Source organism: Catharus ustulatus, chromosome 3 (assembly GCF_009819885.2).
Source record: "Catharus ustulatus isolate bCatUst1 chromosome 3, bCatUst1.pri.v2, whole genome shotgun sequence".
Lineage (NCBI taxonomy): Eukaryota > Metazoa > Chordata > Aves > Passeriformes > Turdidae > Catharus > Catharus ustulatus.
The window spans coordinates 60,243,793-60,315,881 of record NC_046223.1 but is presented as its reverse complement, the minus strand read 5'-3'; positions in this window follow the sequence as shown (position 1 = coordinate 60,315,881).

The window sequence follows — 72,089 nt, the reverse complement described above, 5'->3', positions numbered from 1 at the left end:
ATCCTTCATCATGTTTGAAGTGTTTATAGGTTGTTCACATGTTCCTCCTACTGTACCTCAAACTCAATTATTTTACAAAGACAGATTAGACTGATGAATCTTGGCATGACAAGCAAGTCAAAAAAAAGAAAATAAAAGAAAAATCCTGGACTACTTGAAAGTGTGTCACAGACTTGAAATTTTTTAGGTGAAGGTCTCTCTTAAGATACTCCTCTCTGCAGAAAAAACTCCTCAGATAATATTCTGTTTGCAGAATATGGTTTGTCCTGATTGCTTATCAGCAACATTTCAAAGCGAACTGTGTGCCACTGAATGATGCTAATTCAACAGACAAGAGGACTGAAGGTCCTTCAGAAGAGCCGAGAAACAAACATGCACCCACGAGATGTTCCAGCTCCAGCAAACTGGCAACGTGGCTCAGTCCAAAGGGAACTTTCTCATCTAGATAGAATTAATCTTCTGCCTAGATTATCTATTTTCATGATCCTAATTACTGTGTTATCTAAATTATTTGTAATCTAGAACTTGTGTCATTGTAGACTAATGGGCCATTTTGCAGACACAAACGCAGTTACACTCGACACTCTGGAGCCTCATAGCAACAGCCCGTTCTTCAGCCATGACTGCTCACCAGGGAAGGCATGGTTTTGCTGTGGCAGACATGCAGCAGTTGTTGAGCATGTGTTTGGCAAGTAGTTGTCCATGGTCTCCCTTGTCCTGCCCAGCTGCTGAACTTTACCCAGGCTGTCATTCAAATTGCAGCACACCAGTTATCTGTCTGGCTTGTCTGCTGCGCTTGCCAAGCAATGCACATTAGTTTGGTCTTTGCTGTTTTTTCAATATGTGAGTGTACTTTCTTAAACAAGGGAGAAGCCATGATCTCATTTCATAAAATCCATCAAGTTTTTAAACATTAAACTTAAGGGTATGTTTGCTTACTCACTGATGGAGAGTCCTTATCCTCCAGTCCATTTATTTCTCAAGACATTCTCTACGTCACCAGCAGCCTTCTAAATATTTGTTTCCTTTTCAATTCTGTTGGACAATAAGGCCAGAATTACATACCATGCTGAGAGTAAAAACCCTGCTTCAGGAGAAAAAGTCTGACAATGCCTGAATTTCATTTCAGTGCCCTGCTCTTTCTTCTGGAGCAGCAAGTGTGACAAAGGTCCAAACATCCATTTAAGGCGTGTTTGTGCACCACCCCCAGATCCTCTCAGCCCTCCTAATGGAGCACAGCAGGCAGTTTGGCTGGAGCCAGGCTCTGTCCATGCATCGTGGGGCTGCTGCGAAGGGCAGCTTTTCCCGAGTGCTGCTCATGGGACAGGGCAGGCAGGAATAGCCAGCAAAGCTGCCAAGCACTGAACAAGATAGGGCACGTGCCAAGAAGCAGAAAGGATGACAACGGGCTCATCTAGTCTGAATGGTGTCCTGGCAGAGAACCTGCAGTTCCAAGGTTTCAGGCAGCTGGGCACACCAGGCAACAGGAAGGGATGGAGTTTGCCCAAGGCTGAGGATGTGTCTTTGCAACACAGCTGGGTTACAGCTGTCAGGGCACCACCAAATGAAGCTCTCTTAGCCATGAGCAGCTGTGACATCCTCCTGTCCCTGAGCAACTGCCCACCTGCAGGTCACACCAGGGATGGCAGAGAATGTTGTGCTTTCACCCTGCAGCTGCTACAGTTCTTAGTGCACATGGCCGTGCATTAGCACTTACATGACTGACCATGCACTGCAATCACTTGGGACACAGGCACATTTTGTTATCCCCACTTTACTTCATGTCACCTTTCTGTGTAGACACTGAGGGATAGGGCAAGCAAATAAAAGGTCATTGTACATGAGTTACAATGCTCAATCCAACCCAAGACAGATGCACAGAACAGGGAAACAAAACACACAGGAGATATTTCCTATTGGCCACAGGAGTCACACTGCTCAGGTTTATCCTCAGCCATCTCTTTTCATGGTGATCTGGAAGTCTCCAGCTGCTGTGTTGTGATCATCTCTCAAGAAATACTGCCAGACATCACATTCACAGCTTCATTCACTGCCAGCTCTTATATCACCTGTCATTGGCAGACTCCATCAATGAGGACAGTTTTCTGAGAATGATGTCAGCAAGCCTTCTTCTTTATATGGCTATGTTGTTCTGCATTTGTAATCAGCTGTTGTGGTTTAGGAACTGTTTTCTTGAGAGCTTTCAATTGACATATTTGCCTGTAGCTTCCAATGTTAATTCACCTTGATGGCAGGTGCAATGCTGTCTTTTGGACATGTGCTGCTTTTGGTTTGGCCTTTTTTTTTTTTTTTTTTTTTTTTAAGTGAACTGTCAAACAATTAAAGGAAAAGCTAAAGAGCCTCTTTGGGGAAACAGCAGCCAGAATCCCTGTAAATGCTCAGAAAGATATAGGAGGCAGTTCCTGCAAACCTATCAGTCAGCTTCCAAACTCCCCAGTGAGGGCTTGGAGGCTGGGGATGGTTGGTTGGGGATTAGGTGGAAGCTGTTATCATGAGCTGGCTAGGTTATGCATTTCCTTCAATTCAATCCCCACTGTGCACAGAGCCGCAATGTACCTCAGAGAGGCATGTTCTTTGCTTCCCTTTTGAGCCCTGCTCTGGCCAAAAAAGCATTTATCAGAGAACACATTTGAGTACCATTGTTCATTAATGATAACTGAAATGGAATGCAGCCTCTTTTTCATCTCCATTGCTTCTGCTGTAATTCCTCATGGAATAAAAGCTCCTGGGACTTTGCAGCACTTCAAGTTGATTCCTAAAGGGGATTTAAATAAACATTGCTTAAGTTTGATAGAAGTAATCAGTTGGGGTTTTTCCCTTTGATGTGTACAGCCTGAAGTAGCAGAAAGTCTTAATCTCCTAGCTTAAGAGAGAGCGAATCATTGCTGCAATTCTGTGCTTTTTTCTTGAGCACTTGCCTGCTTGTCTTTCATTTATTCATTATAATGACCAGAGGATTGCAGCCAGTCATCAGTATGGGAGGGAGCCTGGGTGCTGTTCTTGTGGGAATTCCACATTCCCTGCAAGTCTTGCATAATGGAGACTTTCCCTCAGACTCAGTCAAGGATTCTTGCTGCCAGACACTCTTTTCCTTTAGCAATGGGACCATTTGAGGAAAAAAGTATCCTTTACTCCCTATTAGGAAACCTCATTCTTCCTTCTCAAACCAGAAATACGTTAAAACTCTCATTGTCTAAACACAAAGCAGCACTTTAATGAAATTGTCAGTGTCTTTTTATGATGTCCCAATATTCTGGTTTGACAGGTTTATAAAACAAGTGTGGACTTCTCCAGTCTCCTGAAAAGTTTAACACCTTCCCTCTGCCAGTAAATGACATTACCTAAGTAGTCTGTGTTATGACACTGAAGGTCACAGGTTCAAATTCTGCTGATCAGTCAAAGCAAATGTCATCGCAAAAGCAGTGGCTTCTTTTCTTACCCATTTTTTATCCAAGAATTGCTGCTGATGAGCAGTGCACACCCTCCTGGCATGGATGTCTCAGCAGGTGCCATTCTTGTTTCAGTACTGGAAAAACAACCTCTTATGTAAGTCTCATACTGCCAAAAATCCACACCACAGATGAACCATCAAAATACCAGCTGAATTTACTACATGGTCAGATGAGCAGCCAGAAAACAAATGCTTATCTACAAATGCAAAAAAATATAAAAACTAAAACTAAAAGCCCAGACTTCATAGAGGCTAGTTACAGCAAGGTTGGACAGTATTTTATCAAAATTATGTTCTAAGCACAGGTTTAGTAACCAGGAGTATATTGAAAAGATTTAGTTATCTTTTGGACCATAAACTCTGGAGGGTGCACAAGTAATGAGAGAAAATCATATGGAGTGGAACACCAATCCTCTTGTTTTTAACTTGCCTTGTTTCTGCTTGTGAACAACTGTGAATTAGACTGTGTGCTTTGTGCCAGTGTGAATTAATAGTATGTTGCATAGTTTTAGGCCAGCTGAAAGCTAAAGCACTCTTCATATCACTGAGTTTTCCCAGAAAAATTGCAACATTAGCTTGTGAGCATTATTGATGGGTAACTGTCTTAGCCAGGAAAACATATAGCTGAGATTATATAGCGTAATTCACTGAAAGAAGTAGAATTACAGTCCAGGTGGGCTTTGGCCAATGAGGAGTCAATGTCCCAGAGGAGAAGAGGTTGTTGGCATTTCCAGGCTGCGGTGAGTGCCAGACTGTAGTGGCTGGAAGTGCTCAAGGACAATAGATGTTCCAGCAAGAGGTGTTCCCACTTCTCCCTTGTTTTCTTGTTTATCTCTGCTCACTCCCTACCATTCTGTCTTTGCCCTGCCAGACGCCAAAGGGATAATAAAACTCTTCAGTGTTACAACATTAGCCTTTACCACAGGACAATTCAGTTTTTCCAAGGAAAGAGCAGGGTGGTACTCCTACTTATGCTTTTCAAGGTAGAGAAAAAAACCAGGAAACATAGTGGAAGGAAAAACATTAAAAGAGAGAAAGAAGAACAATAATACGCTCGTCATGTGGCACCTCTGCAACAAAGAAAAAAAGCTGCTGTATAAAAGAGGTTGTCTGTTCATATGAGGAAGCTGACACACAAAACCAGAATGGATGGCCACTCCTCTTCTAGAAAACAGCCTAACTCATTCTCACTCTCCGACTCTCCTGCAAAAAAAGAGGATTGCTGGGCTCTGTGAAGTAAGTATTTTTCCTATGAAGAAGTGAGACAAATGAACCCTCTCTCCCCTCTATATGTTTTTTGAACTTAGTTGCTAGTTGTGGCTGATGTCAGCACAGGTGATAGGTGTGAGACACTTAAACAATTCCAACCACCGAACACATTTGTGCCATGACACAGATTTCATCAATACATGGAAAGTCTGCAAGTTCAACAAGGAAAATATTCCTTGGATTAATTAGAAAATTAGAGTGTATCATGCCTTGCACTCAACATCGGAAATGGACTTCCACCTTGTTTTTTCCACAGGCTGTGAATCAAAGTGCAGTGGAGTACACAAGAATTTGACCTGATGTATATATTATTGCTTTAACACAGCAAACCACAGCAGGAAATCTAGACTACAATTTTTGACCAAGAGTCCTCTAACAGAACTGATACTCTCATGACTAGAGCAGGTTCAAGCAGTAACACATTTTTTTAATGTCAATTCACATGTGAAAAATTTGTCAGATTTTAAGCATTTAAGCTGCTTTTCTTTTTTTCTCCTTTTCCTCTTTTTTTTTCTATGCACAGTTAGATGTTATGACCATAAATGCTGAGCAACAGAATAAAAGTAGCATAGTGGGAGGTAGCAAAGAAGAGAAATTGCAGTAACAGAGCAATTGCAGTAGCAAGTTGTCTGATCTGAGGAGTATATACTCAAAAAACCCCAAAATGGCTGTGGCCTTGCCTGTTCCTTTTGATAGATATAATCGTCCCTGCATATCAGTGATAGAAAACATTAAAAACAATGTAGTACAAAACAGTCAGAACAGTGAAAAACATATGGAGGTGAACAAAGTAAAGCTGTTGTGGAGGCAGAACTGGGAACAGGAGCCAGTGTGCCTGACTGGCCATGCCTCTGCCAGCCCCAAGGAGCCTGCAGAGCCAGGCAGAGTCCCTTTAGTGCACTCCTTGGTGGCCCTGCCTGCACCCTCATGGAATGTTTTTAACCACTGCCAGCCAGGGCTGTTGTATGTGTTTTTTATGGCGGGGTGTTTTACAGCGCTGTTGTGCTTTGGCCTGCTGCTGATAACAAAGCTCCGAGTCTGCAGGTCTGTATCACTGTGCACACTGGCCAAAGGTCGGGGCTGGTGACATGTGAGCAGTGCCAGCTGTCTGCAGTATGAACATTACCACTGTCATGTCCTGATGTAAAAAATATCCAGCTGTTTTAAATGCGAAACTTGCCATTCCCCACCTTTAGAGAGGTGATTTTTTTTTCCTATGAGGAGATTTTTTTTTTCCAGAGGAGTCAGACAACCATGAGGGACAGGAAGATATATTAAGCCTCTCTGCTGTGTGACTGTGTTTAAAAGAATGAAGAGCATTTCATTTTGCCTTGAATTAGATGCCTAGGGTGGGATTTATCTTTCCTAGCTTTATGTATCTGTCAAGTCAGTCATCTTTATCTGAGCTAGGCAACTTCAGCTGCCTGCATAGTCAATTGAGGGGAACAGGAGCTTCCAAAGGGCAAATCAGTCAGTCTTATTTTAGACTCACATAGCAGTCAAAAGCAGGACCAAACATCAAAAGTGCAAGTTTTTCACTAGAAACGGTCTCTGGTTTGGTCACAGGGGTGGAACATCCATAGGCAGCCAGGGCACATCTCCAGCAGACCAGGTTTATGCAACCCAAGATGATTTGCAATATGATAGCATGCAGCATGTGGGGATGTCTGTGGGAGACCCATTCCAAACACGCACTCCTGATGTGGGCGAAGATGGAAATAGAGACATGCACAGTCTCATCTTTACAGGAGACAAATCTTTGGATAAGCATCAAGTACAGGTTGTACCAGACAGGATGTTCTCACTTGGTCCTTATGTACCACTGCCAAATGTAGGTGATCTACTTCTTAGCACATGGACTGAGGAAGTATTTCTCTTGTGCTTTAAGGAGTAGAGATTGCCTTTGAGACAAGAGTATTTCTTCCTTTGCCTTCAATAAACTGCTTCTCTGTGGACATAGGGGTGACCTGATTTGGCATCCATGAACATCTTGTTCCATGTTTTAATCAGTGCTATTGTTGCTATAAATATGTATTATTGCTATTTACACTCTGTTTACAGTAGGTGTAGCCAGGACAAGAGAATGAGAACTGGGAAGTGCAGTGCACAGATTCATTCCTGATTTATTTTGATTTAGTTCCTGCCATAATTAAATAATTTTGATGGTTCTTCAGATGTAGTAGACATATAATTGTAAAGATCATTGTCTTTGCTGATCTAACAGATACATAGAGAGTTCAGTACAACAGACAGGGCAGAAAGTAGAGCATGGTGGCAAATAATTGTGTCTCTGAAAGCTATTTCTACATACTCAGTTTTTCCAAGTTGTTTTATATTCTCTCCACACACACACACGCAGACACACACACCCCTAAATGGCTATTGCTCTGAGTGTGTTTAGAGGAGGTTTTTTTGCTGTTACTGTGCATGGTGAATCAGGCTCAAGCTGATGAAATCCTTGGAGGAGAGGTATTTAGAACAGGCCTCAAGTCAATAAAAACTATTCTAGGCATGGCCTCCCTTTCACATAAACTAAGCCAGGCAAATTTTCAGTAGTTCTGCAATCTCTCTTCCTCCACTTAACCCAAACTTCCCCTGTAATAATGCAGAGAGATACCTTGCAGCAGTGGGCACTGTCTGGGTCAGCAAATGAGCCACAATGCCACAAATGCTGGCAAGAACAGAGTGCAAATGGAATGCACCGGGACTTGGAACAGTTCTCTGGATTTGGCATTTTAAAATGTCAATCTCAGTGAAAATTAATTAAGACTTTATGTGCGTTGATTTGAAGTAGTAATTTGGTATCTCGTTCTGAAAACTGCCAGCAGGACATTTGCACGGTGCACGATGTCTCCGAGCAGAGAGTGCAGAATTACTTAGTGTCACATGCTCCATGCCAGAACAGTTGGAATCTCTTGGGAAGTCTTTTGTTCTAACATTATTTAAGATATGGGTTCAATAATGCCTTAATGAGAATACCTAAAATGTACAAAGGGTCAATCACCCTGTAAAGGAAGAGGAAATAGTTGCAAAATGCACAGGGAGGGGCTAATGTTAGAAGTCCAAGGAAATGTGTTCCTTAAGAAACTGCTGATGTCTTCTGTGACTAATGTATTATTGTTCATAGAACAACACAGCTTATAGACTTGCCCATGCTGCTAAAAGAGGCGTTGAACCAAACACTTCCGTACCCTAAAGAAACCTGTTATTTTTCTTCTGAAACTTACATGTAAGAACCAGATTAAGAGAAAACTTCTCATCTCTGAACTTCTGCAATGTCCAAGAGAGCAGGAAGATATGAAATAGTGAATCAAGGGGAAGAAAGTCTTGTGTTTCAGCAGGAAATACATTTTCTCAGTCCACCAAAGTAGAGTTTATAACTGTGCAAATTTGAATTTGCAATAGTGTTCTTGCACTCAAAATTGCCTGAAGGCATTTAGAATCTAATTCAGACAAGTGCAAAGACAAAAGTAGCAGTTTAGCTACAAATAAGTGTTGCATGGCATCCATATATGTGTGTTTGTGTGTGTGTGTGTGTGTGTGTGTGTGTGTGATAAAAATTATTTAAAGTATTTGAACAGTAAAACGAAAGAGGCTTACTTCATGAGAAAGTGAAGGGAAGCACCCACAATGAGAAAATGAATGGTGAAAGAGCCAGGAGAACCAAGATCCCAAGCAAGCAGTCTGCCTGGAGCTATGAGAGTACATGATGAAAAGCACCTAGAAACGTAGTTGGAAAGGAAAATGCATTTTAGGTCTGCTGTGGAGGAAAAAGTAGAATTTTTTTGGTTCTATCATTGGACATCTGTAGTAAATGTTGCTTGACAACAAGAAACGTGAGACTGGGCAGTAGGCAAAAGGTCAGAAGTGAAGAGTCATCATTTGTGAGTCATCATTCAGGTAACACCTATAGGAGCTGGAGCATATGAGGTCATAAAGAATTGTACACATGGAAACCCATAACAGATCCTCCTCTCCTTCAGTCCAGTTCTGGGCCCCTTTCCTCAAGGAAGATATTGAGGTCCTGGAGCATGTCCAGAGAAGGGCAACAAAGCTGATGAAGGATCTAGAGAGGAACTGCTGAGGGAATGTTTATTCTCAAGAAAAGGAGGTTCAGGGGAGACTTATCACTCTTTACAGCTACCTGAAAGGTGGTGTAGCAAGGTGGGGGCTGGCCTCTTCTCCCATAGCCTCAAGCTATGCAAGGGGAGGTTTGGGTTGGAAGTCAGGAAGAATTTCCTCATGGAAAGGAAGGATTGTTAAAGTATTGGAACAGTATTGGATTCACCATCCCTGGAGGTGTTTAAGAAATGGCAGGATGTAGCACTTAGTGCTATGGTCTAGTTGACAAAGTGATAATCACTAAAACGTCACAATCTTCGAGGTCTTTTCCAAGCTGAATGATTCTGTGTGATTCACCTTTCTGTTAGCTGGACTTATTCCATTTCAAAGCCAGGTATTCTTTAAGATCCTGGTTGTCTCGTACCTACCCTAAACACCTTAGATCCCCTTCTTCTTTCACTTTTATGCCATAACCATGCTGAAAGTGAAGCACAGTCAGCTCTTAAATTCCAGAAAGTGCCTCAAGCTACCTTGTTTACACACATATATATCAGGTGTAACATCTGAAACACCTTCTCCTCCCAGAAAGTAAAATATTGAGATCAAAGCTTTGGAATTCCAGTGGTGGTGTGTGTATGTAGCGGATACTGGCACAAACAGGAACATCTCCCAGTCAAGTTTGCTACCTTGAAAGGAGGGCAGGTAAGTGCAGCTGCCTTTCTGTTTCTTGCATGTGGGATATTCAACTGTTTACCTATAATGCAGCAACTAGATACTGATTTTGCAGAAATGCTCAGTATAGCTTATTAAGGCTTGTCACATCACCAAAACTGCCAAATTTCTTTTTAAAAGTAATCGGATTTATGAATTTGTAAAAAAAAACCCTGTTACATACAAAAGATGTCCTTAATTCTTGAATGCCTTAGATGCAAGCTTGTTTTCTGCTTCTCTACATAGACTGCAAAACTGACACCTTTATTTTCTCTGTATTTGTTAGTACTAAGAACATTGCTGCTGTGGTCTAGATCAGGCTACAGGAGCCTGGAAACCTAAGTGAATCCCATTCCACATTAGTTTACAGAGACACTCCTTAGATGATCCTTTACTGAAAAGAAAAGGAAACTCTCTTACCCTCTTTTTTCCTTGGAAAAGGTTTCATATGCATACACAATCTGAAAGAAAACAAATTCTACACGAGCAAGTTTATGGAAGAAGGTCATGACATTTCCATTGAACGGACTTGATCTTGTTCCTGTTGAGATTACTAGTTAAATTCCCATCAGTTTCAGTCACTGTTAAAGTGGAATATGAACAAAATCCAGAATGGCTCCCTAAGCTACCTAATAAATTTTACACAGTTGTTGTCTTTAGGTATTTGGGTTTTAGACAAATGATAGAGATACGGAAAGTGGAGAAACTAGAAGAGAAACAGAGAGAACTGTTTTGTCTGGACTGAAGGAATGCTGTTACAACATGTCCTTTAAATAACAAATTGACATTGTGAGCTGAAATGAAAATGTTTTCCTTTCTCAATTTCACTTTGAAACAACCACTTTTTTTGCTTCTTTCTTCCTATGAAATGGAAAATTTTCATTGGAATTGGAATGTTCTTGTGCAAAAATACTGTGCTGCCATACTCTGTGTTAAGCAAGTAAACTTTTTCACAGAATTGACAAGTTCACCATTTCAAACTTCCAATTGTATGCCAGGTACATCATCAAAAAACAGATACAGCTGTTTCTGCTCTGTTGAGTATAAAGATCAAATATAAAGACAATTTTGCAATACTCAAGCAGGTAATAAGGGTTTTGTGGTGAAGATGAGAATAATCTCCTCAGGCTTTGGGAACCTCTCTGGTAGCCTCTGCAAGACAATGAAGATGACAGGGTATGAGGACCAGGGTTCTGGTCCTTGCATCTGTCTGGGTTTATTTTTTGGAAGAAGACAGAAACAAGATGAAGGCCAGTGAGAAAGACAATTTTGCCCTTTTGGGACAATCTCAACACGAGCAGAGCAATCCAGGTGTCCAGGCCTGAAAGCACCAAGGAGACATCTCTGACTCATGTCCAACAGCAGACCTTTCTGAAGCAAGCAGCGGAAGGTGAAGTGGCATGGTCATAGATGACCTCAGATGCCTCTGCATAGGCATTTGAATTGCTCCTGGGGTGCTTTGGCTTCCCCACTTCCTGCCTGCTGACATAGCTCCAGTGACCACTCAGCCCCTGGGAGCAGCACTGGAGCGTGAAGCCACAAACTGTTTTTCCAGGGAATCATCCTCTGCTGGAGAAAAACAGCTTCCCAGTCACCGTGGGCTGGAGTGGCACTGAACTGCCAACCATGTTCAAGTTCAAGTGCAGGTTGTTACTTGCTCTTGGCAGAAAAGTAATTAGTAAAAGCCAAGCAAGCAACAGGTCTTTTTACTCATGCTTTACTCTTTCAGCTTTTGATAGTGGCTGCTAATTGAGTTGCTAGCAGGGCTGTGGTCATATCAAACTTAAAATCAGATTTGCCACTGACTCTATGGTGCCCTTAACCCTATGGTGCCCAAAGGAAGCCTAAGTGTTAAAAGGAGAAGCCACTTCCAAGAGGGCACAGTCCTAACAAGAGAGAAAACACGACAAAAGCTCATTATTTTTTCGGTCAACTCCACATGTGGACACTATTTTTGCATATTTTTTACTACTCATCTCTTCTACCTGCAACTGAGTGTCTCCATCTGGATGTCCTCAGCTCATGGGCTTCTCACATAACTAGGCTCACCATGGAAATCTGAAAACATTTGGAGCCCACAACATTTAGAGGCTCCACTACAATTACTGCAAGTACAGAAAGATCCACAGGGCTGTGTATCTTAACCATGAAATTGTATTACATGCAGACTACAAAGGGTGAAAGCCATAAGGGGAAATGAGACTATACATCAGCTTCTATACTATTGGACTTTGTAGTAGCAACCCAAACAAATTAGGCAATCACGTGGGAAAATTCATCATCTTCTTAAGAGCTTGTTTTCAGAACAGTTCCTAGAGTGCAGTAGGACCCAGACAAATTGATGCTCTTCAGTTGTTAACCACTCATTGGGTTGCACACTGTGAGGACTTCTCTAGTTATTTTGATTTGCTCTAACTCAGCCCCAGGGAGAAAAAAATGACAGTATAATCAACTTCAGGAAGTTAGCTATGTGGATGAAAACATGAGGCACAAAGGATTATGAAGAACACAATAAATCTATTTTAAACTGATAATTAAAAATACTTATGGCTTGACTCTCTTCATCAGTCTGCTTTTGCTATAATTTTCCAGTGCTGTGTGGCATAAGCAACCTCTGAAACTACCAAATTGTGAGCTGGGTTTGTTTTGGTAGCATGATTACTTCCTGTGTCTGTGACTACCCCCTTTGGATCGATGGTGGGAACTCTTGAGGAAGTGTGGGGTCAAACACATGGAATTACTTCAATTGACTAATTAAGCAAGTTTAGGATGACATTCCAGCCTGAGGTGTTCCTCAGACATGGTACTTAAATTTATACGTATCTTATAGGCACAGAATTACCAGATCAGGAAGCTGTGTCATACCTCCACTTTGCATAATTAGCTCTTAGAGTTTCAGCGGTTTGTGACACCACCACAGATGAACAAATTAGAGTGCAAACTTCCTTTAATTATACAAAACAAAACCAGCATGGTACTGCTTCCAGAAGTATTTAACATCTAGCAATTGTGGGCAATTCAAAAGGTCAAGGGGTTCATGCTAGCTGTGTTTATACTGAGATAGGTATTTGGGCCTACCACATATTTCACCTTTCCATTAATCTCCCCATCCTTCAGCTCCCTCCTTCCTGGATCCTCTGAGCAATCACATGCCACTTGAATGATCCTTAAAGCACTAGAGCGCTTTTCATGAAGCTTCTAGGACAACAAAAATGGATCCCAGATACATGATCTGATATCAAATCCAGTGACTATTGTCAGAAGCTGCCCTTTACTCATCCCCTTTTGATTACATTTACTGCGTTCTGATAGTTTAAGTCAGAACCTGTCTGCTTACTGGTATGCATCTGCTAGGGACATTTGGTTTATCTGGTTTTCCCCTATATCAGATGGTGGGGAAAATCCCACCCACAGCAAATATTTAGAAGATATCATTATCTCCCTATCTTTTTATTTGCATTGAGCATCCTTTGTTTGGGACTTGGAGGAGCTGCATGATTCAGGAACAGGAAGAGTCGAGACAGACAGACTGGGACTGTACAGGGTACTGAGGAAACTAAAGAAGAACAATGTGTCCAGTGCTGTGTCCTGGTTTGGCTTCAGGGTAGTAAGTGCTGAATTATTCTCTAGCCCTTGGACAGGAACTGCATGTATGTCAGCCAAGAGAGTTTGGAATATCTGGGCAATACCTGTGGACTGATTTGCTTTCTAGATATGCTGGTTTCCAGCCATTCATCCAGCTCTGCAAGAACTGCAGACCCTATTACTGTGATTACAGTAACAGAATATTGTGGGACCAATGCTTTGCTTTCAATTAGAACATTTCTGATTCCCTTAAACACTTATTGGTATTTTAAAAGGAATACATGAAAAGATATTTTTGCAAATGTTTAGAGTATGGTTTACTTCTTAACTAAAACAACTTTGTGTTGTACCACTAGAATAAAATAATCTTCAGATGATCCTAAAGTGTATCACACAGTACAGATCTATCATCCCCAGAGCTGTATCGGGACACACACACACAAGCACTCTGAACACTTACTATTAAAACTGGAGGAATTTTATTTTAACAAATAAAAATGCACTGCAGAAAACTTCCTGAACTTCAGAAGAAAGTTTTAAAAATAGTAGTGATGGTTTCTTCACGAGTAGCCAGGTAATTATTTGAGAGCTGCTTTCAAGGGGAGAGAGCACACACCATACAGGGTCAAGCCGGTAATGTCTTGCAATTATTAGTTAATGAAGTAATCCATCAGGACGGGGCACTTGGAGCTTGAGTGATGTTTATTATGGCAATAGTCATTGAAGTCAGTGTGAATAACTGTGACAATGGCCCTGTGGAATTCCAGCCTAATTTCCACATCAAATCATTTTCAGTGACAGGTGAAAGGGTAAGGTTTCTGCTTGCCAGGTACACAAAGTCACAATGGGCAATTGAGGTTATGTTGATGCTTTCTCTTTAATATGTCACCTATGATCAAGATACTGAAAGTCAGATTCTTCCTTCAGATAAAAGCATGCGAATTTGTCATCTTAAAACTTTGTCTTTGTTCCTGGGAACGGAGCAGTCACTATGCTCAGATTGTATCTTCAGTGGCAGCTTGGGCAATATTCACAGCAGCTTGCACAAGAATAAAGAGAATTTAGTTAAGAGCTTTCTCAGTCAATTATGCATAGGATGAAGTGAGGGATATCTACATCTGAAACCAACCTGTCTATGCTAATGTAGCTCTTTTGCATGTCTTTTCATTATTCCTATTAGTAGCAGCACAATCAGCAGTAAATATCTTTTTGGCTATTTTTATAGGAGAAAATAAAGGCATCTTTTTTTTCCCCCCAGTCATTTTGCTGGCTGGATCTACCTCTGAGCAATGCATTCACAATGTAAAGACGCTGAGAAAGTTGGTGACTCAAAGAATGATGATGAAATCACAGACTTAGGAGATAGGTACAGTTTCCATAGACAGTGGAAAATAACATTTTTGAATGGAGAATCTATACAAATTATTAACACAAGGCTGATCTGAGATCTATCATTAAATATCAGCTCCTGCTAGTGCAAGATCTCATCCTCCATCTCAAACAAATGCACCTGTGACTTCTGAAGAGGGGAACTGTCTAATGAACAGTCTGATGGATCACAAGGCTAAACTTGCTGCTTTGGGGATTTGAAATGTTCTTGAGCATAATAAATCCACCATGGGTAAGACCTGTCTACAGCTTTGTCGTTTGAGAATCATTCAAAGGTTTGCTCTGAAGCACCAAGCCACCTAAGAGTTGGGCAACTCTTAGAACATTCAGTTTAGAAGAAGCTCATGTCTAGGGCGAGAGCCATCAGACAAGTCTCAGATTAACAAATCTAAAACACCGCTACTTACAAGACTACATTTACTTTGTAGGTGCCTGTTTTCAATAACCACCTCCCTAACCTGACACCTCCCTCAGAGTGGATCTTCAGGCTCTGTGTGTGCTCCGAGGCCTTATCTAGGCTGTGGCTTGTGAATTGTGTCCAAAGCCTCCCTCTCCCTGACTCCAAAACTACTAATAGTATCTATCTCATCCACATCCTTTCTTCCTAAGAAAATGCAAGGCCTTGGACTCTATAATTGAAATTCCCTTTCCATCATCTCCAGGAGATGGCCTAGATGCAAGATTTCCCATTCATTGGGGGATTATACCTCCCCACCTTCCCTCTGAATCTTTGCCATGCAAGACACAGGAGTGCAGTATCTCAGGGGCTGGGCTGCAGCCCACATCTCTGCCTGATGGTTATATCCACTTGGCACACAAGGTAGAGCTGGATGACAGACCCACCTCCCTCTGCTCCTCATATGTTGAAGCCTTCATGACTGAGAAAAACTACTAATTCCAGGAAGCACAGCACCTCTACTTCTGTGAATCACTGAGAGTAAACTCTGCACGCTGTGTATATGCCTGCGGTCTCCTTTCTTTGCTTCCTTTTGTTGTGAGTTTTGGGCTGATCCCATATCCACTAATGCAGTGGGAATCTTGCCATAATCTTGGATGGACATAAGATCAGGCACCATCTGACTGGAAAAAGTGACATAAAGTTTCTAATAACAAAGATATTATGGATAGCTTGGCTTTATGCAGCGCTTTTTGTCACCCAACATCATGTAGTTTTAACCTCTGTGTGCATGATTTGCTTTTATGAACCACTGAAAAGCAACCACATGTGGGGAGAAATGTGTCTGTGATGAAACAGGTCACAGCAGAGTTTTGTTATCATAGCACATCTCTCCAGTTCATGAAGCTCCAGGCAGCAGATGATGCACTGAAAACACAGAGACCATATGCAGTGCAAAGACAGGTGAAAAGTGTGATCTACATTGTTCTTGAAATCCGAATTAATTGCTCAGGTTGGTGTTTTGAATAGAAAAATCTGTTAACAATTCTTTGGGGTGTTTCTCTTTCTTGTCTCTCTTTCATGAACTTTGATTTCTGAGCAAGTTCAGTTTCAACTGTCCTGTTAATTGGACTCATATTTCTCATTTCATCCCCTTTTGCCTTTGCAAAAGACTAATAAGTTAAAGGAGTCCCTGCATAGGGTCACATTTTTCAGTAGGATACCATTGAAAAATTCTTTATATTTTACAGTTGGAGGCTGAAGAAAGTTTTACAAATTTCAAGTTTTGAAACACATTCTGAATCATTTGCAGATGGGCTCAAAATGCAAAATTATATATTTGCTCTAAAGAGACTATGCCTGTCCCTTAAGATATTCTAATATTGGAACCTAAAGACCAAAACCCCTGCTCTTTCCTCTCTCTTTCAGGCAGCTCTGTTCCAGCACAGAGACACAAAACTTTTAGATTATATGCACCTATCAACCCTTACTTGCTTGCTTGTTTGCTTCATTCCCTTAACAATTAAAAGTATTCTTCCCAGAGATGATGTGTGATGAAGAGATGCTGGTTCGAACTTGCCCTGACACAAACAAGGAGAAAATGAAGAGCTGTTTCCAAAGAGCTGAAGCCGGGCAGATAAAGGGATTGAGTGAGTGTTAAGTGTCCAGGTCATCCACGTGTTTGAACAGCTGAGCTGAAGCGCACGGGGTCTGTGTTACCATAGGGCTGTAGCCGCAGGGTACCTATAAAGGGCACTCGGAGGCTGGAAAGAATGCTAGGAGGGATTTTCACTTCTAGAATGAAAGCACTGGGATTTAATTTCAGAGAAAACGTTACAGAAGCCTACCCTTCTCTAAACACACGTAATCGAAGTGACACGCTGAAGCACTGGATGAAACGACACCGGCAAAGTCAAAGCGCTGAGAGATAGGAGGGGCTTGTCAGCGGATTAGCTCGCTGCAGGCTACTTGCCATATGCCTCCCGATGCTGCCTCTACTGGATTGAAATTTACTTCCACAGGATAATGAATTAATGTTATTAATGATGTTGTTATGGATCTGACATTAAGGATGAGAACCACGCAGCCAGGATGTAAGTCAGCTGCAGAGAAGGGGCCTGAAAAATGTCTGTCCTTAGGCAGTAATGAAACGCAGTAGGAATGGCATTTTCCATCAGATCTGAGCTGAAAGCTTTGTGAAAGGTGAGGCAGGACACTAATTCCATTGCTCTCCATCTTTTTTATAATATGGACTTTTGTCCTCAAACACCCCTCATTAGTCTCATACTCAGACTTCTGCTTTGTCTAAAATCCCACTTTTCAGCTCCCAAATGAACATGACCTAGACTTATTTAATTCTATGGTGCATCTGCTAGATGTAGTCTGTGTCCGAGTTTCCTTCACTGCAGTAACTATCTCATATGTAAGAGCACAGTAAGCTTGTGCTCCTCACAAATATAATGAAAACATGCACATGGAAATATTAGGTTAATGGTTGCACTTGATGATCTTAGAGACCTTTACCAACCTTATTGGTTCTGTGATTCTAATGATTCCAAAACACTTAAAGCAAAATCCTCCTTTCCTTTCTGTGCTACAAACCTGAGGTTACTCTTACATTTTCCTAACAATGTCGATGTTATATTTATTCCCTTTCCAGGACTGTTAGGCTAGACCAATCCAAGTACCTGTCCTAGGTTCCCTTAAAAGACTAGATCACTTGGTTATGCTGGAGAAAACAATGGATTAAGCTGGACTGAAACTGTCACCACTAGTTGCTTTTATTTTAAGATGAGAAATACACACATACAGAATGCCAAAAGAACATCATGTTCCTCAGTTATCACATAAAGTTCATAATGTTATACATTATTGTTAATATTTGAAGGAGATTTGCCAATTTATGCACCATTAGCATATAAATGACTCCTGCTATAAGAGTGAAAAAAAATCAGTATACTTCTGGAATTTTTTCCCCCTTTCTTCATTAAGGCAGTTAAATATAAGTTGCCACAGGAACCTAAAGCTTTTGATCATTAACATGAGTTTTATTTGACTATGTTAAATACTTTCAAGAACTACTCTGAGTTTAGAAAAAAAAAAAGGAAAAAATATCATCCACTAAATTTTCTTTTACATTTATTCTGTCGAAAAAGGTACAAGGGTTCTTACAGGATGTGACAAACCTGGACTGGGCTTTTCAATTGCAGTGTTGCAGATTTGCTGGCATTTACAATAGTTTCTAAACCATTTCCTTTCCTATGGGTGTCCAGGACACATTCCACATTTTTTGTCCCATGCCTTTAAGTCAATATTTTAAAAATAGATGCTTAGGAAAATGGGACCTTTGGGATTAGGCACTGAGCAAGGGTCACCAGCTGTGAACTCTGCAGAAGAAAGCAGCAGATGACATTGCCGTGGTCACCTGTTGGGCCTTTTCTGCTGGTACTGACATAGCTTTAGGTCAGCCAGGATTGAGCTTAAAAACATGCAAATCACACCCTGGGTCACAGAGGTAACATTTTAGTCTATTGAAGAAGATATAAGTTTGCATTTTTAAACCAGTTGAAATTTTCCTGTCCTGTTTTCCTTTATGTTTGCCAACAGTGATTTCTGGTCTAGTTGAAAATGCTACATCCAGACAACCTGTCTAGCAGGAATGTGATGGCTTCAATGATGTTGCCCCAGAAGGTCCCAGGGGTTCTATAAGGTGAGATGAGACAGAATCATTGGGGCGTATTGGCAGTCATGATTTGCACCTAAAAAACAAACTGTAGTTTGAAAAGCAACAATTATTTCTTACAGTCTGTTACACTGTGAACAGTATCCCAAGAAAAGAGTGTGGAAAACAGTAAAGTTATAGTGTTTAAAATCAAGCCAGACTGCATAAAATCTGCATTACATAAATTGCTGGGTAGGGAATACTCTTGCATTGTTACAGGAAGGAAATAAATGGGCAAACTATCTTCAGCTTCTCTGAGTCTGTGTCTTGACCAGTTTTTAGCTTGTAATATTAGAATAATTGTTTTGTTAGCCACTAGAAATTCCTTTTTGCTGAAGAGATTGTTCTTGGCTAACAGCTCCAGGCAAGATCCACTTCTGGTATGACAGGTGTGTCATAGTCCAATGAATAGAGCAAGTGTGCTCACTTGTGCCATATGTAATTGCCCGTGAAATAATTTGTGTTTAGTAAATCAAGCCATTCTGTTAAGTATCTTTACCTTAAAAAATCAGTAAGAAAGGAAAAAAAATCACTAGAAGTTGGGCAAACAAATCTCACAGGCTGTTGTGTTAGCCCGACCTTTGGAGTCCTCATACTGAGGAACTCTTCATAAGACACATTATGGCTCAGTGTGAGTAATAAAACATTCTGACTGATGTCACTGAGAAGACTTCCTACTGGCTGAAAGATAGAAATAAAAAGAAATTTACATAGAAACATGATTTTTAGCTTGTTCAAACGTATTCATTGATGCTTCCAAGTTTGTAACCGATACGCTTTAAATGAAAAAGCTTTAGACAATGAGAAGGAGGAAAATTCTTGGCTTATTTTTTTTTAAGTACAGCTGTTTGTAACAGTGGGTTTAGCCAGTGATCATGCACCATTTAATAACTGCTGATATAGAGAGTATCACTAACATTTTTCTGACTGAAGCAAAGTTGAGTATTCTGAAGTATTCTTGAAGACTAACGTCCCACTGCCTCCCACAAGCTTCCGAAGACAGGCAAGATATTAGCATGAAAGAAATAGAATTTATTCTACATTCTGTGACTGGTTTCTCTAGAGCATGGGGAAAGGTAACCTTTTTAAAGTTAGAACTAGCTTAAAAACATTAGTTGGGATTGAGTTTTGCAGAAGCACAGTCAGGTTTTAATGTCTTGTGCTGGTGACAGTAACTCCAGTTCCACCAAGACCTGCATTGTCTAAAGCCTGAGAAGAATGAAAAGGGTCTGGTGATCTGGCCAGCCTCAAGGGAGCTTGAGCAAAGAGGGGATGCACTCTATACCTTTGACTGTAAATGGATTAGCTACAATAGGCAGTTTAAATTAGGAAAAGGTTTGATGGTACAAGAATGTTAAAAACAGATTACTGTATCTGATTCACCGTATGGAAACAAAACTGATAAAAAAAGGAGAGAACCAAATCTGAATTCTAATTCTGGCTGCTTTCAGCAGCTGAAATAGGGAGTATTTCGGGGAGGAAGAAAAGGTACAAAATCAGTCTTCTGTAGAAAAAAGGTAGCAAACATTTGTCCTAACATTCTTTGGAGCCTCAGAGCTGGGATGAGCCACACAGCAGAGAGGCTGTGCAGTTTTCCTGGAAGACTGCCTTTGGTACAACATGGCAAAGAATGGTGGACAATCTCTCCTCAGTGCAGTTCCAAGACAATGACAACAAATGAAGTCAAAAGCACTAATGACTAGTTAAAACAACAGATGATCTAAGGCCAAGAGCTCAGCCAGCCAGTAACATTGTGGAAATGTCCTTTGCCAAGGTCTATAAAGGAATTCCTTTTTTAGAGGCAGCACAATATTCGTATTTTTTTCCGCAGTTATCAAAGTGTCTAAAAAATGTGTGTTAAGTACGTCAATCAGTCAGAAAACCATAGTTTTAACACTCCTTTTATAATATAAGCTGAGCAATTTGAGCTGTTTTGCTTTTGGATTTTTTAAGGAGAAAAGATTAGAAACTGAGCCTTGACCTCTAATGCCAATTTCAAACATCCTGCTTGTTTTGATGGAGGCAGAATGTCACGTAGGTATCCTAATATTTCTTATTTGCTTATGTCCTGCGTCAGCTAAACCATTGATTGTTTGTTGGTAGCTTTAAAATGAATTCAAATAAGTCTCATTCTGTTAAGTGGGTTGGTCCTTCCTTCTTCCTGTGCTGGGTTTGCCCTTGTCATTACAGACATACAATAAGAAGACTTCTCTGCCACAGATGTTTACAATACAGTCTGTAAATAATGGATTCCATTGTTTACTCAAAAAAATATTTTTTTTTCTATGCAAAGCTACAAGGTTTACATAGCTGGCGTCAGCCTCCCCACACACAGAGTCTCCTATTTTCCGGGAAGAAGCCTGGGGCATCCTCCCCACTTGTAAAACATTTCTTCCAGAAGCAATTTAAAAACGTTTGACAGTGAGAAACGTGCAAAATGAAGCATTTCAAAGGAGAAGGAAACAATAAAAAGGGGGGGGTGAAAAATGGAACCTGCAGAAAAACCCTTCAATATTTGTAGTGATACCAGCTGATAAAGTGTTCAAAGTCTGCTCTGTAAAGAGTGACTGCCATACATAGAATTTGTCTTCAGAAGCAGTAAACATTTATACTAAATTAAAACTCTTCATTTTAAAATTCTGTTCCACAGATTCTGTTCTGCCAGCTTTGTACCAAAGTACCAAAAGAGATAACTCATGTGAGAAAAAAAGTTTACAGCTTAGAAGGTGTGAAAAGATGAAGAACACATTTGTTTCTTTGAATTTTTCTTCGTTCCTAATTCTGGGAGATAAATTTATGGTTGGGAGTAGATAGTGTGGATATGGGGTCTCAGGATTATTTCTTGGGTTGTGGTGAGTTAACAGGTGACTTCTGTTTAGAACTCTGCCCAAATATTTGTAGTATTTTTGTCTCAATTGAAATGATAGTTTGAGATGTACTGGTCAGCAGGGAGAAAGTTTGTTACTGTACCCACACCTGTTTTATTTGTTTCCAGAGGCTATTTTTCTACTTCCATGAACTAAAGATTATGTAGGCGTCATGTTACCACACATTGTCACACTCTAGTGTTGAAGGTCTTGGCTATGAGAGCAGAATTCACAGCCTTGCAAGCACCACTTATTTTCCCAGTGTTGTGAACAGGGGGCTCAGATGTATAGACACACAACACCAGAACCCATAAGACAGCCAAGAGGCAAAGATCAAAGAGTGGAATTTGTCTGAAGCACTATCACAAACAGGGGCTAAGATGTTCTCCTCCAGCTCACTCAAGTATGTCAAGGAGAAAGAGAAAACTGTTCTTTCCAAAACTCAAGGTGCCTGAGCCACCCATTCAAGCACAGACAGCCATATCTTTCATTTTTTCATAGGTCCTACCTGCTGCTGATCCTGGATGAGATATTGCTGCTGTTTGTGCTAAATGCTCGTGATTAAAGCACTTACCTAGAATGCAAACAGCTGTGTGCTCTCAGGTCTCTTCAGGCTGAGGAGAACATGGTGTCACCTGACATATCCTCAGAAGATGGTTTATGGAAGGAAGCTTGACAACTGTGAGATGTCTCCTGGCCAAGATTAGATACTGTGAGGCCAAGGGGGAAGATCAGAAGTCTGGAGAGTGATGGCAAACCAGAAGAACAAAGCTGTATCTCAGTGAGATCTCTTGAAAGAGAGATGCCCTAACTTTATGTGATTTATTCATTGACTTTTAGTGCAAAATACACAAGCACATTCCAAAAGGCTTTAAGTATCAGACAGATACACAGATGCTCGCTTTACTCACTGTGCCTATATCTGTTCTGGGATTTGCTTTTAGCCTTTTATTACTTTCATATCCTACCTTGAATGAAAATGTTAGGTACCTCATTTCATGCTTGGATAAGTTTATCTCTGAGAGGTCTGCCACAACCTTGAACTAGTCTCAGTTTTTCCTTCTTTTAAATATTGTTGACATCAGTGAGATGGTCTGTCCTACTCGACACCATAATAGGAACTCTATGGCAATAAAAGGACCAAACGTCTTTGCTCTCTTTTTAGAACAGTTTGTCAAACACAAAGGTACAGACATGAGCATGAGGCCCACCATGAGACATAATGCATGAAAACTTTAAATCTGGTACTCCACGCAGAAGGAGTGGAAGCTCACATATATGAATTGTTTCCTAACCCCCTTTTTATCACTAATTTACACAAAATGCATCTGTCCAGTGGTCTGAGCACTCTCCTAAGGTTTTGGGCACTCTTGTAAGGTTTAACCATGATCCAGAAAGCAGGCAGTGCTAATGCCCCAGACTAACTTCCCAAAATCAGCTTCTTCAGCTATGCCTCATACATTTCTTCCCCAAAGTCCAATGGAATGGACAAACCTACTGGGATTTCCAGAAAACACTCTCTGGTGTGATGGAGGCCCATGCTGTTAAATACCATGGAGTAAAGAAATCATATTTGAAGCACAAAGCAAAATCTAAATAGGGAAGAGTGCAGGTTAATGCTGAATGCTGCCCTAATAAGTTTTTTCCTGAAGCAAGGGTCTGAAGTCAGACTTATTCTGCATTTAATGTCCAAATATATATCTTGACAGAGCAGCTCCAATTTTTTTTTTTAAATGCCAGCATTGGCAGCAGTGGGAAAAGGAGAAGCAGCAGAACTGCTGCTAGTCAAGGCAGGGGGATGTGGACAAGTCAGTGGGTCAGTGCTCACACAGATCTTGGACATGGACAACTTAGGAGACATTTCTTGGTAGGGATTTGGCAGCATATTGCATCAGGGAGTTGTAGAAGTCTGTCACAGGGCTCAACTGAGGAGCCCAGCAGAAGACTGTCAGTCACCATCATGCACCCAGAAACAGTCCCAGAAGCTACAAGATAAGAAAGAATGCACAGCTGAAGGGAAGCTAGAGCTCTTGCACTAAGGAGCAGGGTAAGACACTATACAGCTAAACCAGGACACCATCTGTTATTAGAACCAGCCATAGATTTTGGACAGAAGGCAGAAAAATTACACTTGTCAGAAATATGATGCCACAAAAATATGTTAAATGCCACTACATTTTCAAAATGAGATTCAAATCTGCTGTCCCTATTTTCCCAAATATGCTTGATGAACTCAAAATATTTTTAATTCCTCATTTAGATATATTTTTGTGTTTCACTGTGAAGTCTATATATCTAAATACATCACTATACTAAGATTAACATATTAATATTTCATAATTTTTTCCAGCATTATATTTCAACTTTTCAGCATTTCTGAAGGCAAATACCACTACCTTATCAAATGCTGCAGTGTTATGGATAAAAAAAGATTTTCCTTGAGGCAGCACTAAGAATTTCAATGACAGGGAAAGTCTGAGTGCGTTAAGTTTTCATTCCAGTTCAAAATGTCAAATTGCTGTGAATTCTTATGGAATAGAAATGTTCTTCCTGATTTGACTGCCAGACTACAATCACAGATGGCCCATAGCTGAGAATATTTTGAAGGTCAGCACAGAAATGACAGAGCATAACTGCTACTGATGCCTTTGATTTCAAAACCAGCAATGTAATTGAGTTGCCAACCAACAAGCAATAAACAGTTGCTTCCTGAAAGGGGAGAAAGTATTAGAGGAAAGGGACATGAGATCACTGCCTTGAAGCATCCTGAGTCAGCAAGTTAGGTGGGAAAGTTTTCTCTGATCCCAAGACCATCTGCTTCCAGAAATGCTGCTGAGGCTTGTTCACTGACCAAACACCCACTGGGGGAAGGACAGGGGGGTACTGCAGTTGTACCCCTGCACCCAGGCAGCATTTGGGCTTCGCAGTCACAACTGAACCTAGACTAGCCCTGCTGATGTCGGGCACTTTCAGATAAGAGTTGTAACAAACTGGTGTCTGGAAGGCAGTGACTACAGCTTGCAACAGCGTGTCCCCAGCTGAACTGCTCATTTCTCAGTCACCTGCCAGCAAATGGCACTGGTGTCTAGCAGGTGCCACTGCTGGCACCTGCACACCCAGCAGAGACAGTCTCTGCCCTCGTGCAGATCTGTCTGACATGAAGAGAAGAGTTTGGAAGCCAAGCCTTGGTGCAACAGCTACTGTAAAAATACTTGGGTCACTAAAATAGTAAGGCAGTTTTTTCCTAGGATCTAAATCAGAGTTTTTAATTGTGATGGGAGTTACAGGGATTAACTGTGTGTGCAATGTGGTCAGACCAAACCAAGATGTATTTCCTGCTGGCTGCCTGGTGAAGAAGTTGGGGTGTTGCTACCATCAATGGAAAATAAAACACTGCACTGTCACTGGCCACAGCCTGACAGTGAGGGCAGGAGTTGTGTGCTCTCTGGTCCCTTGTGAAAACTCACAGGTGTGAGGAAAGGCTTCTTTTCATCTCTGATGTTCTCAGAAATTATCTGCATGCGAGCACACACACTTTGACTCATAATTCTCAGCAAAACATTGCTTTTCATATTATTTTCCATCAAAAGAATGGCTCTTCTAGGTACACATTATTTTTCCCCTCTATTTTCCTAAACATTAACAAGTTTTGATTTTGAAGGAGCAGGAAAAGAGTTTTTTATCTCAGACATACTGTCTTGTTTGCTTCACAGGCAAGCTAAAATACTTTCCAAACAGAAGGAGAAGACATAGTTACCCCATGTCTATCAAAATATCCTATCCATTTCTCCTTCTCCTTTAGTTTGTGTATGTATTGCAGGTTTCTCAAACCCCCTTAGTTCTGCCACTCACAAGCTGTGGTTACATGGAGTCTACAGAGCCTTGTATCTGACACAGGACTACAGAGCATGAGGAAAAGCTTTTATTAATTTTTGAGGCTGTGATTCTTTTCATACCATTTGGGCTACTGGTGACTCATTTCTTCTTGTTTACTTAGTGATGAATCCCAAGATGTTAAGAACTTCTGTCCTGGATTATTATCCTGACCTCAATGACAAATTTTAGTACCCTTCCTTCCTGTGACAAAGAAACAACCTCCTTCTCAAGAAGTCCTGGCTGCTGTGGTAGCAGAGGTTTCTTAGCAAAGCCCAAAAAGTTGCGTTCTCCTCTCGCTGTGATCAAGGAAGCCACTCTTGAGTCACTGAGGAGGCTTTTTCATTCCGTAATATATCTTCAAGGAAGGAATCCTTTCCAACCTCACATCATTTCTCATCTTCTATGTGTGGTGAAATCGGTAAATAAAATCACAAAAAGAAATCCTGCTTTAAATTTGGGAGACTGAAGTTACAGAAAAGACCATACTGTGTCCCCAAGGCTCATGAGAAGGGGACAAAGATGCAGCAATCTGGGATTCTCATAAGTAGAAAGTTCCAGAGGGAGGAGGGGGGATGAGAGATGACAAAAGACAGATGTGCTTTCTGGCCCTTTTTTCTTTTCTGAGTTGCAGCAGTGGCCTGTGCAGACACCTCCCTGCTGGCCTCTGTTGCTCTGAGATTTGTCACAGTAAGGTGATACTCAGATTATCTCAAGGACATCTTTGCTCAGTGACTCCCCAAGGAATTTTCCAAAGAATGAATACATCCCTCAAAATCCATGGTAGGGAGGTACTAAGAGGCACAGAGGTGTCAGTACCATCAGGTATGTGCCACTGCATGTGACCTGCTGGACTCTGCCATATGTTTTTCAGGTGCCAGAGCACCTGATGCTGTGCTGCAGACAACTTTGAAACAGGTTCAGAAGGTCACATTTAAACAAGAAGTGAAGCTCTCCCAGAATGCTCTCTTATCCCTATTCCAAGGATCTTGCCACCCAGATGGGGTGACACAGACTTGGGTGACACCATTTCTTCAGCATTCAGTTTGTCTGGTGCATGTCTGGCTGGCTGGTGCGTGTCTGGCTGGCCGGGGTGCAGGCATAGGGTGCAGCAGGCAGATGTATCCCGCGCTGCCAAGAGCCTTGGAGCAAGGCTCAAAGCGGCTGCCATCCCCAGTAATGCTCCCTGACGACACTGGCCGTCTGCATGGGCTCAGAAAAACCACCAATTAGAATGCACCCCTGTGCTTCAAACACTGCCAAGGTGGTAGGCCAGGGCGTGGGGAAAGATCACTGGGCGGCAGCCAGCATTTGGGAATTTTCACTTGACTTGTAGGAATGCAAAGTAACACTTGCAAAAACCAGCCAGGGTGTCAGGTGAGGCCTTTTCTATCCTTTAATATTTATAACTGTAATATGAGCTGTCATGGAGCTCATTTATATATGGCTTTTAGAAGGCTGCTTACAGTTTAGCTCTGCCATAGAAGTCTATGTTTTTGTAAGACCTTACTCTGAAATCTATATTCTTTCCCTCAATGTAAGGCAAACAGCACCATAAACCAGGCAATTTCTGTGCAGAGCAGTGTACATCGAACCACTGCACTAAAGCAATTTGGTCTGTTTTGTCGGCTGTTACCTTAATAGGAATCATTTGGTTTCTTGTTTTGAGGGGCAGGAAGAGAAAAGAAGGAAGGGATAAAAGGAATTGCCTCTGTAATTCACCTTCCCTGACAAAGCTAGAAGTGCTTGGCTACTCCTTAGAAAATGAAAAAAAAAAATCTACAGGGAAGAGGTAAAGACTTATCCTTTAGGCTGGCTGATATGCTCAATTGCAACTTTCAGTAAGCAGAAAAGGAAAAATAAGTTCAGCTGCAGGCTGGACAGTAATCCCAGAGGGGTCTGGTTTATGTAGCTTGATTGAAGTGTGTATTTGAAGACCTAGGAAAGAGTCTGAAGCTGGCAGCCCCTCTGCAAGTGATTAGTACCCAACCCTGCCTTCACCATAGAGCAGCAACGCTGCAGGGAGGGGCCAAGGGGCAGATATCCCACCTCGGATGCTATAACTGCCCGGGTTATAGAGTTATATAAGTACAGGGTAATGCACAAAGGAAACAGAGAGAGATTAAGTTGTTATTATTGGATGGAGGGAAAAATCAGTGAGGTATGAAGCAGCCAGCAGAATCCAAATGGACTTCATCAGCCCTTCAGTTGCATTCCTACTGGTGCTCAAGTTGCTTTTTCCAGGAGCACTGGCACGGCATTAGCTGACTCTGCATGTCCTGTTCAATCCATGTTTTCAGCTCTGACAACTGGCAGCGCAGAATCCTTGGGGCTTCTAAAAACCACTTATAGCTCTACTTACTCTTTAATGACTGTTCACCTTCCATGTTGCTCACACACAGCTATATTTCACTGCTTTTATTCCTGCCCTATCTGAATTGTTCTGGAGAGGTTTCTCAGTTAACAAGCAATAGTGTGTCAGCTGTGAGTCAGTATTATATTGCATTGTATTGCATTGTATTATATTGTATTATATTTTATTATGTAATTTTGTGTAATATTGTGTTGGGCAGTAATGATTTTCATGTAAAAGTACACACAAATTCATAATTATATCCAATTTTTAAGCCTTTGACAGCAATAAAATCAAAAATCAACCAAAATATTACATATATATGCATATATAGATATAATATACAATATATAGCACATTTTGCATTAAACATACAACTAGGATTATAAAAAGTAAGAACAAAAAGCATCAGATATTTTATTTGTTTGCTGCACCCTTTGCAAAGAAGCTATCCATGCCATCTACTCATAAATATTGGAAATTTTACTTCCCACTGTGTCTGGTTTTCCTAAGGAGGTTAAAGAGGAGTATGAACCCACGACCTCACTACTGCTACTGCTGAGCCAGTTACCAGAAGTGAAGGATAGCAAGCAAAAAACTATTAGTTGAATTTGGTTTGGCTGTGCCAGCTGTGAAGCAGACACTTATAGTATGGAAGATACAGAAACATCCAAGTTCAAATCCCCTCTGCCTAGTCAACAGCCATAAGTGCCAGGTCTTCTACTATGCAGAAAACAAGCTTAAAATCCATGCCAACCAAGTGCTGGCACAGAGTATCCTCCAGCTAATGAATCCTGGGCTGTGCAGTGTGTGGAACTTACTGGTTTGGGTCTCTTCACTACACTAAATTTCCTGGGATGAGCACACCCTGAGCAGATGGCTGCAACAACTATTGTCTCAAGGATACACTTAAGATTATAATATTTGTCTAGACCACATCATTGCCCAATATCTTAATCTGTTTTTAATTGGAAAATAGTCTGTGCTTTTACAAAATAGTATTATTTATTCCAGTTTCTCTAGGTTTGGTTTTTATTCTAATTAGCAATACAGGAAAAAGACTGGACATACATATCTTCTCATTTCAGTATATGTATGTTTTCATTTTTTGTGGAGAAAATCTTTATGTCTGCTACTCCACAGTCATACCACTACAGCTGAGAGCAGAACTTTGCTCTAATTTAGGCTGGATCTCCAGGGCATTCATGTGTCGTAATCAGTTCTGCTGACTTCAGAGTCAGCCTTACCATTCATTATTCCTAAAGGCTTCTTCAGAAGTTCAATGAGTACTGAGAAATCTCAACTTTCATTTAAGTCAAAGCTAAGAGATTTTAGACACACACTGTAAAGTCCAAAGTATAGGAACCCTCAATTAATTAAAAAAGAAAAAGTAAGAAAAACTCAGCATGGCTATTCTTTAAAATGATGTGGTTTTAAATCACATAACTTTGTGCCTGATAGTGGTCTGGTTTCAGTTCTTGATTTGAGGGCACCAATGCACTCTGCATTCATATTTGTCTAGCATTAATCAAGTATTCAGACATGGCAATAAGCCAGAAAAGAGTCATGGCACAATTTACAAACAGAGGATAGAGTCCCTTCTCCTCAATGGTGTTCATCTGTCCCAGTTCACGCAAAAGGCTGATGTATTAAGAGGAAACTTAAAAAATGACCTCTGAAGGGGGAAGAAGATGAAAGGCAGGCTCCATGTATGTAGAGCATAGGTTTGAAACAAATAGTTTCCCAAAACAGCTGAATGAACGGGTAGCCTCAGGTCAGGGTTTATCTCAGAAGACTGTCATCTCCTTTCTCAGTCTCAGACAAGATATGCCAGACTAAATAAGAGCAGCAGAAGATTCAGTTGTCTGCTGATCTTCAAAGGGGTCCTGTCTGCTGAAGTTTGTGATATATTGATTCACAGCTGTGGTGAGATCTTGCCATGCTCTCACGCTTCTCCAGGGTCCCAAAAGAGCAGCAGTTTTGAGCATGCTCCACCAACAGCACGTTTGATGACTCAATTATCCACCTGAAAACATGAATGCGCAGTGACCTGAGCAATCTGCCTTGGATTTTTGTTTTCTTCCTTGCAGTGTCATTTTCGGACAAGGTTAGGTTTGCATATTTACGGTGTTCATTTGCATTTCATTTTTGTGGCTACATTTTGCCTACAATGTGCCAAAATCAAGCTCTGGAAAAAATGCAGATATAAGTCTGCTCATTCAACTTTTTCCTCTTCTCTAGCTCAGTTTTTCTACTACCTGGAGAATTGTTTTAGAAAGCAAACACCATATGTAAACTTGCTATTCCCAGATATCTCTTTAAAATTCAAAATGGCACAAGTTCATACAATGGGAAGTGCTCCACTAGGAGCATTTAGGAGTTGTGTGTAATTAGGAGGTGGGAATCTGTCTTTCACTGGTGCAGTACTGTGGTAGGATAAGTCTACTCATGCCAGTTGATTTCATGCAGAGGAAACTGGAGCTGTGTAATGATTGGTCAGGTGCAGAGGTTTGGTTCATAATACTTCTGCACCAAACAAAAGGCTATTTCTTTCATAGACACAGCCTCTGAAATACCAAATATCTAGAAAAGCAGAAAGGACTGGATAATCTAATGCCAAGTCCTCATTTGAATATTTTTCATAGTCATGCACATCCTCTTCACATACAAAATAAATGTCAATATTTTACTAGAAAGGAAAGATGAGGAACACTTCAATTTTATCTGGGTCATTCCTATAAATAGGAAAACACAGGAAATTGCTGCAGTTGCAGAATCTTCTATCAGATTTCTCAGGTCTGTTCACTCAAGGATTTTCAGCATGTTCCCCTTTCTTTCCTAACTGCCATTTACCATTCTGATTATACACAATACAGCTCTCAGCATTCATTTTTTCTCTCATTTATCTAATTTCTCCTTCCTTCTCCTTTCCCCTTTGAGATCATGCTTCTGTGGCTGACTGTGTTTTACCTTTTCCAATTCAATCTCCCTCCCTCTCCTGCATCAAGCTAAATGCAAATTCCATACCTCTGTCACCAGCTTTTGCCTGGCCTGTCCCTTCCTCACCTTGCTCTCAGCCCTGGCTTCTCTCCAGCCTCACACTCCTCATTCATCTGGTGATACATACATTCTTAACACCTTCATCATCTCATACCTGTTACTCTCCTGTATTGTTTCTTGAGACCCAGCTTCTATTCTACAGTGATCTGGCACTGTTGAACTCAACATGACCTGACACTTTCAGCTTCTGGCTATGCTACACTCCTAGGCCTACCTGACAGGCTTTCTGCTGCTCTTTTCTTCTCCCATACTCTTCAGGCCATAATAATCAGCCTCTTCTCTTCCATTTCATCTCTCTCCAGTTCTCCCCACTATCTGACTCCTTGTCTTCCCTTCTCGATGTCAGTCATCACTGCCTAACCAGGTCCTTCCTCTGTGGTTTGCCTTGGAGTAGAAATGAGAACTTTCTTTTTTTATTTCATGCTACCCTTTGCATTAGGTATTTAACACTAGGAAATTCTCTATAACCAATCACAAAAATCTGTTCTTCAGATTCCCATGTACAATTACTTTTTCAGAAAACTTGGCAAAAGCTAAGCTGCCAATGTTCTGAGGCAATTGTCCAAGGTATGCTGGGTTATTGAACCTATTATTTTGGATGTAGCCATTTTTTGCCTCTCAGCTTTCATTTGCTTTGTCAACCCACACAGACACTGGTTTTCCCCTCAGTTATATTGTTTGACACTAAACAGATTTGACTTTTTTTCTTGGGTTTTCAAATTTCATGGCAAAAAACAACTTTTGAAGGATGATACTGAATTATGTTTTGACAACTTAACAGCAATTTAACTGTTTCTGCACTAGTTGTGTGACTGCCCCTAAAACCAGAATTGAGGTGAAAATTATCAGGTCTTTTGTTCATTTCTCTAGGGCACAGCCAGCAACCCAGTGGAATCCCTACAGCACAAGAATTCTGGTATTTTTTAATGTTATGGCCTTCTACAGGCAGAGAGCACAGAGAAGATAAGCCAGGTGGTTTTAAGTGGAAGAGTCTGGGTACTGGGAGTTATTTTGTTGTCATAGTAAGCAGCAGTTTTTGGTTCAATTTAACGTGAGATGGGCAACCTGCTGTGCTGATATAGCCACAGCAGCCCTGTGAGAATGAAAAAGTACTTGTCCCTGATGTGATATAGCCTCAGAATCTTTCATTTCCTATTGCCAGAATAGCTCTAATGAATGTATGAATGCAACTTCAGCTGCCCCAGATTTAGATAGATAATAGTTTTAGTGTTAGTGAGCCTCAGGCAGACTTCCATAACATTTGGCACCCAGCAGGAGACAAAGAGGAACAGAAACTTGATTTCTTCTGAGGCATTTACATCTTTTCTCTATGCTCTGGACTGGAAAAGCATCTAATATTAAGAAACACCCTTTATACTTACTTCTGGTAGCCCAAACTGTCACAATTTCTCTTCATTTTGTTTCACTGTTTATGTTTTTAACTAAGAACAGATGTAGAACTGGAATTGGAAGTACTTTAGTGTCTCCCACACATTTTAAGAGAGGCAGGAACGATATGAGTTACTCCACCATCTGACAGTGTAAAGTCCTGCCTATGTTCTGTCCTTTGCCTTGGGGTTGGAACTACCTCTGTTTCACAAATTTTGCAAAAAATGTAGCTTTTACTGAGCTGAAAACCAAATATTTAACTCTTGCCTTGAAGATCGAATGCCACAGGAATATTTATAAATTAAAATTCCTGAGAGGCAGGCAATGCAGAAAGATCAAGATCCAGCACATACCAGAGAATCACAGAACAGTTTGGGTTGGGAGGTACCTTAAGACCATCCAGTTCCAATCCTCCTGCCATGGGCAGGACACCTGTCTGTACAGGTTGCTCAAAGTCCCATCCAACCTGGCCTTGAACACTTTCAGAGACAGAGCATCCATAGCTTCTCCAGCCAAGCTGTTCCACCTGCTTACTGCCCTCTGGGTACAGAATTTCTTCCTAATATGAAATCTAAATGTACTCTTGTTCCATTTGTAGCCATTCCTTCAGTCCTGACACACATGCCCTTGTAAAAAGTCCCTCTCCAGCTCTCTTGTAGCAACTGCACACCCCCAATAGGAACCCATCAAAAATGAGGCAGCTAGCTCTAGTTAAGCTATGATGGACTTCTGTTGAGAGATTCTTCCACCTAGAGGATGTGGTAAGAGGAATTTTGTCACAACTTGGGCTGTGGTAAGAGGCTACTTTATTTTCTGTGCCTAAACACTACAAACTAGTTGTAACACTGAGTCTGAAGAAACAGCAACATGAACTGTTAGAATAGGAAACAATGCCCCTGTAGTGCTCCTCTGGACCATTTTGCAGTAGCATTAAGCACCATCAAATATTTTGGAGATATGTAGGAGGATGCTAGTAAGTAGCAATTAATTTTGACAGCTGAGCCTCAGCAAAAGAGCAGCTCCCAGCCTACAACATTTCAAATTTTCTGAACAGCTTTGTAAGGATCCTGTTCAAGAAGGTTTGGAGCTCAGGCAAATTGAAGATTCTGATCTTCCCCAGTTTTTTTGTTGTTGTTGTTGTTGGGGGTTTTTTTTGGTTTTTTGAGGTTTTTTTCTAGGAGAGGTCTACTCCCAGTCAGCTAGCAGTTTGTTTGTTTGTTTGTTTGTTTGTTTGTTTGTGAAGGGAATGCCTCAGCATAATGCACAAGGAATCTCTGTGTAGGCCTCTCCTGTACCTTTTCTGTGAGCAAACAAAGGACTAATCTTCTGGACCACCAAACAGTGATTTCTGGAAACTGCATTTTCTTCATGTCAGGCAAATTGAAGCTTCACAGCTCAGCTGCATTTGGATTCAGGACTGAATCAGCACACAACACAGCCTCTCTCAGTGCAACTGTTGGCCTGTTATAAAGATTCAGATTCATTATTGAATATTGACCTGGCTGAACTCCCATGCAATTGAAATTTCAATTCACTGCTCTCTTGTGACCAGTCTCTGGTACAAAGCACGCATGCACACATGCCCCTACACTGGCTCTTGCCTTACTCAGGGCTTGAAATACATGATATTTGGACTTGCATTTTTTCCTCCTCATCTAGTAGTTCTCGTTCCACACAAGCCAAATCCCCTTCCAAGTGCAGTATTATTTATTAGCTCATGATCTATTAAATAAGCTCAGGAAGTCACCATCAGTAGATGTCAGAGTCTCTACAGTTAACAGTGTGATTTTGTTCTCCTATTGGGAGGGGAAGAGCAGGGAAGCTGGAAGGAAACCACCTGAACTTTCATGTTTCAGTGCCCGGTAGCAGATGTCTAGAACACATATTCAGAACGCATCCCATAGAGAAATACTGAGACCAATGACAATCTGTAGTAAAAGCAATTTTCCCAGAATCACTGAGCCCACTTGACAAAAAAAAAGCCCCTGTTATTTCATGTGATAAAAGTACTTTGCAGTTTCCTCTAATCAGAAAGTTTATCACTCCAGTTTAGAAGTCTAACGGGGGTTAAGAGTCTTTTGATTAACCATTTTGCTAACATTTTTGGAAAGACATGTTGGACAAAATGGGGCAAGAAAACAAGGCAGGAGCTTTAAAAAAACAAAGTAACAAGCAACTGACTTTAATTACATCTGGTGCCCTTGTTTTTCATGTATGTGCATACCAAGCCCCCAACACTCCACATGCTGACTTCCCCCCTGTACTACATCTCCAGTTCTCAGTAATTTCATCTGGAGGTTCAGTGCCTCTGAAAAGTCCTGCTGCTCCTCTCCTACTGCCACTTCTGCTGGTGCTGGGGGCCAGACATGTGATGTGCTGCCCCCTCAGCTATGAATACTCAACAGGGTTATAGTTCCAGCCTCCAACCAGAACTGCCACCTGTGAGCACTGGATGACTTGAGACAGAAAGTCCTTGGCAGGAGCTAAGCCTTAATGAGCTTAAAATGCATTGAGGAGCTTGGCAAATACAAAGCCAGGCCACAGAATAAGTAGTTGCAGAAAGTTTCCAGTGCAAAATGCTTACAAGACAATTGTTTACATTATCTAGATGGTTTTAATTACTGGGGAGTTCAGACCAGTTGCTTAAGTTTTCCCAAGGGTAATTAGTCACCCTGTGAATTTGCATATTTTCCACTGCTGTATTGAGGTAAATCAGTCATACTTATCGGAAGATTGACCTGGCAACCTCTGTTCTTGGCAGATTATAGTCTGACTTTCATCATGACAGTATCAAATGTATTAGCAAATGTTCCACTGCAGGGCTGCAGCAGCCAAACTTTGGGGAGATGGCAGGGTTCCTTGTTTTAAATGTATGAAATTTCAAGCACAGACAGAATGAAGAGGACTTTTTTTTATAGCCTCTACGCATGACAGATGCAGTACTTGTCAACATCTTACAAATATATTAACATTCTACCCTCTGCCACATGTTACATGGACTATGCTTTTAGTTATCCTGAGATTTACTGAAGTGGATGGAAGTACATTCATTCCCCAAAAGAGTATTCATTTTAGATAGCTCATTTTATGGTATTTTATCAGCTGTGTTGTTTTGCTTGGTCATACGAGGCATGGACATATCGACAGCTGTGCTTAGCAGCCATTTTTATCTAAAAATCAAAACCATAATAAACATACAAAACCACCAAATACTATCAATATGTAAGAAATCACATATTCAACTATTTTTACAGATTTCACAGTATAAATAAGTGGGGTTTTTTCAAATCAGTTTGTAAATGTTAGCATTTTTTAAGATTCTCATATTGTTACACTTTACTCACATCTCTCATTGATTTTATTTCTATTATCAGAGGAAGGGTAGCTTCCACTACAGAAAAAGGGATAATGGCCATAAATCACACTAAATGGAAACTGAAATAGATATTTAAATAAATAAATGACATTTTTTCAGAAGTATCTAAAATTATACTCACCAAAGTGGAAAATTATAACATGACAACTGACATTATTCCAGTGCCACCTATCTTGGTAGGATAGGTATAAACACAGAATGTCTCCAATAAAAACCATATGGCAAGCTTAGGCCGATTGTTTTGTATTCTTTTCTATGTGAAAACAAAATGATAAATCTTTCTTTTCTTGACATTTGTGCCTTTGCTTTACCATGAAGCTAACCATTTAGATCAGTTACTCTTTTCCCTGGCCCATTTTCAAGCCCCTGTTATCTAGAAAGTCAGGGGTCACCACCAGAATAGTTTCTTTACTCTGAAATTTAGGGAAAAGTATTGATTCTTTGAGAAAAGAACATGTGATCAGATTCTCTTCTGCTGATATCCTGCAGCAGGCAGAGGGGTATCCTTATATGCTGATGTCTGCTGACACCTTGGAGCACACACCAGCAGCCCATTTGTCTTGTGCAAGGGACAGAACTGAGGAGGGGCTCATATTGCACACACTATGTTTGTGATTAAGATATCCTCTCTGTAGAGTGCAGTAGTTGTTAACTACTGCCCTACAAATGCTTCACATGTTCACACCATCTCCTACAATAGAGTTTGCTCCAAGGAATAGGACAGAGAGCTGGCCTGCAGCAAGAGCCACTTCTCCATACTCTTCTGCAGGGCTCAGCTGATATTGCAGGAAGGAATCCCTGGCTGAGACAGCCTTGTTCTCCTTCAGACCATCTGAGCACTTCCAAGACCTTGGCTCTTCTCCTGCTTACCACATTTCTTATCAGAGTGCTTATGAAGTACAAGGCAGAATGTATCACTTGTTGTCTTTTGCTGTTCCTCATATTTCACAGTGATTGATGTAAACTAGAGGAGCTGCAATGATAAAGAACAGCAAGAAAGTCAAGATGGACTCACTTCTTTTCTCAGTTGGGATAGAAGCAGCTGGATATGCACAGCCAACTGTTAAGGGAAATGAGCAAAATTCAGTAAGTTGTGAATATAAATGTGTGTAAATCCATTTTTATATGCAGTTATTCCTTGCTTTCTGAAATAATATCTACACTTATTTTAGATTCAAATAATATATAAAAAGAAGAAAGATCCTGTAGTTTTCTGGGGTAACATGGAAATGAATGACATTGAAAGGATGGTTTCTGGAGTGACAAGATTAGGGAGGAGGCCCTTCAGAAGTAGAACTTCATAACATTAATGTGATGCTGTAGAGGCGGAACCTTCATTGTTACAACAAGCTGTTTCTAATGGCTAGATGCTTAAATAGATTATCAAATATTGAAATTCAATTGCTTTAAACTTTTTATTATGTACCAATTTCACAAAAAGAAAACCGCTGTTTACTATAGGGACCCTTTTGTGAATCATCAAAAGCCAGTGGAAATGTACTCACACTGAAACCCCTAAAAAATATTAAATTAGTAATAGAGACCTACACAGTAAAGTGCTTAGCATGCCATGCCTTCTGTTCTTGTTATTTAAGAGACATTTCACAGCTTGTTACAAAAAATAATTTCTCCTCTTTAAAATAAATCAAGGACGCCTGATTTATTTTTTTATGTGCTTTGTGAAATAAGAGGTTTTAATGAAGGCTTCAAGAGTTACCCAGAGTGCTTTGGAGTTTCAGTCTTCTAGTACAGCTGGCAAAATGATCATGATTTTATTGCCTGCTTTGCCAGAGAACTAGGCTGGCTTCTGCTACCGTTCATGAAGAATTTTTTAGAGCTGGGTACAAGCTACCTGCTGTGGCTGTAGGAACTGCCTAGAGGGGTACCTACCCTAGAGGGCTGCCCTGCTCTACACACAACAGGGTCAGCTTGGCCCAGTGGCTGCCATGGCCCATCTCAGAGCAGTCACTGGTGGTAGCATGGTCAGGAAGCCCAAGTCACCAGGCCTTTCTTCCTCCACCTTTCTCTGTACACAGGTGTAGTTGTTTCTATCCCATATTCTCACTGCTCTTCAATGGCTGCGATTACATCTGCCCAATAACCTTTTTTTTTACTTGTTTTTCTTAGATCTGTTATCCCAGAAGTGTTCTCACAATTTCTGATGGGCCCAGCCTTGGCCAGCAGCTTGTCTATCTTGGAGCCATCTGGCACTAGCTCTGCTGGACATGGAGGAAGCTTCTGGAAGCTTCTCACAGAAGCCACCCTGTAGCCCCCCTGCTACCAAAGCTTGGCCACGCAAACCCAACACAACAGGCTGTAAATTCATTGTCCTTCTGTTCTGCTTGTACAGCAGCAAACACAGCGAACATCCACCTTTGTAGATGCAATAACTACAACCTAAATAATGGCAATTCCATCCAAATAAAAGTTTAGATGTTCTGCAGGTATGTTGATAGTAGAAAAAAAATAGTGATAGATCACATTAAGCTGAGAAATTACTTAATTTTCATAGCGCATGTGGAGAATGCTTTTTCCACAAGGCATCCAGCTCTAGTCATAAACAAGATTTGTTCTAGTGGCAGTCAAACTGTACACGGTTGCAGTTCACTGTCTTCTGGTGAATGAATGTGATGGGGATGTCTCCATCTGCACAATACAGAAATTCACTGGTATTTAACTCAACCCAAACCCAGCCCTTCACAGAATTCTCAATACCTGTTTAGGAACATGGAGATAAGAATAATTTTAAACAAACACAGGAGAGCCACAAAGCTTTAGCAGAGATTCCTTCCACTTGACAAAGCTAAATCTACCTGCCACTAGGAGAGAAAAGGGCTTTTGGGTGCAGCTCTGTTGGTTAATCCATGCCAACAAACAATTTGAAACATGGTAACAGCCCAAGACTAAAGAGCAGTTTATTTGTCAACATATTTCCACTGAACATGATATAAATAATTAGTCTTCCTGCCTAATGTCACTCAAATTAAAGGAAGGGTACTTTCCCCCTTTGTTTAAATCATGAATAAATACAGAATAATAATAAAATCATGCATAACCCGAGAGCTGCAAAAGGGACTTTAAAAACTCTGGTGGCTCCTCCCTCTCCTCCCTCTTGAATCACTGTCACCTGCCTCAAAACTGCATGTGGAAAAAGTATAGAAGTGCAGCCTCCTGAAAGATCTTGTTTTGCTGAAGTTGGCATGGGAGTACTGGGCAAGAGTTCAACCCCAGGTATCAGTTTAGGATTACATAAAGTCAATTCTCTTCATTGTTTCTGCTGATCTTTAAGCTGTTAGAAAAGAGTCAGTGTGACTTAACTCCTTTGAATGGAAAATAGCACAATGGTTCCATGATGGAAATGGTTGTGCTGATTAGGAAAGCAGTTTTCCCTCACGAAAGCAAACGTGTGGCCACACCTCCATGCAAGTATGGAATGTCATGTGGTTACCTTTTCTTTTTATGCAGCCTAAACAATACTCTCAACTCTTGCTTGACATGGAGGATTTTATGTGTGTATGATGTGAACTCCAGAGCTGTTTGAAGACCAGGGTTTTGGGAAAGTCATCAAAAGCTGTCTGTTTTCCTCTGGATTTTGCCTTGAAGATGGCTGGCATTTTAAAAGAATTCTATTAATTTCTGTCTTTTCACCAACTCATACAAGCAAATAACCCTTTCCTCCTACTAGCTGAACCAGATTATCTTGAGATAATAAAATCTAACCAAGAAAACATAGTAAATTGATTTTGAGAACATTGGTACAGGGGAATCAAGGATCTATCTCAACTCCTGTTCCTAATGGCATGCTTTCCATCATCTGTAAACCTCAGTACTCCATGGAGTGATACTCACAGGCTGTGCTGGAGGAAGAAAAGCCCATCCTTTGTTATCTTGTACCACAAGCAGGTGAGGAGCATGCAAAGGGTATGGATGGTATTAATGCATGGACGCCACATTGCAGCAGGAGCCAAGGCAGCTCATGAAGGGTGGGTCTTACAGCTCTTCTCATCTTTGCTGTCTTTTAAATCTGTGCAGCTGTCCAAAATGAGGGTTCATTTGAGGTCATCATGATGCTTATTCCTCCTGTCTGACCCATCTTACGTTGTAATGAGCCTAAGTCTCTTTCTCATCTCCCATTATTTATGGAATTTGCAGAAAGTTAAGTATCTTTGCAGCGTACCTGCAGTCCAGACAAGACAGATTCAAGTCAGACAGTGATCACAAAAAAAGTCGATGGTGCTTAGTCTAGAGGCATACAGTTATACAGAGCACTCATGTAAGCTTGTATTTCTCCAGGAAGCCAAGTTAAGGCTGAAAAATCCCAAGTGGTTCAGACTGTTTACACTGGACTTTTTTTTTTTTTTTTTTTTTTTTTTTTTTAATGACATAGCTGCCTAACATCATTTTCTGCTAGGTTAAAACACTGAGCAATTGAAAATTAAATATTCAGGGGGGGTTGTTTTGGGAGATACTTTAACCAGTAGAATCAGATCTGTTTCAAAACTAGAAGCTGAAATTCTTGGAAAAAATACCCATAAACATGTTTTTTTTGTTTTGTTTTTTGGTTGTTTTTTTTTTTTTTTTTTTGTGTAACACAACTCTTTGACTTCAGCTGATTGATTCAAATGCAAACTGCTTGCATTAGATCCAACTTCACAAATAGTTTCCATTCTCCCTGAACACATTTTCTGGCAAAACAATTCCTTGCAGCTCTGTCAGCTCCAAATATTTCAATGTCATCACTCTCAAAAGCAAAGTGTATGAGGACATAATATAAATGATAACTAAACACAAAGAACGAACAAAGCTGCATAAAGTTGTGGAGAGGATAAGGGATTTGCATTAGTTTTATTCTAAATTCATTAAGATTGGAGAACTTAGAAAGGGTGGTTCTTATGTGTGGTTCTTATGTGCCTTCATGAGTGGGACAATGAATTATTTATTTGAGGACTGAGAGAGACTTTTCCTCCCTGCTTTTGCTACAGTCATATTCTGCCCAGAAGTAACTGGCATTGAAAACTTGCCATGTGTCTAATTTTTGGCAGCAGCCATAGAGACTGACTTCTGTCTGCTGGTGTCCTGCTACAGCTGATGAAGTTTGGTGGAGCCAGCAGGGCACCAGGAGCTTCTCACTGGTCCCTTGCAGCCAGTGCAGCAGGGAAAAGCAGGCCACAGGGAAAGCTCAGGCACTGTGGAAGGTGAGGTTGCTGCCCTCCAGACCCACCCTTACTTCCCAGCTCCGTGTGGTGCTGTGCCAGGGGACAATGGGCCACTTCAGGGCTGAAAGTCAGAAACTTGTAAGGAGGAAAGTCCTCACAGGGCATGCAGGAGCCACACTGTATGCCTGTTTTGGGGGAAGGGATTACAGCAATTCAAGTTTTGTCTCTCTCAGTCACGCTTGCACAGACAGTTCAACATCTCTGAGAACTTGCTAGACCCAAAGATCAGCTGAAGCATGCAAATCTTCTCCATGTGACTGCTGTTTGGCAAACCTTCCTTCAATTCAATTATAAATTACAGTGCAGGAGCAGGAAACGAAAAAACAAGCTCCAAACGGTTTATCAACGAGGCAAGTCTGGTCTTTACATAATAACCATGACTTGTTTTTGGAAAATACTTGAAAGCAAAGGTTGGATAAATCAAAGAAGAAGCACGGAACAGCAGGAGTACACTTTCTTTTGCCCTGTTCACTCTAATACGCAACTTTCTGACCAAATGCTGCCAGAACTGGCCCTTACTGGCATCAGCAGGTAATTAACTGACGAGTATACACACTTATGAGATGAATTTCTAATCCTTAAAAAAAATAACACTCTTGCCTTGCTTCCAAACAAAGGATGAGAGAGATTTAGAGAAAGAAAGTGCAGTGCACTAACTAAGAGGATTAGAAAACCTAAGGTACAGGCAAGCTTGAATAACATTTTTTTTGCAATATTTTATTTGATTTGATAAGTCATGTCAACTAGAAAAACACCCTAAATCATAACCAAGCACTAGACAAAGAAAAATAATGCAATTTCCAAAGAAGTATAGGAGTAAAAAGTTAAACAGACATTGATAAAGAATGTTTGGGAACCAAGAGTAAAAGTTGTTGAAAACTTTCTGTTAGAAAACTACTGTGTTAGGAAGTAGTGATTTAAGGAAATCAAAACATTTTGCAGGAATGTAAATAACTCTTGGACCCTTTCTCTAAGATTTCATAAACATACTTGTGCAGCATCTGATGGACTTGTGTATGAACAAGGAGTCAAAATGAAACATTTTGACAAAGTAATTTTGCAAGGCACTTTTGATATTCTGTGGGCCATATTTTGCCATATTGGGGGTAAAAAATAAAATTTGAAATGTTTGTATTTTTCACAGAATGAACGTATCCTTTGCAAAGCAATAGATGAGTAAGTTTGTTAGCAGTCTCTGTCATCCCAAATGCTCATTAGAGACTTCTGAAAAATTCTTCAGAGAGTCAGAGAGACAGTGAAGAGAGTTTCAAATTTTCAGAGTTTACCGTGGCAAATGGGGAGATTTCTTCAATATGAGGGTGGTGAGGCACTGGGAAGTGTTCAAGGACAGGGCTTTGAGCAACGTGGTCTAGTGGCAGGGGGTTTGGAACTAGATGGTCTATAAGATCCCTTCCAAGCCAAAGCATTGCATGATTTTATGATATCCTAGTCAACTGCAAAAAGAATACCTATAATTACTTTGTCAAACAACCAACAAGAAACAGCTCGAAGCAAAAATACCATTATTTTTACAACATCAGATCACCAAATTACGCAGACAGACAATCTCTAAGGTAGGCCATATAATATTGTTACTGTGGTTCCAGAACAATTAAGTGGAGGTATTGAAACTACGTTGTGCTGAGACTACAACTAATTTTACATGTCCTCCTTTGTTTGTACTTTTCCAAGTCATAAGAATGGCTGAATCAAATGGCAGTGTGACAGTTGTGTCCAAATTTCTGTGTAGTATATACAGATGAGAAATTTGATCTTGAAGGTATGGAGAGCTATGCCTCACTGATGCATGACAGCGTCTTGGGAAGCTGCATGCAAAATTCAAATATGTACTACTGGATGGGCAGCATGCATGAAAGGCAACTTAAAAAAAATTATTATTATTTTCCCATGGCAAGTTTTCTACTATTTAATTGTACACATTTAATGTAATCTTCATGTGCTGCTATGACATGATATCTGCATTCATCTCTTAGCCATAGCTTCAGAGGATCAGTTCTCCTCCATTTAGAACCAAAATCTGGGTTGTACGTGGGGTTGTGCTGACAGCACAGAGAGTGACACAATCAAAATATTTTGGAGTGAGCTTTGCAATGAAGTTCTTTAACCTACAAAACAACTGAAAAGCACTCATGGTGGCACAGAGTTCGGACAGGCTGGTTTATCAGGCTCCTAAGGTGACTAAGCCACGTATCTGTAGCCTTTCTGTGTCTCCCTCTCCAGCAGTGTAAACTTACCTTACTATGTCAGAGGGAATTCAGAAGTACAAGAATAGCAAAGTAGCACAAAAAAATACTGACTTAAAGTCATACTTGACAAGTATCAGTTCTGTTGAGACAGTGTTTATCTCCATTACACCCTTTGCAAATAAGCTATTTTTCTTGAGCAATACTTAATCCTTTCCCAGTATATCTGGGGTGGGCACCTGCTTACATAAGTTAACATAGCACCAGGGCCTTTCCAGGGTGTTACAGATTGTGTCTCATTAGCCTGTAATTCTGTGCACTAGGAGGGGATCAGTGAATTAAAGCTTCCTCTGTTGTTGCTAGCTCACTGCAATGCAAACCCAACAAAAGCACAGTCTGGGAATGACCAGGATAAGTCAGAATGTCAGCAAAACCCCACTTGCTTCTTCAGAGCACCTCAGAAACTTAGTTGTTTAGGGCTTTTACTATGAGGGAGTTGATACACAAAGGTCAGGCTTGCCTGTTGACACCCTCCTGTTTTTTTACACAGCAGGTTTTGTTTCCCTGCCAGAGCACATGGCTTGTCAGAAGCAGGGATGCTTGTTTTTTCAAAAATCACGCCATACATACAGTTCTGAGTGCATTTAGAGGCATCCTCATAGCCACCTGACAAAATCACCCCTAAGTTTCTGTTTCAAATTATTCTCTACTCCAGAGCTCAATGAAAGCAACACAAAACCAAGAAGTAACACAGGTCATTGTGTTACAGCAGTTATAATCAAACTATTGTTCATGCTGTAATTGAGTTCCTGGAAAAGGAGATTTGAAAAAGAGGGTTAAAAGTAGGTTTATAAAACTTAAGCATATACCTAATCTGTCTGGGAAAATTCTTAATGTACTTTGCAAATTTTTGAAGCTGTCTGTGACCTTAATGTGAGAGCAACAGGCAGAGTCTGGAGGTATGTAATTTATGTTTCCACTTATAAAAAAACTCAGAAAAGTTTATATTTAAAGCTGTCTGTTTCTATGCTAAATATATGTACAAAGGTATAATGTATACTGTGTGTCTGTGTAATAACACAACAGCTAATAAAACAATATTGGTTAATAATGAGGTTGCCACTTGCCGGAATATCACTATAAAAATTTCAAGACCAGGCTTCAAGAGCTCTGCCTGCCATTTTTACCAAGAATATGAAAAGAAATGGGCATTGACCACTTCTATATCACCAAGAGCCTTCTTTTCAGCTGACTTTAAGCCATAGAAACAGTGGGACTATGATAATCAGCTGAGATGTTGCTTTCTGGCACTCTCCTGTAGTGACTGCAGCTTTATGTTGTTTGACCTAGCTGTCTTTTTTTTGTATCACTCTCGAGCTCTGTCAAATGTCTGCTTCCAAATGGCCTTCAGGGCAGTCAGGGAGGAGAGGAGTTTCCTACAGTCTCCTAGGAGTTAGTTTCACTGACCTTTGATCGATGAACTGCCACTTAAAAGCTACTAATACGACAGTCTGGAAAACAGACCGCTTCCTAAAATGCATCCCAATTGTCCATCACTTCCTGGGCAAAGGTGGTAATTCTGAGGTAGTGTGGTTGATTAAAAGTAGGTATCAGTCCCCATCTAGCCATACTTCTTGATAAACATCACAGCTGTCCTGGGAAGGAGTTTGTTAATCTGTTGGTGTGCAAGGTACACTCTGAAAATATTTGGAGACGGGGTCATCACCAGAGGATGTGGTGGAGGAATATGCAGGGTGGGATTTAGCTGACCAGGGACTATAGTGTAGAGCTGGGATTCCCATACGAACTGGTGATAACTACCAAATCATTGCAGATGTTTTGAATATCTAAGCCTCTTGCCTCTGGCTTTCTATTAGGATTGAGTGTTACATTGTCTTCAACGTTTCCCAAAACCCATAGGAACAGAGCTATCTTTGAGGCTCCAGTCATCTTCCAAGCATGATGTGAATTCTCCCAAGGGTTCAAAAGCTCTGGTGACGTAAAATTATAGTCAAAGTTCAATCTCACAGACTTTTTCCGTAGAAAACCAGACTAGCAAGCCTGTCCAGGAGCTTAGGTACTTTCAGGATTTGACAGGAGGTAAGCAGTAGTTCTGAACTTTACTTAAATATTTATTCAAGTACTTCCTTTTCTAATGTGTACTTGACTACTACGTAAGTCCCTTTTTCAATCATATTCGTGAATATCTTGGCTTTTATTTATCCATTGCAGCAACATGCGAATTCATGACACAAAGCCTGGCCCACTAAGGAACAGCAGACAAGCTTCTGCTTACTGCAAGGTGAACCTTTCATCTCACCCCACTGCTGAGCCAAGAGGGCTGGAGCTGAACAGTGGTGGAGTGTGGAGGGGGAAATGGCTGATGGAAAGTGCAGGGGATGCAAAAAACCCCTTCTTTTGTGCTCATTCCACAACAAGAAAGACGGCTGAGAGTGTGCTTTTCTTCTTCCTCACAAGCTACAGAGTGAAGGGCAATTTGGTATCTTACAGTTTTGTATCTGCTGAAGCAGAATGCTGCACATTAGAAACACTCTCTTTCCCTAGTTCTTTCCCCCTTCCTCCCCCTCCCCTGCCCCCCCAGGCTTTTGGCTGTTCCAGACCTCCTGAGGTTTGCCCTGGGAGTTCAGAGGGAGTTTCAGGACAGTTCAGCAACAGATTTCTGCATCATAGCAGATCTAGAGTAGCATAAAAATTCCTTCAAAGTGTGAAGTCAAATGTTAAACCAAGATGTTAAAGAAGGCACTGATGTGCTCGCTGCTCTTTAGTTGTTTTCAACTATTATTTCAGCACAATTCATTGTGTAAGAGGAGGGACTATGGCAACAATTTATGTTTTATACAGCTCACCATTGCAGAAATAGTCCCCAAGCAATTTTATATTCTCAGTACATCTGGATGAGTTGTGAGTGAAATCAGTCATTTTGAAAAATTACTACAATTTTCATTAATTTTGCTGTAATTTTTGAGTCATCCGGTTAGCATAATGAGTAAAAATAACAGACTTTCAGTGAACTGAACATTCTTCTTGCTTGGTTTTTATCCATTTGTTGTAGGAAACTCCTAAAAATTTCAAACAGCTCCTTCAACACCTGGGTTACTATTCCCATATCACCATGAAACCTGACATTATGCTTTCATGGAGAAAAGTGACTGTCCTAGAAAGAGCCCCAGACCAGGCATGACTTAGGTGTCAGCCCTAGGACTGAGCCTGTTCTCCGTGCAAGGCTTCTCAGGCATTTTCCCAGTGGAGAACAGCGTTGTGTAAAATGTCACTATACACTTGGCACACAGAAGGAGAAAACAAACAGATGCAAACGTTCAAAAGGAAGTCAAAGTGTAACAGACGAAGTCGCAGTAGTCTAAGTGGGGAAGATAAGCACTGGCTCCCCTTCAATTGCCTGTCAACAGGACTGCTCATATCTCCAGCACTTGGCCTAGGGAGTGGTTTTTCCCTTTGCAGTATCTGCCCCCCATGCATGTGCTGCTTCCTACACATGCTGGGCACACTGTTCCTTATCCTTGGCTTGGGGACATTCTGCCTGTGCTTGCCTCTTTCTGAAATCTTCCTGCTGACCCTTTTCTTTCCTCCAACATCTCTACCTTTATAGTTATTTCTTTCAACTTGTTTGTGAGTTAAAAACAAAAATTTATAATTTCTGTCAATCCTGTGTCTTCTAAGTTACTTTTCACACTATGTGGTACTTTTGTGGGTTAAGACATCTCCACTCACTTCTGCCACAGTCCTCCACCTTTCCCCATGTTTCCTTACTTCATTCAAGTTGTGGTGACAAGAGGGTCAGATTATAATTCTTACTTTCTCTTTCAACTGGATTTAAACTGTTTACACATGTTTCTTGGAGCAATAACTTCTGTATATGAAACTTACACATGTATATATATATTCATATATTAATTAAAGCTCAATAATGACTTTAATTAGGCTGTGGTGTACTCTCTAGCTTCTTCCACACCCCCAGGTTTCCATTCTCTGAGTTTGGAAGGGGCCGATTCTCTGGATGGGAAGACTCTCTGGAGTCTAGGGGGCTGGTGATGTGTGCCCCTGTTGTGTGTTTTTATCACCTCAGGGAAGTCTCGATGTGCTCAGCCTGTCACTTGCCCACTCTGACACTGCAGCCCTCACACAGTGCTGGTATCTCAGCATGACTGCTGGGGGCTCACGCAGCTCCAGCAACAGGCACAGCTCCCATAAATGAGAGACATGAGGAAACTGCCTCTTCCCAGTGAGATGATGCCTCCATGCTGGGCCCTCTAGATCAGGGAGGGCATCCTGGCTCTCATCCTGGGGCCAGGGGAGGACAGAGGCTTTCCCCGCTGTTGCACTGTTGCAATTTCCCAGTGGGTCTGAAGCCACTTGGAAAAGAAGGTGCAGTGCTGCCCTGGAGTGGGGGAAGGAGATGCAAGGGCTTCTGGTACTCAGCTGAGTTGTAGCACAGATAATGGACAAAGTTTTAAAGCTTTCCTCAAATCATCTCCTTGGGGAAATCTAAATGTGAGTGTAGTTCATCTGTGCCTACACATTCAGACTTCATAGCAGCATGCATCTGAGAGCTAATTGTATATAGCTATCTCTGTTGATTAGCGAGGCTGCTCTCTGAATTTGAAAGGTAACCATTCAAGCAAGTGGCTGGGTCTGTTACAGATGCTCCTGCTCCACATGCCAGCAGTTTCCTTGAGGGCTTCATGTAGCTCTGGCAGTGTGCAAAAGAGACATGCAGCAGATCAGCAGGGTCTTTGTTTGCCTTTTTTCCCCTTTTCACCTTGCCTATTTCCTTTTTAACATTTTATGATAGAGTAATTAGTGTTGACTTAGTTGCAGTGGATTCTTTGGCTGCAGTTTGTTTGCTTAATTGAAAGAGCACTATTTAATCTCAAGGCCAATCCAGAGCAATGCGCTAACAATCTCTCCAGAGATGAGGATGCCTGTTGTTTTATTTATCCTCTAATACTACTTCACTTTTCATATATTTCGTGCATCAGGTATGGTAACTAAAATGTGTACCTGGAGAAAAAAAATGTATTTTCTTTTATGTGGCAGCTAGTTCTGAAAGCAATAAAAATCACATATTGATAAAAAGTAGGGGGAGCAGAAAACATTTTTAATGGTATTTCAGAAGTCTCCCAGGCACCCTTCCCTTCAGAGGCAGTAACTTGCATCAGGGGCCCATTCTGGTCTCCATTATAGGATCTATTCAGAGCAGCACTCCCACAGAGCTGTGTACCAGTCAGTTCTGGAAGGTTCAGTAGTTATTTCAGCTTTAATAGCCAACAGATTAAAAAAGTGGAGAGAGGCAGACTTTTGGAATGAAGACCCATGTCACTATATGTAAGCAGTAAAAACCTCAGTGGCTTTTGATCCCTTTTTTCACTTCTTCTATTGTCTTTTTCTATTTCTGAATATTGCCTGTCTTGAGATTATGAAAATATTTGTTATTCCAGACATACAGTTTCCTCCTCCAAAATGGAGTTCATGCAGTCCTATGTTTTTCAGTTTATATGATCTCAGAAACATATTTCTCAAGAGAGTAGAGAAGATCTTATGATATTACAATGTGGCTTAAGAAAGATAGCAGCCATTTCCAAACAAGCAGCAAATTATAATGGCTGTGCTAGATTGAAACATTTCTTTCATATTTCATTAAACACTACAGGACTGAATCAGCTGAGTCACCTCAAGTGGCTCTTCTCAGAAAAGATAAGTGGCCACTTGTTTGCCATTACCACATACAGTGTTTCTCAAATGTACCTGAAAGTTATAAATAAAGACAAAGGACAATGAAGAGTTTTCTTTTTTTTTTTTTTTCTTCAGATGGGACAAGGTTGCAATTGTTAGTGCTGTAAAACAAACTGAAAGCAAGATTCTAAAATAAAAATGCCTTTCAAGGAAAATTAAAGCTTTTGTGCAAACTCCTAAAATATTTTCCAGATGCAAAATCAAGCCAGCTTTGATCTTTCTGTTTCTAGAGAATATTCCCCCTCTTGGAGACCTTCCAACTGTTTCTCTAGTTTTTACTGTTTCTCGATTTCTTTTATCCCCTTTGCCAAAGGCACCTTTCCAATCCCATTACCTCAAGAGACAGATTCCAAAACCTCTTCTCTCACACATCAAGACAATAATCTCTTGTCCCTTCAAAAGGTGTCTTCTGTGCAACTGGTACTAGTAATCTCGCTGGAGGTCATTTCTCATCCCAGAGATTTAGGGTAGATTTTAGGCAGGGTAGTATTTTGCCTTGCCAGTGATCTTGCTGTGTTGCATAGGTAAGCAGTACTCAGAATAAGTGAGCAAACATGTGTCTTGTAGAAGGTGAAGCCAGCTGTTACCATTTCTACTTATTCTGTAGATATGAACACTAGCACCCAGCATAATGATCAGGTCTTTGCTAATCTGAGGATTACTGTAAGGAAGAACAAGGTGCTATTGTTGTACCTAATGATGTTGAAATGTTGTTGCCCTTGCTCCCACTAGGGCATTTCAAAATGGAAAACAACTCCTTTGCAGACACTGGGTAGGGTCTAGAATGTCATGTTATACCTTCAAAGCTAATTTGGCAAGGGACTAAAGCAGAAAGCTCAGTAGAGAAGACTAAGGCAAGATGTTTGATAAAAGTGTCTGTAGATTAGATCACAGCTCTACTTCCACTTGTGATGTGAATGGCAATGAATTGATCCACCTACAAGGGCATCTGCCTGTTACTAACACAGTCACTTGTATTACAGAATTACAGAATCATAGAATATCCTGAGTTGGAAAGGACTGACAAGGATCAACCCTCAGCCCTGCATAGGAGCATCCCCAGGAGTCACACCATGTGCCCGAGAGCATTGCCCAAATGCTTGTTGAACTCTTCACACTGGTGCTGTGACCACTTCCCTGGGGAGTCTGTTCCAGTGCCCAACCACCCTCTGGGTGAAGAACCTTTTCCTGATATCCAGCGTACGCCTCTCCTGACACAACTTCAGGCCATTCCCTTGGGTCCTGCCGCTGGGCTCCATAGAGGAGAGATCAGTGCCTGCCTCTCCTCATCCCCTCACGAGGAAGCTGTAACTGCAGTGGGGTGTGTCTTATGTCTCGTCCAGGCTGAACAGACCAAGTGACCTCAGCTGCTCCTCGTACAGCTTCCTCTCAAGGCCCCTTACTGTCTTTGTTGCCCTGCTTTGGATGCTCTTTAATAGCTTTGTATAGCTTTATAGCTGTCTTACATTGCTCTTTCGGAAGCAAAAGAAGAGAGGTCAGAAGAGGTCATAGTAGCTCTTAATGATTTCATTTTCCCCATGTTTCCTTCTCCTGAGGAGGATAACAAGTAGTTTTAACGAGCCCTGAAGCTTTACAGTCACTTAGATTTCCCAGCATCTTAACTGCTTTCTGTGGTATGTATCCATGAGAGCATGATAAGGCTAAAATTCAATCTGAAATCCCATAAGTGTTTACAGATGTAGGAATCTGATCGCAATGCAGGACACAGCTGTACCCTTTCCGTTGGGTTCTGCCAGCACCATAAGCCAAACACCCTGAGTTTTGGAGAGATCATAATCAGTCGAGATTTGCATCAAAAATGTGCAGCTCAGATCCACTTTTGGTCTAAAATAAGACAGGCCACGTGCCAGAGGACACATACCTAATTACCAGGCTGTGTTGATTATTCCTTCTTCTGTACTTTTCTCAGTAATTTTAGAATAAATTATATCTTTGGCAAATTTCACAAGGAGATGATTATACACTTAATTAGATGTTTACCTCTCATTTTCTTCATGCAATAATATCTAGTACAGATTCCAAGAACTCAGAATAATTTTTCTGTACAGTCACATTTTCCCAGGGTTAGATTTCAATGAAAAAAAACCCAAACCAAAACAGCAAAACCAACAGTAAGGCTTTTGGTTAGGGGAATATTTACACCATATTCAGCCTTTTTTTCCTTCCTTTTAATATGAAAATGAATAGTATCAAGAGATGGTGTCTTGGTTACTTGCAATCCATTGGAAAATTTGAAGGGAAAATACATAATTTATTAAATGTATTGCTTAAAGTGAGAAACTTGAAATTGAGTTTAGTAAGTCTGGGGATTTGAGGTTATACTTGGCATAGACTACTCAGTCTGCTGAATTATTCAATGCTAAGCCTGCCAGTGGGAATAACAAGAAAACAGACATAGATTTCAAAATATGTTTTCATTTGATTGGGAAGAAAAGGTTTAAAAATTAAATAGCTACACTCAGAGATTTATACCATCCTCACTGACCAACTGTTGATGGAAGACTGAAGTTCTGGCTATGGAAGGAGTACCCATGTGTATTCACTTAGTGGCACTTAAATAAGAGTAAGACACTTACTGTCCATTAAACTGACACAAATTTTAAATATAATTAGAAATTGTTTCCCTTTGAAGCCATTTTTTTCAAGCTAATTAAAAAGTACATATGTATATTAGAAGGTAAGGACAAAAGGCAGTCACAATGCTGATGTCTTTTACACCTGTTTGAAGAAATCAACTTAAAACTAAACTCCGCTTTAAGGACTGCCCTTTTGCCACAAATCAATTCCTTATGTTAGGAAAGCACTCTGATTTCCTTCAGAAATTGAAAGTTGTGCAAACAGTGGTCAATATTCTTTAGTTTTAAATGTTATCAGTGGAAAGTCTGCTTTAATCAAAACTACATCTGGCTTTTTGTTATGTGAGTATCAGATGACCTAGAGTCTGAAAGATTCTTCTATATATATAAAGAAAAACAATTTCTTGACAACGCATTTCTTCAACCACCACAAAGAAAGAATTATTTCAGGAACTGAAGCAAAACCCCTCATTTTGTCAAATTCTACTTTTTTCATCATTAGTAGAGGATAACTCCCCTTGATAACAGCAGGCCTTCTCCTCATTTCAGGGTTGTGTAAGACCTCAGGAGATAGCAGAGATCAAAGTCACTGAGAGCACAGTCCATCTTACCTAAGCCAAGTCACACTTTTGTTGGAACCAGGAGCTGCTAACAGGGAACAGAAACATCCATCTGAAAACATCCATCTGAATCTTGAAGTCTTTCATTCCTGTCAATCTCATTTTCCCCACACCATTCAATATTCTACCCACTGCTCTCATGTGCCCTACACCAACATTCTAAATAATCTCATTGAGAAGGGATGAAGACAGAATCTCTGCACATGCTTTCAGCCTCATGCCTCTGGTTCTACACTTGCTGAGCAAAGTATAATGCCCCAAAACTGAATTACTGTTTTTGACATTTCATTTAATATGTAATAAATTTGTACTACAATTTATTGGTATACATCGTGTTACCACTAATCTTTCAATCACATAATATTTTATCTATTTTTCATCATGTTTTGGTAAAATGGCTAATGTTTTTTGTGTTTTCTTTGATTAATTTTATCAATAAGGGAAACAATTGTCAGGCCTAGGAACAGCACTTCTGCAAATTAAAAGGCTATGAAAAATTTCTAGGTTTGTCCAAGGAAAGACATTCTAGATGACAAAGAAACCACTGGAATGATTTGAAGAAAACACAGAAATATCCATTTAATCAGCATGTAAAAGTTCCTAGGAAGAAAATGTTCAAACACCAAGCCAGCTTTTCTCATGTTCAAGTGGTTCATGAAACAGTGACTAACAAACTGCAAAGCTTTCTGAATATCTTTTTGTTTAGCAATATAAGGCAAATATTTCAGCTTGATGACAATAGATTAGAAGTATGGAACAACAAATACACATTGGAATTTTTTTTTCACCATAGGACTTGAGAAATATCCCCAATCTGACTAATAGTTCTAGTCATTTCTTCTCTGTCTCACTCTTGTCCAGTCTGTGAAGGGCTCTTAAACAGGTCAATGCAAACAAGAAATAAGAAATAGGAAAGGTAGTTCTGTATACAGAAAAGTGGACATAAGTGGACATCTAAAAATCTTACCCAAAAAAAAAAAAAAAAAGGAGAGCAAAGTATAAATTACAGCCTGTTCTAGGATTATTAAATTTATCTGGAGCTCTTCCATCAGCCTCAATGACCTTTGGATCAGACCTACCACTGCTTCAGAAGAGCAGAGTTCTCATCTCTTGCAGAAATTTTCTGTTCAAGCCAAAAGCCAGTCTCGGTGCTGAAGCCCTCCCACTCCAGGTGAGGCTGAATTCAGACTATGCTTCAGTCAGGGCACCTGAGCTGAAATCCAGCCTATTTAGCAAACAGAGAACATTGTTTATTGAAGCAGATCTCCCTCTTTAAATGCAAGCATCATGTGGATGGACTCTGTCCAACTCTTCTTTGAGTCCAATGGACGGGAATCAAATTGACCCATCCACTGCTGCTGCTCTGGGACAGTCCGGCTATACAAACCAGTTGTGAATTTAAGGGACCACTTGAAATGCATTTGACCCAGGTATAAATGACTGCACAGGGTAGCATGACCTGCTCAGCACAGTTGTTTTAATGTAGGGTCATGACCTTTAAAGCTTTTCTGTAGGTGAGCCCCTTGCTCTGTGCACAGTGAGAACATGGGACTGGACACTGGACAGCAGCTTGCATATGCCATAGGAATTTTTCCAGTGTGTTTCGTACTCTGTAGGTGAAATAATTCGCTTGGATTTCCCCAGCTCCTTTGCAGCTCCATAAAATGCAAAACTGATATAGAAACAAAGTGCTTATGGGCAAGATGAAAACAGGGTGATGTACTTGTGTAGTCCTTTCCAAATACAATAAATTAGTGGAGTGGTTTGGTGGTGTTTTTTTTAAAGTAAAATAGCTCTTGAAAAATTCTGATAATTCAGAAATTAGTTGAATCTTTCTCAATTTGAAATATTTTAACAACTTAAAAGATGTAATCATTTTAGCAGGAACTTTTTCTAAGCAATTCCTAAAATTATCATTTTCTGAAATGCTTTTTAAATTTTTTATTTCTTTAAGTGAACCTACTCAAACTAGAAACAAATTTAGGCTATTCTGAACAATCTGTATGTTATTTTATTGTGTATTGAAGTAACCTCTTGGGCTTAACAGGAACTGAATGAACTTACATGAAAAATAATGTGAGCTGTTCCAGTCACCTCAGCTTAACTGAAAAAAAGGTGAGGGTTTTTTTCTAAGTGTTCATCCATTTGGAAACAAAGTTCAGTAGGTAAATGAATACATGACTCCTCATATAAAATCATTCCCCATAACTCCTGTAATTAACAAATTTCCTGTAATTTCTCTACACAACTCTCCATGCTGTTTTCATCTCTTTCCCACAGCCCTGGAAATCATGCCAGTTCCATTTGTAGCTGGTTCTTACCGGTGTGCAGGAATCTCAGCACTCCACCAGGCCACATTTCTTCTTGCTGACAGTTATACACTTCCCAGCACAAACCACAAGATCAAAGCAGACTTATATCTGCTGTGCAACAACTCAACAATTTTGGAACAATTGGAAAACCTAGAGGCTTTCAGAGGTCATTCACTTCTTCCTTTTTGTTGCGTCACCACACTCGCTAGTTTTTCATAAAGATAGGATAGGTTGGGGTCTTTCCATAGTTTGGTTTCTTCATTGTTTTCATATAAAATTTGCATGGTTTTGCTTCACACTTTTAGTTATTTGAAATGTTAGTACACTTAGTCTTGGGAAGACTATTCAAAAGCCTTAATTAGAAACATTGTATCACATCTGGTTCCTGAGCCTGAGACAGCATAATAATTTTGGTGTAGAAAATTAAGGCCAGGTTTCTGACTAGATGGTATTTATGAATGTCAGGGTATCGTTGGCTTTAATCACAATATTGCAACTCGTGATATCACTTGAATCAAAACAAGTTGTGATATATGGAGCCAAATTGTCATCGTGGTATTTCTGTGAGAATAAAATCTCTGGCAGTTATTCCCCATGGATGGTTGATATGTATAACACATCACCCTCTATCAGTCCTAAAAGTTAGGGCCATTCTGGTGCCATGTGCAGATGGCAAAGAACCCTCACTGGCCAGCATAGAGTAGAAAATTCTTCAGAGTTTGCTGATCCTTTTGAGTATGGGACTCCTAAATTAAAATCATAGATGACCCTGTTGTGCTTTCCCTTCAACAAAGATGGTAGAAACAGAATATAAACTTGCATAAGTATATGTACACATTTATATTTGCATGCATTTTTTGCCAGGAGCTAGATTTTCCTCTTTTGTGTACAGTAGTTTCACGAATACAAGCCGCAGCAAGAAGACTAAAATTTTGGTGGAAACCCGGAAATGCGGCCAATATTCCGGTGCGGCTAATCTATGGACAAAAATGTGATATCTGCCCTTACCTAGTATCATGCTTGTCCAGTCCCGAGCCAAAACAGTCTGAAATCCATGGTTTCCCGTTGTTCCGACGATGAACCAATCAGAGAACAGCTTATTGCCTGCCTGTGGATGGCGGCGTTACTGAGGGGCGGGGGTTGTTATCGGGGTGAGTTACCTCGGCAGTTCGATAAAAGTGTGTGATATTTCTCTGTACTTTTTAAAGTGTTTTCAGTCTTGTGCGGCTACGGGGCTGGCTGGGCTCGCAGGGAGAGGGCTGGGGGAGCCTCTCTCCCCTCAGGGAGAGGGGTAGAACGACCACTCGGCTCGCAGGGAGAGGGCTACAACGGCCGCTCCCCCCGCCCGGCTGCGAGGGCTACAATGGCCCCTCCCCCCGCGGGCTGCGAGGGCTACAACGGCCGCTTTCCCCCGCGGGCTGCGAGGGCTAAAACGGCCGCTCCCCCCGCCCGGCTGTGGGGGCTACAATGGCCCCTCCCCCCGCGGGCTGCAAGGGCTAAAACGGCCGCTCCCCCCGCGGGCTGCGAGGGCTAAAACGGCCGCTCCCCCCGCGGGCTGCGAGGGCTAAAACGGCCGCTCCCCCCGCCCGGCTGCGGGGGCTACAACGGCCGCTCCCCCCGCCCGGCTGCGGGGGCTACAACGGCCGCTTCCTCCCGCGGGCTGCAAGGGCTAAAACGGCCGCTCCCCCCGCGGGCTGCGAGGGCTAAAACGGCCGCTCCCCCCGCCCGGCTGCGGGGGCTAAAACGGCCGCTCCCCCTGCCCGGCTGCGAGGGCTACAACGGCCGCTCCTGTGCCAGCACGGAGATGTGGCTCCGCTCGGAGCTCAGCTGCCTGCCTGCGTGGCTAAGTGGCTGTTTAAAGGCAACACGGATCCATTGGGAATGCTCGCAAAATGACCACACTATTGTTCCTGTCTTTTTCGGCTTGTAAATAAAGGGTGTGTCTTTTTTCACTTGGAAACAATGTTTCCGAGGTCGGCAGTAAGCCAGTAAGCCCCGGCGATCCCGCAATTGTGTTACTAAATGACGACTTTGTGAAAGTTCGCTGCAAACTAAAGTGCGGCTAATATTCCGGGTGCGGCTTATCTATTAACAAAGGCAACAATGTTGCCAACACACCAGCAGTGCGGCTTATATTCCGTGCGGCTTGTATTCGTGAATTTACTGTACTTTCTCTCTCTGTCTCTTTCACACAGAGGGGTTTGGCCCCCATATGGGCCATTCACTTAAGAGTGGGACTTGTTGATCCTTGTGAGTCCCTTCCAACTCAGAATATACTGTGATTCTTTGACTCTTTAGACTGCAATTCATCAATATTTGGAGGAGTCTTAAGTTTGTTGTGTTTCCACAAGGCCTACAATTTCAGTAAATATGCAGAGTTTCCATTGCATTTGTGAAACATAAAAAACAATTTTTGCACTAAGAGTAGCAAACACAGGATTTAACCAACAAATTAATGCTGGAAGGCACAGTTGAAATTTCTTTTTAAATCAATTTTATTAAAAAAAGTAATTATACTCTCCTCAGATAGCCCTTCACATTGGTTACTTTAATAGACATTTAAGGTATGACATAACACATTAAATTCATTAAAGAAGACAACTTTTGGGTACTTTTTCTGATAGCTGCTTTTTTCTCCCAGTAAATGTGCTGTAGGAAGACCATTCATGACCCATGCACACTCAGCCACACGCTCCTGGTACTCAGCGATTGTTCTCCCAGTGCTCCTGCTATTGTGTGGCTCTTCCTACCCCAGCCACAGACCCGTGCTGGGGGATGGCAGCACATGGTGCTGAGCACAGAGCTGTCTGAGCAGCTCCTGGGGCACCAGGGTGCCTGGCCCTTCACGCACGTGCCTTTGAGCCACAGCGGCGCCGGCTGCGGCAATAAAAGTCCAAAGGAGGGAATGGAGCCTGCATCCCACCACGGCCCCATGTGCAGGGGGGAGCTGTGGCTTCCCGTCTCGTAGGAAGTGCCCACTCTGTGACCTGCAGCTTCTGCTGTCTGAACGGCTGTCTCTGAGCTTCCTGCAGCAAAAACAAAACAGCACTGAAAGTGTCTGTCTCTTCCTTTTGTTTCACTATTTTCCTTCCACAGGGGCTCTCTGAACTTATGTGCCCAGCTGGAATTAATACACCCAGAGTCTCTGCAGAGAAGACTGGGGAAGTGGAGGAGGCCCAAGGGGGTGGTGTGAGTGTTTGCTGTTGATTTACACATAAATCAGAACCAGCGTATCACTCCATTGGATGTCTGATGTCTGAGGCAGGTCAAGGACAAAGGAACCTCAGTTTTTGACCCTCTGCTCCAACCTTTTATGCGCCTGGTCCACAGATTTGTATCAACAACCCTTGGCATAAGTAGTAACAAACGCCAAGGAGAGAAAGGCAAATCTTTCTGCAGCTCAACACAAGCCAGGAAGTGTCATAGGCAGGCTGAAAGGACCACATATCTACCTACCTGAACTTCAGAGCTGGCAGCTCTTTGTGGAAGAGTCTGAGGCAAAGGTGAGATAAGCAGGGACGGAGAAAGGGAAAGCAACTGCAAAATATGTTGTCAGTGTCAGAGCACAAAAACACCAGCTGGATGGGATGCAAAGCAGTCCTGTAATTTTTTTGATCACTTTGAACTCAAAAAAATTACTCCTCTAAAAATTTAACCATCAGGTCTTGATGACTGAGATGTAACTCATGAGACCTAAACAAACTCAGAGTAAACTGCTACAAGCTAGACATGTAGCCAGTCTGCTCCGGAAACACTGGGATGGAGCAGTGGGTGAGTGGAGGACATTCTGCCACTTCTGTATCCAGGAGCCACTTTTTTCTGTGTGTGGTATAGTCACAGCCACATAGACTTGATGATCTCAAAGATCTTTTCCAACCTAATTAAGTCTGTGATTCTGTGTGCTTCTGTGATTCTGTGATGCCTGCCTTGACATCATGCTGTAGTAGGTGGTTCTTACTGTTCTCTGATCATTACTAAGTCTAAGAACCATTGCCAGTTTCATTTACAAATTATGGAAATGAGGCAAAAATTGGCAGGTGATGGGCTGGCTTGGAACCAAGCCCAGGACTTTTGCATTTAATGCTAAACTGCTCTCTTCTGCTCTCTTCTGTTGCCTAGAACCTTGAATGAAGATACAATCTTTAGAAGGGGAATTTACAGAGAATATCCAATAGGGAGTTCTGGTGTTAGATTCTGCTAGAAGTAGCAAGTTTGTGCTACAGAAAGACAAGATGATGAGGTCTTGTGTTTTTATACTGATCAAAGAAGAAGATATGAGCTTTACAGCAAATTTATTATAGAAATAAAAAAGTTGAGAAGGCTTTCTGAGGTAACAAGTAGAGTAAATTTGATTCAATAAGTCATTGGGCTGATTTGCATTCCTAAAAATCATTTCAGAATATAGACTTGGCCCAGTGGGTGAAGTTATTAGTCAACCCTATCTGGTATTCAGCCTGTGTAGTAACAAGCAGTATGTGGTGATGAAATGGAATTACAGGCAAAGCGTGCTGTCCTTACCCAATCAGACATTGCTACACACTGCATGAAGCATTTCTTTCCAGCTCTCACTGCTGATGACCTTGTGCCTTCAAGTATCAGGCTGAATTATCCTTATCTCCTGCAAAACTATATATAGTACTTTGCAGTTGTAAAATCTGGCACCAAGAGGGGCTTTTTTTACACATTAACCGTAGGCTGATTGTAGTGGTTGGGACTACTGGACTTTCCAACACCACAATATTCTAAAAATACCACTGAAAGCCTCGACCGTTCACACAGAAAACAACAGACACTCAAACTCTTGGAACAAGGTGTAAAGTTTGCTGTCAGGTAAGTTATGGTGTCATGATTGCAGCAAATCATCTGGGAGCAAAGCTGAGCAAATAGAGCTGGTGAGAGATTTATTGATCAAATGAGAGGAATGAGTGTGTGCCAGACCTCCTACTCATCTGTATTGACAGATCCCGACATGTCCATTGCATGTGGCAAGAGAGTCGTCGGCTGGGGTCATAGATTGGGGCCAGCTAAGGTGTATCAGCTGAGAAACAGCAAAAAGTAGCCAGCAGTTTCCATTTCCCTCTTGTGTTAAGAGTTTTGTGTCAGATCAGAAAAGCCAGGCTCATGCATTCCTGAACCTGTATTTGTCTTAAGGGAACATCAGTGACAAACTGTTCGTAAATATTTTTTTCCTGACTGCAAAAACTGCCTGGAAATGATGTGAAGATGTAGCAAGCAGGCAAAAATGGATGGCATTAACTAAGGGAAGTCACTGCCTTAGTTTGTTCCTTGGACTTGATGCATCTCTTTAAGATAAATGTTTTTAATGTTCAACCAGTTTATACCACCTCAGTGGTAGCTGCCAATTGGTCACTGAAGTGACATCTAGGCAAGGACAATGAATGCAATATCACAGCTAGTGTATTCTTTGAAACATGCATCTCCAAGAAATGGAACAGCACAGGAAAGAGGTGGGTAATCAGATAAAAATTCCTACTTTTCATCTTTTTTAAAATTTTTTAATTTAAACTAGAAATACTGAATGAGAGTAGTCTAAGAAATATTCATGTCTTCAGTGACATGGTTTAGGGTGGGAAATAAAAGGACTACGCAGCCAAGAAAAGGGTATCTATCATGCTGACTGGTTATAGTATTTGTTTTCCAATGCTGCTAATGACTTGTGCCATGTCTGTCTGTTTCTATTGTCAGACCTGCTCAGTCTGGAATTGCCTTGGTCACTTTGAACTTGCAGATTAGGAAAGTGACAAAAGTACATAAATTTTCTCAGCGAGTCACTTTCACTGGTAGCCCTCTAGCCCAGCCCAGTCCAGAAGCTACCTGTATTTATCACCATCGCATGGAAGAGTTGTACTGCTTCCAGAGGAGCTCTTTGCTTTTGGCAGCAGAGTTGTCACTCCTTCAGTATCAGTAAGTCTAAAGCAAGCAGCTAATATCCCCTGGCAGTGCTTCCAGGAGGCCTGGGTGCTACACAATAAAGATCATATTTTTTCCAGAAGATGAAGGACTTGCTATTCTGGTTAACTGGGGAGACCCCTTCCTGACACTCTGTCCAAGCATGTTGTTTTATTTTTAACTCCATTTGCTTTAGTCTTATCTTTGGCACCAGGGATAAAGCTTTTTTCCATTGCCAGCTAAAGGTGTCAATGCCTGAACACGTAGATAGGCACTGATCAAGAGTCTCCAAAGCACATCACTCACAAATTGGTGGGAGTTACTGCCAGGCATGCAAAGATTACATATTTAGATATTTAATTTTTATCCAACCTCTGTTTTGGGGCACTTAAATTCAATTCCATAAGCCTTCATAAGCCTTACAGCTACCACCTGTAGTAGCAACAATTCCTGTTACTGAGAGACCTCATAGAATACTAGGTTGGAAAGGACTTCAAGGATCATCTGATCCAACTTTTTTTGGCAAAAGCACCATCTAGACAAAATGGTCCAGCACCCTGTCCAGCCAAATCCCAAAAGTGACCGATGCTGGGGAATTCACAGTTTCCCTAGGGAAATTATTCCAATGGCTGATTGTTTGCTCTCATTGTGAAAAACTTTACCTCATGTCCAGTTGGATTCTCCCCAGAAGTATCTTGTACCAAATACCTCTTGTCTTTTCCATATGACTCCTTGTAAAATGAGTCTCCATCTTAGGAGATGCTCAGAAACAGCTCTATATTTACAGCTGAGCAGAGTATGTTGTTGGACTTTTATGTCTATCTCGTGGTGTATCCAGCTACTACTGGGTACACAAAGACTGGCCTCGAGCCCTGTAGAGCCTTAACTACTAAATAGACCATCATGGCCCAAGGAATTGACATTTTACAGGCTGCTCTGACATGCATTAGGAATTACCCACCACAAACTGATCTGCAACATGGAAAACCAGTTATGGATTTATTATTTTCTCTTTTGTTAAACTGTGCAAAATTTTATAGCTCAGACTGGAAGTGAACTGGGGATTTCATGCAGGGATACCTTGAATTTCACAGTTCCATGCATTCATAATTATTTCTTTTTCAGTCATCCTTCTGCCATCATGTCAGCTGTTGGGAGTTATCATTCTGTTTCTCCTTGAGCCATATAGCATCCTCCAGGAGCCACGGAGGTTGTACCTGCACTGATGGGTCAGAAGCACTCTCTCGTGCCTCCAGAGAAACAGCACAGCATCCTTGAGAAAGTGGTTTAAAGACAGCCACAGGCCAAATCCACTCCTGTGGTGACCAATAAATGAAAAAGTTATTCCAGGCATACATTTGGCCTTATTTGTCAGCAGTTCTTTCAAAACCTCTCTTGGTTCAGTCTGGAGGAAACTGGTGGCAATATGCCATCAGCAGCTGACTAGCATGACACTTGGTCCAGAAATGGGGTGAGTGAGGTTATCAGAAGGCAATTCAACATCATTGTCACCATTCAGTCACCATTTTCCCTGGCTCTGTTGCCATGGAGTTGTAGCATATGCTACGCAAAATAACAACGTTATTTTAGGAAAACTATGCAATGAAGTTCTGTCCTTAGTCCACCAAGCTCCCTACATGCTGATTGCTGGGATGCTAACCAACTGAAGCTTACAGGTTTGCCATTGATGGAAAACCCAGAAGTTCATGTTTTACCAAACAACATGATACGCCTCTATGGCATGGGTATAAGGCAAAGTTATGCATGACCAGTATTAGCTGAATGTTCTTAAACTGTATTTGTGGAAAATTAACATTTCCCTCTGATGTGCTTGACTGGCTTCATGTCATTCCTCTGGTGAGAGAGACAGAATTACAAAAGCTTTTTTTTCTTTTTTTCCATGTGCCATAGCCAACAATGTTGTACATTATTAGCCTGTAGCACAATTTCTAAAATTGGAATTTCCATTGCTTGCAAGGCAGACTAAAAGTTTTCTTTCTGGAAAGGATGTATCTCTTTCTCTGTGCTGCCTCTCCTATACCTCTCCAAAACATATGTTTTTGATCTTTTTCATTTATATGTAAGAAATCACTGCCGGCAGATATTTTCGCTTTGCAGTTTATCTTCTACTGACCTCCTAAAAAAAATAAAAGAGATAAGAAAGAGAAACCAGAGATAGATTTACTGGTATGACAGGAGAGAAATGAGAAAATAAAAAAAGTAAATTTCTCAGTTCAAATGTGAGCCTGCCAGACTGCAAATCAAAGACTTGCTAAATTTCAGAAATGTTCAGGTCACTTTTCCTTTTCCTCTTCTGTGCTTCGAGGTGCAGTCTGGAAGACAAAGCCAAATCATTGTGAGAAAAGTCGTTGTTCCCAGTATCTTCAGTTGGCACCAGAAGCACCAGTTCTAGGAAGTCTTCCAGGGAAGTTGCTTTTTATACCTTCACTCTAATTTTAGAGACAAAATGTTAATGTGACCATGTATCCACCTTGTAAGAGGCTTCTGCAAACTGAGCCAAACTAGAGCCTTTCAAGGTTCATGTGTGCCTCATAGAAGTCCTGGATTACAAGTGATGATCTTTGAAAGCATGGATCACTCCTTATTTCCTCATTTAAGGTGGCCATGACATAACCGAGCTCAAAGTTGACAACTATGGGAAAGAGTAAGTAGAAATCAATAGTGCCTGAAATGGTAAAAAAAAAAAAAAAAAAAAAAAAAAAAAAAAAAAAAAAAAAAAAAAAAAAGGACAAAGATATCTCAGTTTCTAAAGCTCATCCCAGGAGCCAAGGTTCACATCTGATTGCTGTCAATGGTACTTATTAGCTATAACCAGCAAAAAGGGACGCATTTCATGAATCAGTATCCACCTCTGTGATTGCTATGGACTTTGTTAGCTTGGTTCCCCAATGTAACTTCCCCATAGCCAGAGATCTTTGTCATGAGCCTGGCTGGCCTCCCAGCAACACCTACTTCCATCTGAACTGGATGCCATGAGATCCCACCCAGAGGAGTCAAGCCTCCCCGGGAACAATGAGTAATTCTTGGGAGACGCCACTGGAAGGCTGCTGCCGTGGCACGGGAAGGCCGATAACATCTCCCAAGCCACAGCAGCCCTTTGTGTCGGCAGACACAAGTGGGATGTTCCTTCTTGAGCTTTCCAGATTTGGAGGAAGTGGACCTTGAAACACAATGCTCATTGAAATAGGCTTTCATCTGGGGGATCTCACAGTGTAAGTGCCGCTCAGTGATGTGCTTTCCATCTGCAGCCGAGGCCTCCTGATGCATTTCCTGTGTTTGTTCCAGAGGGACGGATGGCAGCACCTTAAAGCAGGCACAAATTGTACTGGAGAGTGGGCATTATTCTGGGCTGCAGAAAACAGTAGACATTAGTAATAAAGTATCCTCAGGAGCCTCTGGTGGAAGTGTATGACATGTGGAATTACCTCCTCTCTCTCCTTCCCTCTCCACAAGAATAGCACTCTCATTATAGAAGGGTTTAAAAGCATGTAGTATCTGGCTGTGTTGATATGATGTGCTCTGCTGTTCAGAGTTTCTCTTGGAAAGGAAAGGCCACCTACACTTACGACACTAAACAGCCCTGGAGAGCAGTGCTGTAACTGGGAGTAAACTGCAAGGGCTGGGACACCGAGCGGCATTCCACCGTGACTGGCAGACTGGTACAAGAAAGGCAGCTAACAAGTATTCTGTCACTGAGAGAGGGTCACTTCAGCCATCAGCTAAGACACTGTGACAGCAACAGAACCCAACAGTACATTTCTTGTCATATGGCTACTGACCAGTCCTCAGGCTGTGGCTTTGCAGGATTTCTGGTTGTTCATGGAGTCTTGTAATTAAGCCTAAGCTGGCTGCAAGTGCAAATGAGTACCTTGTGAGTCTGTCATGTGGACCAGTGCATAACTGAACATGGGAGTGTAAGGACAAAATGTAGCTATTTCTGAGGAATTAATGTTCTCATCAAATCCTGCAGAATAAGTCCCCTTTTCTGTTATAAGGTCCAATGGAAAGAGATATAAATGTACTGTACTCAATTGACATCTCCCTACCAGAAGTATTTCAGGAAGTCTCAAACAGCAGGGGGATGAAGTTGGTTAAAAGGAAATAGAAGTAGCTTCTCTCTCACAGATCAATTACTGAGTCTTAAGCCTGAGACCAGGGCATGGATCATGAACTGCAGGTTTTGGAAGCTGGAGATAGCTCCACTACTTAGTCATCTTGAAAGGCTCATAAAGAGAGGAAAACATCCAACCAAAAAGTCTCTGAGGGTATGTGGGGATGAAGGAAATTATTATTAAAAAAAAATAGTATCAGCCACTTTGGTTGCAAAATCTATTTTAAAATTTTAATGTCTAGAAATACTACTGGCAGATTCCCTCTGTGTCAATTATTCAGGCACTCTAAAAAAGCATCCTTACTTCCATCTGCCTCTAATGACCACATGCCATCCAAGCCTGAAAGGGAGAATGTCTCTTTTTACTCTTGATCCCTTGTCTGTCTCAACCTAGACATCATGAGGCTCCCGGAGGGGCTCAGAGCCGTGGGGTGAGGCTGAGCTGGGGCAAGGACACAGCAGGCAGGGCAAGCAGGCAGGAGGGCAGTCTGCCTGCCCCACAATACTGCTGGAGAAGAGTCACTGGATCAGAACTTAAGGCAAAGGCAGAGTGAAAGAAAAATCACACAAATTAAAATAACAAGAAAGGTAACGTGAATAGGGGAAAAATAATGTTTTGCAACTTTTTTTACCGAGACAGTTCAGAGTATGCTAAACAAAGGGCATCAGGATACACATTAGAGAAATCAAAAGACTTAGTGAATTATTAACTTACTGTAGTACGGGGAAAGAAATTCAGCTCAGTGACCAAAGGAAATTTCTGCTTCAGTGTTAGGAAAAACTACGGCCAGTAAGAATTTTGATAATAATACTGAGGACTGCAACAATGCCAAAAGACTTCAGTCATGTTAGACCTTTGCTGTGAATAATGGTGCGTAAGCATGAATGCCCATCCAAGAACACCATATAAGATCTATCCTAAGAGCTGAGTGTCTGATGAACAAACAAGTACAATGGCCACTACCAATAGATATATGTAAATGGTTATCCCCACAGTGGCATCTATTCAACACAATTTTTCATGGCTGACATTTGGGTACCATTAGAAATTTTAATGCCTCACACAGGGAGGTTTGAGGTCAATTGATAGCCCTGAACTGGGAAAGGATAAATTTTTTTCTTAATCTGAGTTGACTGAAGAAGGTTCCTGGCTTAGGCTGAGGCTATTCCCACAACTATAGACAATTAAAACTAGGTGAAATAAATCCCAGCCTTGAAATCTTCCACCTGAAAGTCAGCCATGCTAGAAATGGTATTAGTGTTGTGATGAACAGAATAGAAACCAAATTTAATTTGCCAAATTTAAGAGATTAAGACATTATTTTGGAAATTAGGTGCTGCTGAAGTATATTGCTCCCACACTTCAGAAATCAAAGGAGCAGACTGGTAAAGAATACCATATGGTAAAGACTGCCTTAGTGTGACTGTGTATTTTCAAGTAAAATGTGTCTTCAAGATAAGCACTGTTTAGAAACCAGCCATGTCACTTCCAAACATGCCTAACCATTTTCTGGGGCTTCTTGGATGCTCTGTGTTGAAAGAAAGTGCTCTGTATTGGAAGGATGAAGATCTCAGGCATATTTAACACAATAATTCATTAATAATGATCAATTAACTTAGGCTTGTTGTATTTTTCCTTATTCTCAGTGCACCTCTGAAAAGACATCCATCTAAATTCCAAATTCATTCTTCTAGAAGTGACTTCCTAAAAGGTTTGCACTGACACTTAGAAGCGCACCTGAAACAGAGAAGGTCAGCAGAGCAAAGTGAGATTTCCTGCCAATGATTTAAAAGGAGGTGATGGAGGAATATAACATCTTGTATCAGTTTTAGCATTGCTCTTTATGCATTTCCAGCTTCAGCCTTCCTCCCACAAACTTGCCAGACTAAACAAGATTGCTTCTACTTGCTTTCACTGAAAAGCACTTTCACTTTGGCATTCAAAGCATGCTGGAAATTAAACCATACAATCACCACAGATGAGACTAGTTTATTAACCAAAAGTCTAGAATGTCAGAAAAGTAAAAGAGTAAACATGATATTGTGACCTCTGCTTCCACTAGTATTTCCTACAGATTTACCTAAATGATACCTTAAAAAACACAGGGGCTATCATCGCTTTGGCCTCTCCTTTCCTTTAGCTGAAAGCATGTCTGAATCACTTCACATAAAATTCCTTGACTAAGTAACATGTTTCATCAACATGCTTTTTCAGCTGCTTTTTCAACAGTGTTGCATCTTTAGCAATTTCCCAAAGCATCTGAAACTGCCAGGTAGCAGGAGATCTGTAAAGCAATGCAGTGGGACAGGATAGTCACAGCATGTCTTGGTTGCCCTGGACTGGGCAGGCAGTGAATAAGGAGCATAATACCAAATGTGGGTGTCATTAGATAAAGTATGTCAATATAACTACAGTCTAAATATTATAAGCCTAAAGCAGCTCAAGTCCCTAACTGCCTCCACAGACACACAAATCCATCGTTAAAATCTGAAAAACCCTAGCTCTGCTGTTGGTTAAGTCTGGAGTGGCTTCAACTCTTCATGGTATTTGCATTCCTCATGGAGCATGAGCTGAAGCACCTGGGGAGGGGATATGGGGGTGTGGAGGGGTGTGTAGCGCAGTGGCAGCAGGATGAGCTCCTAGAAAGAGGTAGAGACTGAGGCAGCTTACGGAGCGAGGCTCACTTTCCTCTGTGGCTGTTCCTGCCAATTAATTAAGCTCTGCTGCTTTTCTGTCCCCTCTGTCTTTTCATCCCTGGTTGCTGCACTGGAAGAAGACGAGGGGAAGAACTTTCATGGACTTTTCAATGTCCCCCCGCTTTCTGTCTTTCCACCTACATCCCCACTCAGTGTTCCCCATATTTTCGGAGCTGGCTTTCCTAGTTGAGTCAACAAGAATTGCAAGCACCTCCCTACTGACCTCCTCCCAGCTAGCTGCAGTGTTTGTGGTTATCTCTTTTCCTCTGTGCATTCAGCATACATCAGTTTAACAAAACTCATGGTGTTCAATTAAACATACAATTTCTCTTGCTCTCCAGGAGGCTGTTTTTGTGCTTCATTTTGTTCTCCACATTCTTATTCCTCAGCCAATAAAAACTGAAGTTTTTCAACACAGTATGCTTTTAAGGAGCTCATCCTCAAATTGACAATGCTGCATCTAGCATTAATTTAACATTCAACTTATTGACAAAGCCTGTTACAAAAAAGGCTGCAGGGGGAATACACACTAAAGCACTAATAATGGAAATTTCTTCTTTAAACTGGGATACCTGGGAACAAGCCCACAGAGTCAACAAGAACTAGAAGGCCACCTCCCAGATCCACTGCAGAATATCAGTGACTGTGCCCAAAAGGCCTTCCAGGTTGACCCTGTGCCCTTGGATCCCGTGTCCCTGGCAGCCAGAGCTCAGGAACAGCAGGGCCCCTCAGGGTCCCTGGCTGCTGCCTCTCTGCCGCCCGTGACGCACGCACCCGCTTGTAGCAGGCCAGGGGTTTGGTGAGTCTCTGAACAGCCCTAGGGAGCTTTGCCTTACACACAGAAAAAAGAAAAAAAAAAAGGACAGAAAAAAATAGAGATAGGGGTTTGGAGTCCCTAATCAGCAATGATTGCTTCCTGTGCAGAAGTCAGCTGTTTCCATACAATAGCCAAGCTGTTCAGGCTCCAGGCGCCATCCCAAGGTCATCACTTCTCTATTGTTGCTCCCCACCCCCATGGAAAATTCCTGTGCTCTTTTATGTATATAAGCTTGTTTGGTTTGGGGGTTTTTTGTTGTTGTTATTGGTTTTTTATTTGGGTTTGGTTTTTCTTTAGCTTGGAAAATTCACTCCTGCCTCTCACGGCTGTGGAGGGGTTCAGCACTTGGCACTGACCTGAACTTGGTTTTTCAGAGCTTTTAATTTGTTCTGCATCAACACTGCCTTATGTGTCTCTTATCTCAACAATTTTTTAACATTTTCAAGCAAAATACTTATCTGCACTGAGTTCCATGGAGGATGTAAATCACATTCAAATCTGACAATATTTTTTCCAACTTGCTTTTCTAGGAATTCCTGTGTGTCATTGCCCTCTGAGACACTGAGAAATGAGGCCATGTAAGTTACTAGATATTGTTCCCTTTAAGATATTTATTTCCTTACACACATAAATTCCTTGCTCTTAAACATCTACCTAGTGGAAACCTTGTGGAAGGAAATATTTCATCCTAAGAAGCTGTCAATATATCATTTCATTGGTTCATTTTGAGACTGGCTGAACAAAATTCTACACCCTTCAGAAGTCCTGTAGAAAAATATTCATTTTGAGCAGTTTCTCTAATTTCTCAGAACTCTCCCAAATCCCTTTCATTCAGCCAGAGCTGATCCTGGGCAACACTAAGCAACTTCTCAAAAAACTGTTGCCTGTTATTTGTTGCTGCTGGCATTAATTTGACACAGCAAATTTAGCTCTTTGCAAATTTGGTACTATACAGTCCAGTCTTCAGTTTTTAGAAGCATTGACTAATGCTGAGAATTTCTCTAGGTATGTGTAGTTCACTAAGCAGAACTAGAAAAAAATTGTGAATTTCAGGAAGGGCTTATTTGCTTACACCCGGTGCTGTGCAGGAATGACAAATGGAAACAGTTTATTTCCATACCTACAGTAGGATCTCTGCCTGATGTTGGCTTCTCAGGAAGTTCAGTGGTGATTGCGGTCTCATGAAAGCATCTCTGGTGTCACTGCTAAAAAAACAATTGTGCTACTCAGTCTGTGACTTGCTCAAAATTTAGGACAACTCAGTGCTTTAACATGCAACAGTTGATGGAGACAAAGTCAGATGAAAGTTTTGCATTTAGTTATGAAAAATGTTTTCTCCTGATGTATCCCTTTCCCCCCCCAGATGAATGTGTATTGTTTGTCCCTACTGCTTGCTGAAGCAAGCAAGTCTAAACCACAGCAGGGCACCCCACTGTGTCTGGGTTTGGGGATGAGGGCATTCACTTGGGTGTACAGACTCCTTTCAACCTGTAGCCTATTAGTGCTTGTAACTCACCCTTTGATTTCTCTCTAGGTGGTTTTCTGCAGTTTGTGCTTCTCAAGTCCCCTCAGGAGCTCTGAAATCTGCTGCTCAGTTGCCAGCCGAGTTCATGAATATTTGTGCCTCTCACACTACTCTTCAATAGACTATAGCCAGACAAGCTTCATAGTTCTGCTGGGAACAATCATTATTAAAACACTTCTGTTTGAAGGTTTCTTCCCAGTTCTATGGGCTCTGATTATGTCTTTTCCAGTACATTACTGCACTGTAATAGTTTCTTTGGGGCCATTTCTAGCTCTTGAATAGATTATCATGCTATCATTAGACAAGATACCACAAAGTATCTCTCTGATAACTGTGTCACTTTGAAAATCCTGAGTTACTGTTAAATGTGAAACCTGTGTAGTATACATAGAGCACAAAGTTATAAGCTTTTTGGCTTCTGTGAATAAGTTTTTTGAACAATTTGAGGTTGTTTAAAAGAAAATAGTGCTTTGGTTGTAAACCATTGCTTTGTCATGTTAGCACAGATTCAAAACAACAGAAACTTAAGCACAAAAGGCTGCAGAGATTGGCATATGGCATCTGTACAAGGCCCTCTTATCCTTTCTCTGATGACTGTCACTGATATTAAGTGTCAATAGGATTGTACTATATTACACACAGCTTTTAAGTCCCTTTTTGATATTTTTCTCAAAAATTCTGCTAGAACAGGCTTTTCTTTCCCAAAGATGACTTTTCATGTCTAGCATTTAGTGCTATAGCACAATACCCAAGCCCTTTCTGCTAAGTATGCTATTCTTTGTCACTATTGAGTGTCTGCATTCTTAAAGTTTACTTGCTGTTTTCCAGAAACTGTCAAAGCTTCAGTTGGCCATAATGGGACTTAATACAAGTTTCTCTACAACCTCTACAGTAAAGGTTCATAGCATTTCTTAACTACACAGTCCTAGGGTTCCATATAGCAATGTCACAGCATTATGTCTGGCATTGATTCTTAATGGAAGCAGTGAATGTGCATGTTCAAATACTTTAGTACGAAGGCATTGTCAAATGATGTTTAAGAGTTATGAAAGAAAACTAGAAATTTTAGTGAGATGTATAAAGTATACAAGGAAAGAGTCTGTAATGGAATTTGGAATGCACAGAAGATAAGCTTATATTGTGCTTTGCCCTCATATGTTATTATGTGCTGTAATAATGCTTCTGAAATGAATGAACAGATTGACTTTCACCTGTGCTGCGAGGGAGCAGCATCTGTGCTGCTACTTCCCAAATGGGTTAATAGGTAATATTCTAATATTTTAATGTGTTTATCTTCTCTTTGTAAGTCTCATTTATACCTTCAAAGAGGATGATTCCTTCCTGCCATGATCCAATACCTAGTTTTTTAAAATCTTGCCAATTACTTACATCTTTATGCTCAAAATTGCTGTTGTAGAGGTGAAGAGTTTTGGAATAATGACTATGATACAACTTTTAAAAATCCCTCAGGTAGTTAATTACATTCCTGGAGAACTGGAGTAATAACAGAAATACTCCAAGCTGTAATAAAAATGTAAGAAGATTTTTAGAAGGGCATAATTCACTTTTAAACTACAGTCTGTTTTGAATTATCAAAGGGAATAGAGAGAGAGAGAGAGGGAAGGGCAGCAGAAATGAGATAACTCACATGGAGAAATAGCACAGGAAATATAAACCATATGTACTCTAGACTATGAAAACGCACTGACATATTCACCTTCAATAAACTAGTAAGCACATTTCCCCAGAGACCTCTAAGCAGCAGTTGGTCACTTGGGGCCCAGCACGTGTGGCTTTCCCCACCCATGGCTGAGCCCAAGACATGGCACTACCCCACTCTGCTGGGGTAGGGTGGAAAGCAGTCACTGGTGTGCCAGGAGAGCCTGGCAGGTCACCTCCAGGCACACTGTCCACACCCACGGGAAGCCACAGCACGGTATGGTGTTTTCTACATGTGTGGAACTCAGCAGCTCTGCTGGATGCCAGCACTCTGTGTTGGACTGGGACTTTCCTGTGCAGCATCCACACGGGGAACTGTGCACAGATGTTTCCCCCCACTGCCAGAGAGGATGAGACCTCACCTTGCCACAGGAAGCTGCACAGGGCAGGTCTGTGCAAACACACAGGTCCTGTGGAACAGCTGGAGACAGGTAGTGGCACATAAAAACCCTTATAACACATTTCAGTATTTAGCATGAGGAGGTACCAAGCAATAGCTGAACTTCTTGATACTGTTAACTAAAGGCTGTTATTTTTGAGTTTGTAGCAGCTGGGTACTCTTTCAGAAAGGAAGATAGAGCTAAGCTTACTGGTGACACGATTCTAGGCAGCAATTTCTGTGTGCCTACTCTTTTTTTTTGGAATTCAAAAAGTAGCTATAGCATAAAGGACTATTCTGGATGCTTCCCTTTACCTTCCACTTTCCAGGAACCCAAATGCATGGATGAGTTCCTGTTGACACTTTGTACAAATCATGGTTTTTCTCCCTTGGCCTGTGACTCTTTGTACAAAAGAAGCTTCTTTTATCACTACCTAAAAATAAAGAACACTAACAAAATGCTCCGATCAAAGTAATTCATTCATCAGCAGAATGATTTTTGCATGCTGCTACTTTGTATGTGAGAACCATTACCCAAGGAGAGAGACTGTGAATAGATGTAGTGTTTACATAGTACCAAAGTATGAGGTTGTTCCTTGTGGATAAAACAGAACTGAACCCTCATGATACACTAACGTGCATGGTAGCCAATGACACATCACTGC